The sequence below is a fragment of the Mchenga conophoros genome, linkage group LG16 (assembly GCF_057382185.1).
Source record: "Mchenga conophoros isolate Kocher_MC1m ecotype Shallow Benthic linkage group LG16, M_conophoros_male_GT1.1, whole genome shotgun sequence".
Classification (NCBI taxonomy): domain Eukaryota; kingdom Metazoa; phylum Chordata; class Actinopteri; order Cichliformes; family Cichlidae; genus Mchenga; species Mchenga conophoros.
This window is the reverse complement of record NC_140541.1, coordinates 13,332,557-13,403,398: the sequence shown is the minus strand read 5'-3', so window position 1 is coordinate 13,403,398 and position 70,842 is coordinate 13,332,557.

Sequence of the window (70,842 nt, the reverse complement as noted above, 5' to 3'; positions counted from 1 at the left end):
TTTCAGTGTTGGAAAGAGTCTTTCTTGCACTGAGGTCTGCTTATTGTAAATATCTTGTACTTGTTTGAACACCTTTTAATGTTAAAGTCAGCCTTTGTGCATTTCAGTGTTGGAAAGAGTCTTTCTTGCACTGAGGTCTGCTTATTGTAAATATCTTGTACTTGTTTTTACACCTTTTAATGTTAAAGTCGGCCTTTGTGCTTTTCAGTGTTAGAAAGAGTCTTTCTTGCACTGAGGTCTGCTTATTGTAAATATCTTGTACTTGTTTGAACACCTTTTAATGTTAAAGTCAGCCTCTGTGCTTTTCAGTGTTGGAAAGAGTCTTTCTTGCACTGAGGTCTGCTTATTGTAAATATCTTGTACTTGTTTGAACACCTTTTAATGTTAAAGTCAGCCTCTGTTCATTTCAGTGTTGGAAAGACTCTTTCTTGCACTGAGGTCTGCTTATTGTAAATATCTTGTACTTGTTTTTACACCTTTTAATGTTAAAGTCGGCCTTTGTGCTTTTCAGTGTTGGAAAGAGTCTTTCTTGCACTGAGGTCTGCTTATTGTAAATATCTTGTACTTGTTTGAACACCTTTTAATGTTAGAGTCAGCCTTTGTGCATTTCAGTGTTGGAAAGAGTCTTTCTTGCACTGAGGTCTGCTTATTGTAAATATCTTGTACTTGTTTTTACACCTTTTAATGTTAAAGTCGGCCTTTGTGCTTTTCAGTGTTGGAAAGAGTCTTTCTTGCACTGAGGTCTGCTTATTGTAAATATCTTGTACTTGTTTTTACACCTTTTAATGTTAAAGTCAGCCTCTGTGCTTTTCAGTGTTGGAAAGAGTCTTTCTTGCACTGAGGTCTGCTTATTGTAAATATCTTGTACTTGTTTGAACACCTTTTAATGTTAGAGTCAGCCTTTGTGCATTTCAGTGTTGGAAAGAGTCTTTCTTGCACTGAGGTCTGCTTATTGTAAATATCTTGTACTTGTTTGAACACCTTTTAATGTTAAAGTCGGCCTTTGTGCTTTTCAGTGTTGGAAAGACTCTTTCTTGCACTGAGGTGTGCTTATTGTAAATATCTTGTACTTGTTTTTACACCTTTTAATGTTAAAGTCGGCCTTTGTGCTTTTCAGTGTTGGAAAGACTCTTTCTTGCACTGAGGTCTGCTTATTGTAAATATCTTGTACTTGTTTGAACACCTTTTAATGTTAAAGTCAGCCTCTGTTCATTTCAGTGTTGGAAAGAGTCTTTCTTGCACTGAGGTCTGCTTATTGTAAATATCTTTTACTTGTTTTTACACCTTTTAATGTTAAAGTCAGCCTCTGTTCATTTCAGTGTTGGAAAGAGTCTTTCTTGCACTGAGGTCTGCTTATTGTAAATATCTTTTACTTGTTTTTACACCTTTTAATGTTAAAGTCAGCCTCTGTTCATTTCAGTGTTGGAAAGAGTCTTTCTTGCACTGAGGTCTGCTTATTGTAAATATCTTGTACTTGTTTGAACACCTTTTAATGTCAAAGTCGGCCTTTGTGCTTTTCAGTGTTGGAAAGAGTCTTTCTTGTACTGAGGTCTGCTTATTGTAAATATCTTGTACTTGTTTGAACACCTTTTAATGTCAAAGTCGGCCTTTGTGCTTTTCAGTGTTGGAAAGACTCTTTCTTGCACTGAGGTCTGCTTATTGTAAATATCTTGTACTTGTTTTTACACCTTTTAATGTTAGAGTCAGACTTTGTGCATTTCAGTGTTGGAAAGAGTCTTTCTTGCACTGAGGTCTGCTTATTGTAAATATCTTGTACTTGTTTTTACACCTTTTAATGTTAGAGTCGGCCTTTGTTCATTTCAGTGTTGGAAAGACTCTTTCTTGCACTGAGGTCTGATTATTGTAAATATCTTGTACTTGTTTTTACACCTTTTAATGTTAAAGTCGGCCTTTGTGCTTTTCAGTGTTGGAAAGAGTCTTTCTTGCACTGAGGTCTGCTTATTGTAAATATCTTGTACTTGTTTTTACACCTTTTAATGTTAGAGTCGGCCTTTGTTCATTTCAGTGTTGGAAAGACTCTTTCTTGCACTGAGGTCTGATTATTGTAAATATCTTGTACTTGTTTTTACACCTTTTAATGTTAAAGTCGGCCTTTGTGCTTTTCAGTGTTGGAAAGAGTCTTTCTTGCACTGAGGTCTGCTTATTGTAAATATCTTGTACTTGTTTGAACACCTTTTAATGTTAAAATCGGCCTTTGTGCTTTTAAGTGTTGGAAAGACTCTTTCTTGCACTGAGGTCTGCTTATTGTAAATATCTTGTACTTGTTTGAACACCTTTTAATGTTAAAGTCAGCCTCTGTTCATTTCAGTGTTGGAAAGACTCTTTCTTGCACTGAGGTCTGCTTATTGTAAATATCTTGTACTTGTTTTTACACCTTTTAATGTTAAAGTCGGCCTTTGTGCTTTTCAGTGTTGGAAAGAGTCTTTCTTGCACTGAGGTCTGCTTATTGTAAATATCTTGTACTTGTTTTTACACCTTTTAATGTTAAAGTCGGCCTTTGTGCTTTTCAGTGTTGGAAAGAGTCTTTCTTGCACTGAGGTCTGCTTATTGTAAATATCTTGTACTTGTTTTTACACCTTTTAATGTTAAAGTCAGCCTCTGTGCTTTTCAGTGTTGGAAAGAGTCTTTCTTGCACTGAGGTCTGCTTATTGTAAATATCTTGTACTTGTTTGAACACCTTTTAATGTTAGAGTCAGCCTTTGTGCATTTCAGTGTTGGAAAGAGTCTTTCTTGCACTGAGGTCTGCTTATTGTAAATATCTTGTACTTGTTTGAACACCTTTTAATGTTAAAGTCGGCCTTTGTGCTTTTCAGTGTTGGAAAGAGTCTTTCTTGTACTGAGGTCTGCTTATTGTAAATATCTTGTACTTGTTTGAACACCTTTTAATGTCAAAGTCGGCCTTTGTGCTTTTCAGTGTTGGAAAGACTCTTTCTTGCACTGAGGTCTGCTTATTGTAAATATCTTGTACTTGTTTTTACACCTTTTAATGTTAAAGTCGGCCTTTGTGCTTTTCAGTGTTGGAAAGAGTCTTTCTTGCACTGAGGTCTGCTTATTGTAAATATCTTGTACTTGTTTTTACACCTTTTAATGTTAGAGTCGGCCTTTGTTCATTTCAGTGTTGGAAAGAGTCTTTCTTGCACTGAGGTGTGCTTATTGTAAATATCTTGTACTTGTTTTTACACCTTTTAATGTTAAAGTCGGCCTTTGTGCTTTTCAGTGTTGGAAAGAGTCTTTCTTGCACTGAGGTCTGCTTATTGTAAATATCTTGTACTTGTTTTTACACCTTTTAATGTTAAAGTCGGCCTTTGTGCTTTTCAGTGTTGGAAAGAGTCTTTCTTGCACTGAGGTCTGCTTATTGTAAATATCTTGTACTTGTTTTTACACCTTTTAATGTTAAAGTCAGCCTCTGTGCTTTTCAGTGTTGGAAAGAGTCTTTCTTGCACTGAGGTCTGCTTATTGTAAATATCTTGTACTTGTTTGAACACCTTTTAATGTTAGAGTCAGCCTTTGTGCATTTCAGTGTTGGAAAGAGTCTTTCTTGCACTGAGGTCTGCTTATTGTAAATATCTTGTACTTGTTTGAACACCTTTTAATGTTAAAGTCGGCCTTTGTGCTTTTCAGTGTTGGAAAGAGTCTTTCTTGTACTGAGGTCTGCTTATTGTAAATATCTTGTACTTGTTTGAACACCTTTTAATGTCAAAGTCGGCCTTTGTGCTTTTCAGTGTTGGAAAGACTCTTTCTTGCACTGAGGTCTGCTTATTGTAAATATCTTGTACTTGTTTTTACACCTTTTAATGTTAAAGTCGGCCTTTGTGCTTTTCAGTGTTGGAAAGAGTCTTTCTTGTACTGAGGTCTGCTTATTGTAAATATCTTGTACTTGTTTGAACACCTTTTAATGTCAAAGTCGGCCTTTGTGCTTTTCAGTGTTGGAAAGACTCTTTCTTGCACTGAGGTCTGCTTATTGTAAATATCTTGTACTTGTTTGAACACCTTTTAATGTTATAGTCAGCCTCTGTGCTTTTCAGTGTTGGAAAGACTCTTTCTTGCACTGAGGTCTGCTTATTGTAAATATCTTGTACTTGTTTTTACACCTTTTAATGTTAGAGTCGGCCTTTGTTCATTTCAGTGTTGGAAAGAGTCTTTCTTGCACTGAGGTGTGCTTATTGTAAATATCTTGTACTTGTTTTTACACCTTTTAATGTTAAAGTCGGCCTTTGTGCTTTTCAGTGTTGGAAAGAGTCTTTCTTGCACTGAGGTCTGCTTATTGTAAATATCTTGTACTTGTTTGAACACCTTTTAATGTTAAAGTCGGCCTTTGTGCTTTTCAGTGTTGGAAAGACTCTTTCTTGCACTGAGGTCTACTTATTGTAAATATATTTTACTTGTTTTTACACCTTTTAATGTTAAATTTTTCCTTTGTGCATTTCAGTGTTGGAAAGACGCTTTCTTGTACTGAGGTGTGCTTATTGTAAATATCTTGTACTTGTTTGAACACCTTTTAATGTTAGAGTCAGCCTTTGTGCATTTCAGTGTTGGAAAGAGTCTTTCTTGCACTGAGGTCTGCTTATTGTAAATATCTTGTACTTGTTTGAACACCTTTTAATGTCAAAGTCGGCCTTTGTGCTTTTCAGTGTTGGAAAGAGTCTTTCTTGTACTGAGGTCTGCTTATTGTAAATATCTTGTACTTGTTTGAACACCTTTTAATGTTAGAGTCAGCCTCTGTGCTTTTCAGTGTTGGAAAGAGTCTTTCTTGCACTGAGGTCTGCTTATTGTAAATATCTTGTACTTGTTTGAACACCTTTTAATGTTAGAGTCAGCCTCTGTGCTTTTCAGTGTTGGAAAGAGTCTTTCTTGCACTGAGGTCTGCTTATTGTAAATATCTTGTACTTGTTTGAACACCTTTTAATGTTAGAGTCAGCCTTTGTGCATTTCAGTGTTGGAAAGAGTCTTTCTTGCACTGAGGTCTGCTTATTGTAAATATCTTGTACTTGTTTGAACACCTTTTAATGTTAAAGTCGGCCTTTGTGCATTTCAGTGTTGGAAAGAGTCTTTCTTGCACTGAGGTCTGCTTATTGTAAATATCTTGTACTTGTTTTTACACCTTTTAATGTTAGAGTCAGCCTTTGTGCATTTCAGTGTTGGAAAGACTCTTTCTTGCACTGAGGTCTGCTTATTGTAAATATCTTGTACTTGTTTGAACACCTTTTAATGTTAAAGTCAGCCTCTGTGCTTTTCAGTGTTGGAAAGAGTCTTTCTTGCACTGAGGTCTGCTTATTGTAAATATCTTGTACTTGTTTGAACACCTTTTAATGTTAGAGTCAGCCTTTGTGCATTTCAGTGTTGGAAAGAGTCTTTCTTGCACTGAGGTCTGCTTATTGTAAATATCTTGTACTTGTTTTTACACCTTTTAATGTTAAAGTCGGCCTTTGTGCTTTTCAGTGTTGGAAAGAGTCTTTCTTGCACTGAGGTCTGCTTATTGTAAATATCTTGTACTTGTTTGAACACCTTTTAATGTTAAAGTCGGCCTTTGTGCTTTTCAGTGTTGGAAAGAGTCTTTCTTGCACTGAGGTCTGCTTATTGTAAATATCTTTTACTTGTTTGAACACCTTTTAATGTTAAAGTCAGCCTCTGTGCTTTTCAGTGTTGGAAAGAGTCTTTCTGCTTATTGTAAATATCTTGTACTTGTTTGAACACCTTTTAATGTTAAAGTCGGCCTTTGTGCTTTTCAGTGTTGGAAAGACTCTTTCTTGCACTGAGGTCTGCTTATTGTAAATATCTTGTACTTGTTTGAACACCTTTTAATGTTAGAGTCAGCCTTTGTGCTTTTCAGTGTTGGAAAGAGTCTTTCTTGCACTGAGGTCTGCTTGTTGTAAATATCTTGTACTTGTTTTTACACCTTTTAATGTTAAAGTCAGCCTTTGTGCTTTTCAGTGTTGGAAAGAGTCTTTCTTGCACTGAGGTCTGCTTGTTGTAAATATCTTGTACTTGTTTTTACACCTTTTAATGTTAAAGCCGGACTTTGTTTTTTTTAGTGTTGGAGAGAGTCTTTCTTGCACTGAGGTCTGCTTATTGTAAATATCTTGTACTTGTTTTTACACCTTTTAATGTTAAAGTCAGCCTTTGTGCTTTTCAGTGTTGGAAAGACTCTTTCTTGCACTGAGGTCTGCTTATTGTAAATATCTTGTACTTGTTTGAACACCTTTTAATGTTAAAGCCGGACTTTTTTTTTTTAGTGTTGGAGAGAGTCTTTCTTGCACTGAGGTCTGCTTATTGTAAATATCTTGTACTTGTTTTTACACCTTTTAATGTTAAAGTCAGCCTTTGTGCTTTTCAGTGTTGGAAAGACTCTTTCTTGCACTGAGGTCTGCTTATTGTAAATATCTTGTACTTGTTTGAACACCTTTTAATGTTAAAGTCAGCCTCTGTTCATTTCAGTGTTGGAAAGACTCTTTCTTGCACTGAGGTCTGCTTATTGTAAATATCTTGTACTTGTTTTTACACCTTTTAATGTTAAATTTTTCCTTTGTGCATTTCAGTGTTGGAAAGACGCTTTCTTGTACTGAGGTGTGCTTATTGTAAATATCTTGTACTTGTTTGAACACCTTTTAATGTTAAAGTCGGCCTTTGTGCTTTTCAGTGTTGGAAAGACTCTTTCTTGCACTGAGGTCTGCTTATTGTAAATATCTTGTACTTGTTTGAACACCTTTTAATGTCAAAGTCGGCCTTTGTGCTTTTCAGTGTTGGAAAGAGTCTTTCTTGCACTGAGGTCTGCTTATTGTAAATATCTTGTACTTGTTTTTACACCTTTTAATGTTAAAGTCGGCCTCTGTGCTTTTCAGTGTTGGAAAGAGTCTTTCTTGCACTGAGGTCTGCTTATTGTAAATATCTTGTACTTGTTTGAACACCTTTTAATGTCAAAGTCGGCCTTTGTGCTTTTCAGTGTTGGAAAGACTCTTTCTTGCACTGAGGTCTGCTTATTGTAAATATCTTGTACTTGTTTGAACACCTTTTAATGTTAAAGTCAGCCTCTGTGCTTTTCAGTGTTGGAAAGAGTCTTTCTTGCACTGAGGTCTGCTTATTGTAAATATCTTGTACTTGTTTTTACACCTTTTAATGTTAGAGTCAGCCTTTGTGCATTTCAGTGTTGGAAAGAGTCTTTCTTGCACTGAGGTCTGCTTATTGTAAATATCTTGTACTTGTTTTTACACCTTTTAATGTTAAAGTCGGCCTCTGTGCATTTCAGTGTTGGAAAGAGTCTTTCTTGCACTGAGGTCTGCTTATTGTAAATATCTTGTACTTGTTTGAACACCTTTTAATGTCAAAGTCGGCCTTTGTGCTTTTCAGTGTTGGAAAGACTCTTTCTTGCACTGAGGTCTGCTTATTGTAAATATCTTGTACTTGTTTGAACACCTTTTAATGTTAAAGTCAGCCTCTGTGCTTTTCAGTGTTGGAAAGAGTCTTTCTTGCACTGAGGTCTGCTTATTGTAAATATCTTGTACTTGTTTGAACACCTTTTAATGTTAAAGTCAGCCTCTGTGCTTTTCAGTGTTGGAAAGAGTCTTTCTTGCACTGAGGTCTGCTTATTGTAAATATCTTGTACTTGTTTTTACACCTTTTAATGTTAGAGTCAGCCTTTGTGCATTTCAGTGTTGGAAAGAGTCTTTCTTGCACTGAGGTCTGCTTATTGTAAATATCTTGTACTTGTTTTTACACCTTTTAATGTTAGAGTCAGCCTTTGTGCATTTCAGTGTTGGAAAGAGTCTTTCTTGCACTGAGGTCTGCTTATTGTAAATATCTTGTACTTGTTTGAACACCTTTTAATGTTAAAGTCAGCCTCTGTGCTTTTCAGTGTTGGAAAGAGTCTTTCTTGCACTGAGGTCTGATTATTGTAAATATCTTGTACTTGTTTGAACACCTTTTAATGTTAAAGTCAGCCTCTGTGCTTTTCAGTGTTGGAAAGAGTCTTTCTTGCACTGAGGTCTGCTTATTGTAAATATCTTGTACTTGTTTTTACACCTTTTAATGTTAGAGTCAGCCTTTGTGCATTTCAGTGTTGGAAAGAGTCTTTCTTGCACTGAGGTCTGCTTATTGTAAATATCTTGTACTTGTTTTTACACCTTTTAATGTTAGAGTCAGCCTTTGTGCATTTCAGTGTTGGAAAGAGTCTTTCTTGCACTGAGGTCTGCTTATTGTAAATATCTTGTACTTGTTTTTACACCTTTTAATGTTAGAGTCAGCCTTTGTGCATTTCAGTGTTGGAAAGACTCTTTCTTGCACTGAGGTCTGCTTATTGTAAATATCTTGTAGTTGTTTTTACAGCTTTTAATGTTAAAGTCGGCCTGTGTGCTTTTCAGTGTTGGAAAGACTCTTTCTTGCACTGAGGTCTGCTTATTGTAAATATCTTGTACTTGTTTGAACACCTTTTAATGTTAAAGTCGGCCTTTGTGCATTTCAGTGTTGGAAAGAGTCTTTCTTGCACTGAGGTCTGCTTATTGTAAATATCTTGTACTTGTTTTTACACCTTTTAATGTTAAAGTCGGCCTTTGTGCATTTCAGTGTTGGAAAGAGTCTTTCTTGCACTGAGGTCTGCTTATTGTAAATATCTTGTACTTGTTTTTACACCTTTTAATGTTAAATTTTTCCTTTGTGCATTTCAGTGTTGGAAAGACTCTTTCTTGCACTGAGGTCTGCTTATTGTAAATATCTTGTACTTGTTTGAACACCTTTTAATGTTAAAGTCAGCCTCTGTGCTTTTCAGTGTTGGAAAGAGTCTTTCTTGCACTGAGGTCTGCTTATTGTAAATATCTTGTACTTGTTTTTACACCTTTTAATGTTAAAGTCAGCCTCTGTGCTTTTCAGTGTTGGAAAGAGTCTTTCTTGCACTGAGGTCTGCTTATTGTAAATATCTTGTACTTGTTTTTACACCTTTTAATGTTAAAGTCAGCCTTTGTGCTTTTCAGTGTTGGAAAGACTCTTTCTTGCACTGAGGTCTACTTATTGTAAATATCTTGTACTTGTTTGAACACCTTTTAATGTTAAAGTCAGCCTCTGTGCTTTTCAGTGTTGGAAAGACTCTTTCTTGCACTGAGGTCTACTTATTGTAAATATCTTGTACTTGTTTGAACACCTTTTAATGTTAAAGTCAGCCTCTGTGCTTTTCAGTGTTGGAAAGACTCTTTCTTGCACTGAGGTCTACTTATTGTAAATATCTTGTACTTGTTTGAACACCTTTTAATGTTAAAGTCAGCCTCTGTTCATTTCAGTGTTGGAAAGACTCTTTCTTGCACTGAGGTCTGCTTATTGTAAATATCTTGTACTTGTTTGAACACCTTTTAATGTTAAATTTTTCCTTTGTGCATTTCAGTGTTGGAAAGACTCTTTCTTGCACTGAGGTCTGCTTATTGTAAATATCTTGTACTTGTTTGAACACCTTTTAATGTTAAAGTCGGCCTTTGTGCTTTTCAGTGTTGGAAAGAGTCTTTCTTGCACTGAGGTCTGCTTATTGTAAATATCTTGTACTTGTTTGAACACCTTTTAATGTCAAAGTCGGCCTTTGTGCTTTTCAGTGTTGGAAAGAGTCTTTCTTGCACTGAGGTCTGCTTATTGTAAATATCTTGTACTTGTTTGACCACCTTTTAATGTCAAAGTCGGCCTTTGTGCTTTTCAGTGTTGGAAAGAGTCTTTCTTGTACTGAGGTCTGCTTATTGTAAATATCTTGTACTTGTTTGAACACCTTTTAATGTTAAAGTCAGCCTCTGTGCTTTTCAGTGTTGGAAAGAGTCTTTCTTGCACTGAGGTCTGCTTATTGTAAATATCTTGTACTTGTTTTTACACCTTTTAATGTTAAAGTCGGCCTTTGTGCTTTTCAGTGTTGGAAAGAGTCTTTCTTGCACTGAGGTGTGCTTATTGTAAATATCTTGTACTTGTTTGAACACCTTTTAATGTTAAAGTCGGCCTTTGTGCATTTCAGTGTTGGAAAGAGTCTTTCTTGCACTGAGGTCTGCTTATTGTAAATATCTTGTACTTGTTTTTACACCTTTTAATGTTAAAGTCGGCCTTTGTGCTTTTCAGTGTTGGAAAGAGTCTTTCTTGCACTGAGGTCTGCTTATTGTAAATATCTTTTACTTGTTTTTACACCTTTTAATGTTAAAGTCAGCCTCTGTTCATTTCAGTGTTGGAAAGAGTCTTTCTTGCACTGAGGTCTGCTTATTGTAAATATCTTTTACTTGTTTTTACACCTTTTAATGTTAAAGTCAGCCTCTGTTCATTTCAGTGTTGGAAAGAGTCTTTCTTGCACTGAGGTCTGCTTATTGTAAATATCTTGTACTTGTTTGAACACCTTTTAATGTCAAAGTCGGCCTTTGTGCTTTTCAGTGTTGGAAAGAGTCTTTCTTGTACTGAGGTCTGCTTATTGTAAATATCTTGTACTTGTTTGAACACCTTTTAATGTCAAAGTCGGCCTTTGTGCTTTTCAGTGTTGGAAAGAGTCTTTCTTGTACTGAGGTCTGCTTATTGTAAATATCTTGTACTTGTTTGAACACCTTTTAATGTTATAGTCAGCCTCTGTGCTTTTCAGTGTTGGAAAGAGTCTTTCTTGCACTGAGGTCTGCTTATTGTAAATATCTTGTACTTGTTTTTACACCTTTTAATGTTAGAGTCAGCCTTTGTGCATTTCAGTGTTGGAAAGAGTCTTTCTTGCACTGAGGTCTGATTATTGTAAATATCTTGTACTTGTTTTTACACCTTTTAATGTTAAAGTCGGCCTTTGTGCTTTTCAGTGTTGGAAAGAGTCTTTCTTGCACTGAGGTCTGCTTATTGTAAATATCTTGTACTTGTTTGAACACCTTTTAATGTTAGAGTCAGCCTTTGTGCATTTCAGTGTTGGAAAGAGTCTTTCTTGCACTGAGGTCTGCTTATTGTAAATATCTTGTACTTGTTTTTACACCTTTTAATGTTAGAGTCGGCCTTTGTTCATTTCAGTGTTGGAAAGACTCTTTCTTGCACTGAGGTCTGATTATTGTAAATATCTTGTACTTGTTTTTACACCTTTTAATGTTAAAGTCGGCCTTTGTGCTTTTCAGTGTTGGAAAGAGTCTTTCTTGCACTGAGGTCTGCTTATTGTAAATATCTTGTACTTGTTTGAACACCTTTTAATGTTAAAGTCAGCCTCTGTGCTTTTCAGTGTTGGAAAGAGTCTTTCTTGCACTGAGGTCTGCTTATTGTAAATATCTTGTACTTGTTTGAACACCTTTTAATGTTAGAGTCAGCCTTTGTGCATTTCAGTGTTGGAAAGAGTCTTTCTTGCACTGAGGTCTGCTTATTGTAAATATCTTGTACTTGTCTTTACACCTTTTAATGTTAAAGTCGGCCTTTGTGCTTTTCAGTGTTGGAAAGAGTCTTTCTTGCACTGAGGTCTGCTTATTGTAAATATCTTGTACTTGTTTTTACACCTTTTAATGTTAAAGTCAGCCTCTGTGCTTTTCAGTGTTGGAAAGAGTCTTTCTTGCACTGAGGTCTGCTTATTGTAAATATCTTGTACTTGTTTGAACACCTTTTAATGTTAAAGTCGGCCTTTGTGCTTTTCAGTGTTGGAAAGACTCTTTCTTGCACTGAGGTGTGCTTATTGTAAATATCTTGTACTTGTTTTTACACCTTTTAATGTTAAAGTCGGCCTTTGTGCTTTTCAGTGTTGGAAAGACTCTTTCTTGCACTGAGGTCTGCTTATTGTAAATATCTTGTACTTGTTTGAACACCTTTTAATGTTAAAGTCAGCCTCTGTTCATTTCAGTGTTGGAAAGACTCTTTCTTGCACTGAGGTCTGCTTATTGTAAATATCTTTTACTTGTTTTTACACCTTTTAATGTTAAAGTCAGCCTCTGTTCATTTCAGTGTTGGAAAGAGTCTTTCTTGCACTGAGGTCTGCTTATTGTAAATATCTTGTACTTGTTTGAACACCTTTTAATGTCAAAGTCGGCCTTTGTGCTTTTCAGTGTTGGAAAGAGTCTTTCTTGTACTGAGGTCTGCTTATTGTAAATATCTTGTACTTGTTTGAACACCTTTTAATGTCAAAGTCGGCCTTTGTGCTTTTCAGTGTTGGAAAGAGTCTTTCTTGCACTGAGGTCTGCTTATTGTAAATATCTTGTACTTGTTTGAACACCTTTTAATGTTAAAGTCGGCCTTTGTGCATTTCAGTGTTGGAAAGAGTCTTTCTTGCACTGAGGTCTGCTTATTGTAAATATCTTGTACTTGTTTGAACACCTTTTAATGTTAAAGTCGGCCTTTGTGCTTTTCAGTGTTGGAAAGACTCTTTCTTGCACTGAGGTGTGCTTATTGTAAATATCTTGTACTTGTTTTTACACCTTTTAATGTTAAAGTCGGCCTTTGTGCTTTTCAGTGTTGGAAAGACTCTTTCTTGCACTGAGGTCTGCTTATTGTAAATATCTTGTACTTGTTTGAACACCTTTTAATGTTAAAGTCAGCCTCTGTTCATTTCAGTGTTGGAAAGACTCTTTCTTGCACTGAGGTCTGCTTATTGTAAATATCTTTTACTTGTTTTTACACCTTTTAATGTTAAAGTCAGCCTCTGTTCATTTCAGTGTTGGAAAGAGTCTTTCTTGCACTGAGGTCTGCTTATTGTAAATATCTTGTACTTGTTTGAACACCTTTTAATGTCAAAGTCGGCCTTTGTGCTTTTCAATGTTGGAAAGAGTCTTTCTTGCACTGAGGTCTGCTTATTGTAAATATCTTGTACTTGTTTGAACACCTTTTAATGTCAAAGTCGGCCTCTGTGCTTTTCAGTGTTGGAAAGAGTCTTTCTTGCACTGAGGTCTGCTTATTGTAAATATCTTGTACTTGTTTTTACACCTTTTAATGTTAGAGTCAGACTTTGTGCATTTCAGTGTTGGAAAGAGTCTTTCTTGCACTGAGGTCTGCTTATTGTAAATATCTTGTACTTGTTTTTACACCTTTTAATGTTAGAGTCGGCCTTTGTTCATTTCAGTGTTGGAAAGACTCTTTCTTGCACTGAGGTCTGATTATTGTAAATATCTTGTACTTGTTTTTACACCTTTTAATGTTAAAGTCGGCCTTTGTGCTTTTCAGTGTTGGAAAGAGTCTTTCTTGCACTGAGGTCTGCTTATTGTAAATATCTTGTACTTGTTTGAACACCTTTTAATGTTAAAATCGGCCTTTGTGCTTTTCAGTGTTGGAAAGACTCTTTCTTGCACTGAGGTCTGCTTATTGTAAATATCTTGTACTTGTTTGAACACCTTTTAATGTTAAAGTCAGCCTCTGTTCATTTCAGTGTTGGAAAGACTCTTTCTTGCACTGAGGTCTGCTTATTGTAAATATCTTGTACTTGTTTTTACACCTTTTAATGTTAAAGTCGGCCTTTGTGCTTTTCAGTGTTGGAAAGAGTCTTTCTTGCACTGAGGTCTGCTTATTGTAAATATCTTGTACTTGTTTGAACACCTTTTAATGTTAGAGTCAGCCTTTGTGCATTTCAGTGTTGGAAAGAGTCTTTCTTGCACTGAGGTCTGCTTATTGTAAATATCTTGTACTTGTTTTTACACCTTTTAATGTTAAAGTCGGCCTTTGTGCTTTTCAGTGTTGGAAAGAGTCTTTCTTGCACTGAGGTCTGATTATTGTAAATATCTTGTACTTGTTTTTACACCTTTTAATGTTAAAGTCGGCCTTTGTGCTTTTCAGTGTTGGAAAGAGTCTTTCTTGCACTGAGGTCTGCTTATTGTAAATATCTTGTACTTGTTTGAACACCTTTTAATGTTAGAGTCAGCCTTTGTGCATTTCAGTGTTGGAAAGAGTCTTTCTTGCACTGAGGTCTGCTTATTGTAAATATCTTGTACTTGTTTTTACACCTTTTAATGTTAAAGTCAGCCTCTGTGCTTTTCAGTGTTGGAAAGAGTCTTTCTTGCACTGAGGTCTGCTTATTGTAAATATCTTGTACTTGTTTGAACACCTTTTAATGTTAGAGTCAGCCTTTGTGCATTTCAGTGTTGGAAAGAGTCTTTCTTGTACTGAGGTCTGCTTATTGTAAATATCTTGTACTTGTTTTTACACCTTTTAATGTTAAAGTCAGCCTCTGTGCTTTTCAGTGTTGGAAAGAGTCTTTCTTGCACTGAGGTCTGCTTATTGTAAATATCTTGTACTTGTTTGAACACCTTTTAATGTTAGAGTCAGCCTTTGTGCATTTCAGTGTTGGAAAGAGTCTTTCTTGCACTGAGGTCTGCTTATTGTAAATATCTTGTACTTGTTTGAACACCTTTTAATGTTAAAGTCGGCCTTTGTGCTTTTCAGTGTTGGAAAGAGTCTTTCTTGTACTGAGGTCTGCTTATTGTAAATATCTTGTACTTGTTTGAACACCTTTTAATGTCAAAGTCGGCCTTTGTGCTTTTCAGTGTTGGAAAGACTCTTTCTTGCACTGAGGTCTGCTTATTGTAAATATCTTGTACTTGTTTTTACACCTTTTAATGTTAAAGTCGGCCTTTGTGCTTTTCAGTGTTGGAAAGAGTCTTTCTTGTACTGAGGTCTGCTTATTGTAAATATCTTGTACTTGTTTGAACACCTTTTAATGTCAAAGTCGGCCTTTGTGCTTTTCAGTGTTGGAAAGACTCTTTCTTGCACTGAGGTCTGCTTATTGTAAATATCTTGTACTTGTTTGAACACCTTTTAATGTTATAGTCAGCCTCTGTGCTTTTCAGTGTTGGAAAGACTCTTTCTTGCACTGAGGTCTGCTTATTGTAAATATCTTGTACTTGTTTTTACACCTTTTAATGTTAGAGTCGGCCTTTGTTCATTTCAGTGTTGGAAAGACTCTTTCTTGCACTGAGGTCTGCTTATTGTAAATATCTTGTACTTGTTTTTACACCTTTTAATGTTAAAGTCGGCCTTTGTGCTTTTCAGTGTTGGAAAGACTCTTTCTTGCACTGAGGTCTGCTTATTGTAAATATCTTGTACTTGTTTGAACACCTTTTAATGTTAAAGTCGGCCTTTGTGCTTTTCAGTGTTGGAAAGACTCTTTCTTGCACTGAGGTCTACTTATTGTAAATATATTTTACTTGTTTTTACACCTTTTAATGTTAAATTTTTCCTTTGTGCATTTCAGTGTTGGAAAGACGCTTTCTTGTACTGAGGTGTGCTTATTGTAAATATCTTGTACTTGTTTGAACACCTTTTAATGTTAGAGTCAGCCTTTGTGCATTTCAGTGTTGGAAAGAGTCTTTCTTGCACTGAGGTCTGCTTATTGTAAATATCTTGTACTTGTTTGAACACCTTTTAATGTTAAAGTCAGCCTTTGTGCATTTCAGTGTTGGAAAGAGTCTTTCTTGCACTGAGGTCTGCTTATTGTAAATATCTTGTACTTGTTTGAACACCTTTTAATGTTAGAGTCAGCCTCTGTGCTTTTCAGTGTTGGAAAGAGTCTTTCTTGCACTGAGGTCTGCTTATTGTAAATATCTTGTACTTGTTTGAACACCTTTTAATGTTAAAGTCAGCCTCTGTGCTTTTCAGTGTTGGAAAGAGTCTTTCTTGCACTGAGGTCTGCTTATTGTAAATATCTTGTACTTGTTTGAACACCTTTTAATGTTAGAGTCAGCCTCTGTGCTTTTCAGTGTTGGAAAGAGTCTTTCTTGCACTGAGGTCTGCTTATTGTAAATATCTTGTACTTGTTTGAACACCTTTTAATGTTAGAGTCAGCCTTTGTGCATTTCAGTGTTGGAAAGAGTCTTTCTTGCACTGAGGTCTGCTTATTGTAAATATCTTGTACTTGTTTTTACACCTTTTAATGTTAAAGTCGGCCTTTGTGCTTTTCAGTGTTGGAAAGAGTCTTTCTTGCACTGAGGTCTGCTTATTGTAAATATCTTGTACTTGTTTGAACACCTTTTAATGTTAAAGTCGGCCTTTGTGCTTTTCAGTGTTGGAAAGAGTCTTTCTTGCACTGAGGTCTGCTTATTGTAAATATCTTGTACTTGTTTGAACACCTTTTAATGTTAAAGTCGGCCTTTGTGCTTTTCAGTGTTGGAAAGAGTCTTTCTTGCACTGAGGTCTGCTTATTGTAAATATCTTGTACTTGTTTTTACACCTTTTAATGTTAAAGTCGGCCTTTGTGCTTTTCAGTGTTGGAAAGAGTCTTTCTTGCACTGAGGTCTGCTTATTGTAAATATCTTGTACTTGTTTGAACACCTTTTAATGTTAAAGTCGGCCTTTGTGCTTTTCAGTGTTGGAAAGAGTCTTTCTTGCACTGAGGTCTGCTTATTGTAAATATCTTTTACTTGTTTGAACACCTTTTAATGTTAAAGTCAGCCTCTGTGCTTTTCAGTGTTGGAAAGAGTCTTTCTTGCACTGAGGTCTGCTTATTGTAAATATCTTGTACTTGTTTGAACACCTTTTAATGTTAAAGTCAGCCTCTGTGCTTTTCAGTGTTGGAAAGAGTCTTTCTTGCACTGAGGTCTGCTTATTGTAAATATCTTTTACTTGTTTGAACACCTTTTAATGTTAAAGTCAGCCTCTGTGCTTTTCAGTGTTGGAAAGACTCTTTCTTGCACTGAGGTCTGCTTATTGTAAATATCTTGTACTTGTTTGAACACCTTTTAATGTTAAAGTCGGCCTTTGTGCTTTTCAGTGTTGGAAAGAGTCTTTCTTGCACTGAGGTCTGCTTGTTGTAAATATCTTGTACTTGTTTTTACACCTTTTAATGTTAAAGCCGGACTTTGTTTTTTTTAGTGTTGGAGAGAGTCTTTTTTGCACTGAGGTCTGCTTGTTGTAAATATCTTGTACTTGTTTTTACACCTTTTAATGTTAAAGTCAGCCTTTGTGCTTTTCAGTGTTGGAAAGACGCTTTCTTGTACTGAGGTGTGCTTATTGTAAATATCTTGTACTTGTTTGAACACCTTTTAATGTTAAAGTCGGCCTTTGTGCTTTTCAGTGTTGGAAAGACTCTTTCTTGCACTGAGGTCTGCTTATTGTAAATATCTTGTACTTGTTTGAACACCTTTTAATGTTAAAGTCAGCCTCTGTGCTTTTCAGTGTTGGAAAGAGTCTTTCTTGCACTGAGGTCTGCTTATTGTAAATATCTTGTACTTGTTTGAACACCTTTTAATGTTAAAGTCGGCCTTTGTGCTTTTCAGTGTTGGAAAGAGTCTTTCTTGCACTGAGGTCTGCTTATTGTAAATATCTTGTACTTGTTTGAACACCTTTTAATGTTAAAGTCAGCCTCTGTGCTTTTCAGTGTTGGAAAGAGTCTTTCTTGCACTGAGGTCTGCTTATTGTAAATATCTTGTACTTGTTTTTACACCTTTTAATGTTAGAGTCAGCCTTTGTGCATTTCAGTGTTGGAAAGACTCTTTCTTGCACTGAGGTCTGCTTATTGTAAATATCTTGTAGTTGTTTTTACAGCTTTTAATGTTAAAGTCGGCCTGTGTGCTTTTCAGTGTTGGAAAGAGTCTTTCTTGCACTGAGGTCTGCTTATTGTAAATATCTTGTACTTGTTTGAACACCTTTTAATGTTAAAGTCGGCCTTTGTGCATTTCAGTGTTGGAAAGAGTCTTTCTTGCACTGAGGTCTGCTTATTGTAAATATCTTTTACTTGTTTTTACACCTTTTAATGTTAAAGTCGGCCTATGTTCATTTCAGTGTTGGAATGACTCTTTCTTGCACTGAGGTCTGCTTATTGTAAATATCTTGTACTTGTTTTTACACCTTTTAATGTTAAAGTCGGCCTTTGTGCTTTTCAGTGTTGGAAAGAGTCTTTCTTGCACTGAGGTCTGCTTATTGTAAATATCTTGTACTTGTTTTTACACCTTTTAATGTTAAATTTTTCCTTTGTGCATTTCAGTGTTGGAAAGACTCTTTCTTGCACTGAGGTCTGCTTATTGTAAATATCTTGTACTTGTTTGAACACCTTTTAATGTTAAAGTCAGCCTCTGTGCTTTTCAGTGTTGGAAAGAGTCTTTCTTGCACTGAGGTCTGCTTATTGTAAATATCTTGTACTTGTTTTTACAGCTTTTAATGTTAAAGTCGGCCTCTGTTCATTTCAGTGTTGGAAAGACTCTTTCTTGCACTGAGGTCTGCTTATTGTAAACATCTTGTACTTGTTTTTACACCTTTTAATGTTAAATTTTTCCTTTGTGCATTTCAGTGTTGGAAAGACTCTTTCTTGCACTGAGGTCTACTTATTGTAAATATCTTTTACTTGTTTTTACACCTTTTAATGTTAAAGTCGGCCTCTGTTCATTTCAGTGTTGGAAAGAGTCTTTCTTGCACTGAGGTCTGCTTATTGTAAATATCTTGTACTTGTTTGAACACCTTTTAATGTTAGAGTCAGCCTTTGTGCATTTCAGTGTTGGAAAGACTCTTTCTTGCACTGAGGTCTGCTTATTGTAAATATCTTGTACTTGTTTGAACACCTTTTAATGTTAGAGTCAGCCTCTGTTCATTTCAGTGTTGGAAAGACTCTTTCTTGCACTGAGGTCTGCTTATTGTAAATATCTTGTAGTTGTTTTTACAGCTTTTAATGTTAAAGTCGGCCTTTGTGCTTTTCAGTGTTGGAAAGACTCTTTCTTGCACTGAGGTCTGCTTATTGTAAATATCTTGTACTTGTTTTTACACCTTTTAATGTTAAAGTCGGCCTCTGTTCATTTCAGTGTTGGAAAGACTCTTTCTTGCACTGAGGTCTGCTTATTGTAAATATCTTGTACTTGTTTTTACACCTTTTAATGTTAAAGTCGGCCTCTGTTCATTTCAGTGTTGGAAAGACTCTTTCTTGCACTGAGGTCTGCTTATTGTAAATATCTTGTACTTGTTTGAACACCTTTTAATGTTAAAGTCGGCCTTTGTGCATTTCAGTGTTGGAAAGACTCTTTCTTGCACTGAGGTCTGCTTATTGTAAATATCTTGTACTTGTTTTTACACCTTTTAATGTTAAAGTCGGCCTCTGTTCATTTCAGTGTTGGAAAGACTCTTTCTTGCACTGAGGTCTGCTTATTGTAAATATCTTGTACTTGTTTGAACACCTTTTAATGTTAAAGTCGGCCTTTGTGCTTTTCAGTGTTGGAAAGACTCTTTCTTGCACTGAGGTCTGCTTATTGTAAATATCTTGTACTTGTTTTTACACCTTTTAATGTTAAAGTCGGCCTCTGTTCATTTCAGTGTTGGAAAGACTCTTTCTTGCACTGAGGTCTGCTTATTGTAAATATCTTGTACTTGTTTTTACACCTTTTAATGTTAAAGTCAGCCTCTGTGCTTTTCAGTGTTGGAAAGAGTCTTTCTTGCACTGAGGTCTGCTTATTGTAAATATCTTGTACTTGTTTGAACACCTTTTAATGTTAAATTTTTCCTTTGTGCATTTCAGTGTTGGAAAGACTCTTTCTTGCACTGAGGTCTGCTTATTGTAAATATCTTGTACTTGTTTGAACACCTTTTAATGTTAAAGTCGGCTTCTGTTCATTTCAGTGTTGGAAAGACTCTTTCTTGCACTGAGGTCTGCTTATTGTAAATACCTTGTAGTTGTTTTTACAGCTTTTAATGTTAAAGTCGGCCTGTGTGCTTTTCAGTGTTGGAAAGAGTCTTTCTTGCACTGAGGTCTGCTTATTGTAAATATCTTGTACTTGTTTGAACACCTTTTAATGTTAGAGTCAGCCTTTGTGCATTTCAGTGTTGGAAAGACTCTTTCTTGCACTGAGGTCTGCTTATTGTAAATATCTTGTACTTGTTTGAACACCTTTTAATGTTAAAGTCAGCCTCTGTGCTTTTCAGTGTTGGAAAGAGTCTTTCTTGCACTGAGGTCTACTTATTGTAAATATCTTTTACTTGTTTTTACACCTTTTAATGTTAAAGTCGGCCTTTGTGCTTTTCAGTGTTGGAAAGACTCTTTCTTGCACTGAGGTCTGCTTATTGTAAATATCTTGTACTTGTTTGAACACCTTTTAATGTTAAAGTCAGCCTCTGTGCTTTTCAGTGTTGGAAAGTCTTTCTTGCACTGAGGTCTGCTTATTGTAAATATCTTGTACTTGTTTGAACACCTTTTAATGTTAAAGTCGGCCTTTGTGCATTTCAGTGTTGGAAAGACTCTTTCTTGCACTGAGGTCTGCTTATTGTAAATATCTTGTACTTGTTTGAACACCTTTTAATGTTAAAGTCGGCCTTTGTGCATTTCAGTGTTGGAAAGACTCTTTCTTGCACTGAGGTCTGCTTATTGTAAATATCTTGTACTTGTTTTTACACCTTTTAATGTTAAAGTCGGCCTTTGTGCATTTCAGTGTTGGAAAGACTCTTTCTTGCACTGAGGTCTGCTTATTGTAAATATCTTGTACTTGTTTTTACACCTTTTAATGTTAAAGTCGGCCTTTGTGCATTTCAGTGTTGGAAAGACTCTTTCTTGCACTGAGGTCTGCTTATTGTAAATATCTTGTACTTGTTTGAACACCTTTTAATGTTAAAGTCGGCTTCTGTTCATTTCAGTGTTGGAAAGAGTCTTTCTTGCACTGAGGTCTGCTTATTGTAAATATCTTGTACTTGTTTTTACACCTTTTAATGTTAAAGTCGGCCTTTGTGCTTTTCAGTGTTGGAAAGAGTCTTTCTTGCACTGAGGTCTACTTATTGTAAATATCTTTTACTTGTTTTTACACCTTTTAATGTTAAAGTCGGCCTTTGTGCTTTTCAGTGTTGGAAAGAGTCTTTCTTGCACTGAGGTCTGCTTATTGTAAATATCTTGTACTTGTTTTTACACCTTTTAATGTTAAAGTCAGCCTCTGTGCTTTTCAGTGTTGGAAAGAGTCTTTCTTGCACTGAGGTCTACTTATTGTAAATATCTTGTACTTGTTTTTACACCTTTTAATGTTAAATTTTTCCTTTGTGCATTTCAGTGTTGGAAAGACACTTTCTTGCACTGAGGTCTACTTATTGTAAATATCTTGTACTTGTTTGAACACCTTTTAATGTTAAAGTCAGCCTCTGTGCATTTCAGTGTTGGAAAGACTCTTTCTTGCACTGAGGTCTGCTTATTGTAAATATCTTTTACTTGTTTTTACACCTTTTAATGTTAAAGTCGGCCTTTGTGCTTTTCAGTGTTGGAAAGAGTCTTTCTTGCACTGAGGTCTGCTTATTGTAAATATCTTGTACTTGTTTTTACACCTTTTAATGTTAAATTTTTCCTTTGTGCTTTTCAGTGTTGGAAAGACACTTTCTTGCACTGAGGTCTACTTATTGTAAATATCTTGTACTTGTTTGAACACCTTTTAATGTTAAAGTCAGCCTTTGTGCTTTTCAGTGTTGGAAAGACTCTTTCTTGCACTGAGGTCTGCTTATTGTAAATATCTTGTACTTGTTTGAACACCTTTTAATGTTAAAGTCAGCCTTTGTGCATTTCAGTGTTGGAAAGAGTCTTTCTTGCACTGAGGTCTGCTTATTGTAAATATCTTGTACTTGTTTGAACACCTTTTAATGTTAAAGTCGGCCTTTGTGCATTTCAGTGTTGGAAAGAGTCTTTCTTGCACTGAGGTGTGCTTATTGTAAATATCTTGTACTTGTTTTTACACCTTTTAATGTTAAAGTCGGCCTTTGTGCTTTTCAGTGTTGGAAAGACTCTTTCTTGCACTGAGGTCTGCTTATTGTAAATATCTTGTACTTGTTTTTACACCTTTTAATGTTAAAGTCGGCCTTTGTGCTTTTCAGTGTTGGAAAGACTCTTTCTTGCACTGAGGTCTGCTTATTGTAAATATCTTGTACTTGTTTTTACACCTTTTAATGTTAAATTTTTCCTTTGTGCATTTCAGTGTTGGAAAGACTCTTTCTTGCACTGAGGTCTGCTTATTGTAAATATCTTGTACTTGTTTGAACACCTTTTAATGTTAAAGTCGGCCTTTGTGCATTTCAGTGTTGGAAAGACTCTTTCTTGTACTGAGGTCTGCTTATTGTAAATATCTTGTACTTGTTTTTACACCTTTTAATGTTAGAGTCAGCCTGTGTGCTTTTCAGTGTTGGAAAGAGTCTTTCTTGCACTGAGGTCTGCTTATTGTAAATATCTTGTACTTGTTTGAACACCTTTTAATGTTAAAGTCGGCCTTTGTGCTTTTCAGTGTTGGAAAGAGTCTTTCTTGCACTGAGGTCTGCTTATTGTAAATATCTTGTACTTGTTTTTACACCTTTTAATGTTAAAGTCAGCCTTTGTGCTTTTCAGTGTTGGAAAGACTCTTTCTTGCACTGAGGTCTGCTTATTGTAAATATCTTGTACTTGTTTGAACACCTTTTAATGTTAAAGTCGGCCTTTGTGCTTTTCAGTGTTGGAAAGAGTCTTTCTTGCACTGAGGTCTGCTTATTGTAAATATCTTGTACTTGTTTTTACACCTTTTAATGTTAAAGTCAGCCTTTGTGCTTTTCAGTGTTGGAAAGACTCTTTCTTGCACTGAGGTCTGCTTATTGTAAATATCTTGTACTTGTTTTTACACCTTTTAATGTTAAAGTCGGCCTTTGTGCATTTCAGTGTTGGAAAGACTCTTTCTTGCACTGAGGTCTGCTTATTGTAAATATCTTGTACTTGTTTGAACACCTTTTAATGTTAAAGTCAGCCTCTGTGCATTTCAGTGTTGGAAAGACTCTTTCTTGCACTGAGGTCTGCTTATTGTAAATATCTTGTACTTGTTTGAACACCTTTTAATGTTAAAGTCGGCCTTTGTGCATTTCAGTGTTGGAAAGAGTCTTTCTTGCACTGAGGTGTGCTTATTGTAAATATCTTGTACTTGTTTTTACACCTTTTAATGTTAAAGTCGGCCTTTGTGCTTTTCAGTGTTGGAAAGAGTCTTTCTTGCACTGAGGTCTGCTTATTGTAAATATCTTGTACTTGTTTTTACACCTTTTAATGTTAAATTTTTCCTTTGTGCATTTCAGTGTTGGAAAGACTCTTTCTTGCACTGAGGTCTGCTTATTGTAAATATCTTGTACTTGTTTGAACACCTTTTAATGTTAAAGTCGGCCTTTGTGCATTTCAGTGTTGGAAAGACTCTTTCTTGTACTGAGGTGTGCTTATTGTAAATATCTTGTACTTGTTTTTACACCTTTTAATGTTAGAGTCAGCCTGTGTGCTTTTCAGTGTTGGAAAGAGTCTTTCTTGCACTGAGGTCTGCTTATTGTAAATATCTTGTACTTGTTTGAACACCTTTTAATGTTAAAGTCGGCCTGTGTGCTTTTCAGTGTTGGAAAGAGTCTTTCTTGCACTGAGGTCTGCTTATTGTAAATATCTTGTACTTGTTTTTACACCTTTTAATGTTAAAGTCGGCCTTTGTGCTTTTCAGTGTTGGAAAGAGTCTTTCTTGCACTGAGGTCTGCTTATTGTAAATATCTTGTACTTGTTTTTACACCTTTTAATGTTAAAGTCGGCCTTTGTGCTTTTCAGTGTTGGAAAGACTCTTTCTTGCACTGAGGTCTGCTTATTGTAAATATCTTGTACTTGTTTGAACACCTTTTAATGTTAGAGTCAGCCTTTGTGCATTTCAGTGTTGGAAAGACTCTTTCTTGCACTGAGGTCTGCTTATTGTAAATATCTTGTACTTGTTTTTACACCTTTTAATGTTAAATTTTTCCTTTGTGCATTTCAGTGTTGGAAAGACTCTTTCTTGCACTGAGGTCTGCTTATTGTAAATATCTTGTACTTGTTTGAACACCTTTTAATGTTAGAGTTGGCCTTTGTGCATTTCAGTGTTGGAAAGACTCTTTCTTGCACTGAGGTCTGCTTATTGTAAATATCTTGTAGTTGTTTTTACAGCTTTTAATGTTAAAGTCGGCCTGTGTGCTTTTCAGTGTTGGAAAGAGTCTTTCTTGCACTGAGGTCTGCTTATTGTAAATATCTTGTACTTGTTTTTACACCTTTTAATGTTAAAGTCAGCCTTTGTGCTTTTCAGTGTTGGAAAGAGTCTTTCTTGCACTGAGGTCTGCTTATTGTAAATATCTTGTACTTGTTTTTACACCTTTTAATGTTAAAGTCGGCCTCTGTTCATTTCAGTGTTGGAAAGACTCTTTCTTGCACTGAGGTCTGCTTATTGTAAATATCTTGTACTTGTTTTTACACCTTTTAATGTTAAAGTCGGCCTTTGTGCTTTTCAGTGTTGGAAAGAGTCTTTCTTGTACTGAGGTCTGCTTATTGTAAATATCTTTTACTTGTTTTTACACCTTTTAATGTTAAAGTCGGCCTCTGTTCATTTCAGTGTTGGAAAGACTCTTTCTTGCACTGAGGTCTGCTTATTGTAAATATCTTGTACTTGTTTTTACACCTTTTAATGTTAAAGTCGGCCTTTGTGCTTTTCAGTGTTGGAAAGACTCTTTCTTGCACTGAGGTCTGCTTATTGTAAATATCTTGTACTTGTTTTTACACCTTTTAATGTTAAAGTCGGCCTTTGTGCTTTTCAGTGTTGGAAAGAGTCTTTCTTGCACTGAGGTCTGCTTATTGTAAATATCTTGTACTTGTTTTTACACCTTTTAATGTTAAAGTCGGCCTTTGTGCTTTTCAGTGTTGGAAAGACTCTTTCTTGCACTGAGGTCTGCTTATTGTAAATATCTTGTACTTGTTTTTACACCTTTTAATGTTAAAGTCGGCCTTTGTGCTTTTCAGTGTTGGAAAGAGTCTTTCTTGCACTGAGGTCTGCTTATTGTAAATATCTTGTACTTGTTTGAACACCTTTTAATGTTAAATTTTTCCTTTGTGCATTTCAGTGTTGGAAAGACTCTTTCTTGCACTGAGGTCTGCTTATTGTAAATATCTTGTACTTGTTTGAACACCTTTTAATGTTAAATTTTTCCTTTGTGCATTTCAGTGTTGGAAAGACTCTTTCTTGCACTGAGGTCTGCTTATTGTAAATATCTTGTACTTGTTTGAACACCTTTTAATATTAGAGTCAGCCTTTGTGCATTTCAGTGTTGGAAAGACTCTTTCTTGCACTGAGGTCTGCTTATTGTAAATATCTTGTACTTGTTTTTACACCTTTTAATGTTAAATTTTTCCTTTGTGCATTTCAGTGTTGGAAAGAGTCTTTCTTGCACTGAGGTCTGCTTATTGTAAATATCTTGTACTTGTTTGAACACCTTTTAATGTTAAAGTCAGCCTCTGTGCTTTTCAGTGTTGGAAAGAGTCTTTCTTGCACTGAGGTCTGCTTATTGTAAATATCTTGTACTTGTTTTTACACCTTTTAATGTTAAATTTTTCCTTTGTGCATTTCAGTGTTGGAAAGACACTTTCTTGCACTGAGGTCTACTTATTGTAAATATCTTGTACTTGTTTTTACACCTTTTAATGTTAAATTTTTCCTTTGTGCATTTCAGTGTTGGAAAGACTCTTTCTTGCACTGAGGTCTGCTTATTGTAAATATCTTGTACTTGTTTTTACACCTTTTAATGTTAAATTTTTCCTTTGTGCATTTCAGTGTTGGAAAGACACTTTCTTGCACTGAGGTCTGCTTATTGTAAATATCTTGTACTTGTTTGAACACCTTTTAATGTTAGAGTCAGCCTTTGTGCATTTCAGTGTTGGAAAGACTCTTTCTTGCACTGAGGTCTGCTTATTGTAAATATCTTGTACTTGTTTGAACACCTTTTAATGTTAAAGTCAGCCTCTGTGCTTTTCAGTGTTGGAAAGTCTTTCTTGCACTGAGGTCTGCTTATTGTAAATATCTTGTACTTGTTTGAACACCTTTTAATGTTAAAGTCGGCCTTTGTGCATTTCAGTGTTAGAAAGACTCTTTCTTGCACTGAGGTCTGCTTATTGTAAATATCTTGTACTTGTTTGAACACCTTTTAATGTTAAAGTCAGCCTCTGTGCTTTTCAGTGTTGGAAAGTCTTTCTTGCACTGAGGTCTGCTTATTGTAAATATCTTGTACTTGTTTGAACACCTTTTAATGTTAAAGTCGGCCTTTGTGCATTTCAGTGTTGGAAAGAGTCTTTCTTGCACTGAGGTCTGCTTATTGTAAATATCTTGTACTTGTTTGAACACCTTTTAATGTTAAAGTCGGCTTCTGTTCATTTCAGTGTTGGAAAGACTCTTTCTTGCACTGAGGTCTGCTTATTGTAAATATCTTGTACTTGTTTGAACACCTTTTAATGTTAAAGTCAGCCTCTGTGCTTTTCAGTGTTGGAAAGAGTCTTTCTTGCACTGAGGTCTGCTTATTGTAAATATCTTGTACTTGTTTGAACACCTTTTAATGTTAAAGTCGGCCTTTGTGCATTTCAGTGTTGGAAAGAGTCTTTCTTGCACTGAGGTGTGCTTATTGTAAATATCTTGTACTTGTTTTTACACCTTTTAATGTTAAAGTCGGCCTTTGTGCTTTTCAGTGTTGGAAAGACTCTTTCTTGCACTGAGGTCTGCTTATTGTAAATATCTTGTACTTGTTTTTACACCTTTTAATGTTAAAGTCGGCCTTTGTGCTTTTCAGTGTTGGAAAGAGTCTTTCTTGCACTGAGGTCTGCTTATTGTAAATATCTTGTACTTGTTTTTACACCTTTTAATGTTAAATTTTTCCTTTGTGCATTTCAGTGTTGGAAAGACTCTTTCTTGCACTGAGGTCTGCTTATTGTAAATATCTTGTACTTGTTTGAACACCTTTTAATGTTAAAGTCGGCCTTTGTGCATTTCAGTGTTGGAAAGACTCTTTCTTGTACTGAGGTCTGCTTATTGTAAATATCTTGTACTTGTTTGAACACCTTTTAATGTTAAAGTCAGCCTCTGTGCATTTCAGTGTTGGAAAGAGTCTTTCTTGCACTGAGGTCTGCTTATTGTAAATATCTTGTACTTGTTTTTACACCTTTTAATGTTAGAGTCAGCCTTTGTGCATTTCAGTGTTGGAAAGACTCTTTCTTGCACTGAGGTCTGCTTATTGTAAATATCTTGTAGTTGTTTTTACAGCTTTTAATGTTAAAGTCGGCCTGTGTGCTTTTCAGTGTTGGAAAGAGTCTTTCTTGCACTGAGGTCTGCTTATTGTAAATATCTTGTACTTGTTTGAACACCTTTTAATGTTAAAGTCGGCCTGTGTGCTTTTCAGTGTTGGAGAGAGTCTTTCTTGCACTGAGGTCTGCTTATTGTAAATATCTTGTACTTGTTTGAACACCTTTTAATGTTAAAGTCGGCCTTTGTGCATTTCAGTGTTGGAAAGAGTCTTTCTTGCACTGAGGTGTGCTTATTGTAAATATCTTGTACTTGTTTTTACACCTTTTAATGTTAAAGTCGGCCTTTGTGCTTTTCAGTGTTGGAAAGAGTCTTTCTTGCACTGAGGTCTGCTTATTGTAAATATCTTGTACTTGTTTGAACACCTTTTAATGTTAAAGTCGGCCTTTGTGCATTTCAGTGTTGGAAAGAGTCTTTCTTGCACTGAGGTCTGCTTATTGTAAATATCTTGTACTTGTTTTTACACCTTTTAATGTTAAATTTTTCCTTTGTGCATTTCAGTGTTGGAAAGACTCTTTCTTGCACTGAGGTCTGCTTATTGTAAATATCTTGTACTTGTTTGAACACCTTTTAATGTTAAAGTCGGCCTTTGTGCATTTCAGTGTTGGAAAGACTCTTTCTTGTACTGAGGTCTGCTTATTGTAAATATCTTGTACTTGTTTGAACACCTTTTAATGTTAAAGTCAGCCTTTGTGCTTTTCAGTGTTGGAAAGAGTCTTTCTTGCACTGAGGTCTGCTTATTGTAAATATCTTGTACTTGTTTTTACACCTTTTAATGTTAAATTTTTCCTTTGTGCATTTCAGTGTTGGAAAGACTCTTTCTTGCACTGAGGTCTGCTTATTGTAAATATCTTGTACTTGTTTGAACACCTTTTAATGTTAAAGTCGGCCTTTGTGCATTTCAGTGTTGGAAAGACTCTTTCTTGTACTGAGGTCTGCTTATTGTAAATATCTTGTACTTGTTTGAACACCTTTTAATGTTAAAGTCGGCCTCTGTGCATTTCAGTGTTGGAAAGAGTCTTTCTTGCACTGAGGTCTGCTTATTGTAAATATCTTGTACTTGTTTTTACACCTTTTAATGTTAGAGTCAGCCTTTGTGCATTTCAGTGTTGGAAAGACTCTTTCTTGCACTGAGGTCTGCTTATTGTAAATATCTTGTAGTTGTTTTTACAGCTTTTAATGTTAAAGTCGGCCTGTGTGCTTTTCAGTGTTGGAAAGAGTCTTTCTTGCACTGAGGTCTGCTTATTGTAAATATCTTGTACTTGTTTGAACACCTTTTAATGTTAAAGTCGGCCTGTGTGCTTTTCAGTGTTGGAGAGAGTCTTTCTTGCACTGAGGTCTGCTTATTGTAAATATCTTGTACTTGTTTTTACACCTTTTAATGTTAAAGTCGGCCTTTGTGCTTTTCAGTGTTGGAAAGACTCTTTCTTGCACTGAGGTCTGCTTATTGTAAATATCTTGTACTTGTTTGAACACCTTTTAATGTTAGAGTCAGCCTCTGTGCTTTTCAGTGTTGGAAAGAGTCTTTCTTGCACTGAGGTCTGCTTATTGTAAATATCTTGTAGTTGTTTTTACACCTTTTAATGTTAAAGTCGGCCTTTGTGCATTTCAGTGTTGGAAAGAGTCTTTCTTGCACTGAGGTCTGCTTATTGTAAATATCTTGTACTTGTTTTTACACCTTTTAATGTTAGAGTCAGCCTTTGTGCATTTCAGTGTTGGAAAGACTCTTTCTTGCACTGAGGTCTGCTTATTGTAAATATCTTGTAGTTGTTTTTACACCTTTTAATGTTAAATTTTTCCTTTGTGCATTTCAGTGTTGGAAAGACTCTTTCTTGCACTGAGGTCTGCTTATTGTAAATATCTTGTACTTGTTTGAACACCTTTTAATGTTAAAGTCGGCCTTTGTGCATTTCAGTGTTGGAAAGACTCTTTCTTGCACTGAGGTCTGCTTATTGTAAATATCTTGTACTTGTTTTTACACCTTTTAATGTTAGAGTCAGCCTTTGTGCATTTCAGTGTTGGAAAGACTCTTTCTTGCACTGAGGTGTGCTTATTGTAAATATCTTGTAGTTGTTTTTACAGCTTTTAATGTTAAAGTCGGCCTGTGTGCTTTTCAGTGTTGGAAAGAGTCTTTCTTGCACTGAGGTCTGCTTATTGTAAATATCTTGTACTTGTTTGAACACCTTTTAATGTTAAAGTCAGCCTCTGTGCTTTTCAGTGTTGGAAAGAGTCTTTCTTGCACTCAGGTCTGCTTATTGTAAATATCTTGTACTTGTTTTTACACCTTTTAATGTTAAAGTCGGCCTTTGTGCTTTTCAGTGTTGGAAAGAGTCTTTCTTGCACTGAGGTCTGCTTATTGTAAATATCTTGTACTTGTTTTTACACCTTTTAATGTTAAAGTCGGCCTTTGTGCTTTTCAGTGTTGGAAAGAGTCTTTCTTGCACTGAGGTCTGCTTATTGTAAATATCTTGTACTTGTTTTTACACCTTTTAATGTTAAAGTCGGCCTTTGTGCTTTTCAGTGTTGGAAAGAGTCTTTCTTGCACTGAGGTCTGCTTATTGTAAATATCTTTTACTTGTTTTTACACCTTTTAATGTTAAAGTCGGCCTTTGTGCTTTTCAGTGTTGGAAAGAGTCTTTCTTGCACTGAGGTCTGCTTATTGTAAATATCTTGTACTTGTTTGAACACCTTTTAATGTTAAAGTCAGCCTCTGTGCTTTTCAGTGTTGGAAAGACTCTTTCTTGCACTGAGGTCTGCTTATTGTAAATATCTTTTACTTGTTTTTACACCTTTTAATGTTAAAGTCGGCCTCTGTTCATTTCAGTGTTGGAAAGACTCTTTCTTGCACTGAGGTCTGCTTATTGTAAATATCTTGTACTTGTTTTTACACCTTTTAATGTTAAAGTCGGCCTTTGTGCTTTTCAGTGTTGGAAAGACTCTTTCTTGTACTGAGGTCTGCTTATTGTAAATATCTTGTACTTGTTTTTACACCTTTTAATGTTAAATTTTTCCTTTGTGCTTTTCAGTGTTGGAAAGACTCTTTCTTGCACTGAGGTCTGCTTATTGTAAATATCTTGTACTTGTTTTTACACCTTTTAATGTTAAAGTCGGCCTTTGTGCATTTCAGTGTTGGAAAGACTCTTTCTTGCACTGAGGTCTGCTTATTGTAAATATCTTGTACTTGTTTTTACACCTTTTAATGTTAAAGTCGGCCTTTGTGCATTTCAGTGTTGGAAAGACGCTTTCTTGTACTGAGGTCTGCTTATTGTAAATATCTTGTACTTGTTTGAACACCTTTTAATGTTAAAGTCGGCCTTTGTGCATTTCAGTGTTGGAAAGAGTCTTTCTTGCACTGAGGTCTGCTTATTGTAAATATCTTGTACTTGTTTGAACACCTTTTAATGTTAAAGTCGGCCTTTGTGCATTTCAGTGTTGGAAAGACTCTTTCTTGCACTGAGGTCTGCTTATTGTAAATATCTTGTACTTGTTTGAACACCTTTTAATGTTAGAGTCAGCCTTTGTGCATTTCAGTGTTGGAAAGAGTCTTTCTTGCACTGAGGTCTGCTTATTGTAAATATCTTGTACTTGTTTTTACACCTTTTAATGTTAGAGTCAGCCTTTGTGCATTTCAGTGTTGGAAAGACTCTTTCTTGCACTGAGGTCTGCTTATTGTAAATATCTTGTAGTTGTTTTTACAGCTTTTAATGTTAAAGTCGGCCTGTGTGCTTTTCAGTGTTGGAAAGAGTCTTTCTTGCACTGAGGTCTGCTTATTGTAAATATCTTGTACTTGTTTGAACACCTTTTAATGTTAAAGTCAGCCTCTGTGCTTTTCAGTGTTGGAAAGAGTCTTTCTTGCACTGAGGTCTACTTATTGTAAATATCTTGTACTTGTTTTTACACCTTTTAATGTTAAAATCGGCCTCTGTTCATTTCAGTGTTGGAAAGACTCTTTCTTGCACTGAGGTCTACTTATTGTAAATATCTTGTACTTGTTTTTACACCTTTTAATGTTAAATTTTTCCTTTGTGCATTTCAGTGTTGGAAAGACGCTTTCTTGTACTGAGGTCTGCTTATTGTAAATATCTTGTACTTCTTTGAACACCTTTTAATGTTAGAGTCAGCCTTTGTGCATTTCAGTGTTGGAAAGAGTCTTTCTTGCACTGAGGTCTGCTTATTGTAAATATCTTGTACTTGTTTGAACACCTTTTAATGTTAAAGTCAGCCTTTGTGCTTTTCAGTGTTGGAAAGAGTCTTTCTTGCACTGAGGTCTGCTTATTGTAAATATCTTTTACTTGTTTGAACACCTTTTAATGTTAAAGTCGGGCTTTGTGCATTTCAGTGTTGGAAAGACTCTTTCTTGCACTGAGGTCTGCTTATTGTAAATATCTTGTAGTTGTTTTTACAGCTTTTAATGTTAAAGTCGGCCTGTGTGCTTTTCAGTGTTGGAAAGAGTCTTTCTTGCACTGAGGTCTGCTTATTGTAAATATCTTGTACTTGTTTGAACACCTTTTAATGTTAAAGTCGGCCTTTGTGCATTTCAGTGTTGGAAAGAGTCTTTCTTGCACTGAGGTCTGCTTATTGTAAATATCTTGTACTTGTTTGAACACCTTTTAATGTTAAAGTCGGCCTCTGTGCTTTTCAGTGTTGGAAAGAGTCTTTCTTGCACTGAGGTCTGCTTATTGTAAATATCTTGTACTTGTTTGAACACCTTTTAATGTTAAAGTCAGCCTCTGTGCTTTTCAGTGTTGGAAAGACTCTTTCTTGCACTGAGGTCTGCTTATTGTAAATATCTTGTACTTGTTTGAACACCTTTTAATGTTAAAGTCAGCCTTTGTGCTTTTCAGTGTTGGAAAGACTCTTTCTTGCACTGAGGTCTGCTTATTGTAAATATCTTGTACTTGTTTTTACACCTTTTAATGTTAAAGTCGGCCTTTGTGCTTTTCAGTGTTGGAAAGACTCTTTCTTGCACTGAGGTCTGCTTATTGTAAATATCTTGTACTTGTTTTTACACCTTTTAATGTTAAAGTCAGCCTCTGTGCTTTTCAGTGTTGGAAAGACTCTTTCTTGCACTGAGGTCTGCTTATTGTAAATATCTTGTACTTGTTTGAACACCTTTTAATGTTAGAGTCAGCCTTTGTGCTTTTCAGTGTTGGAAAGACTCTTTCTTGCACTGAGGTCTGCTTATTGTAAATATCTTGTACTTGTTTGAACACCTTTTAATGTTAAAGTCAGCCTTTGTGCTTTTCAGTGTTGGAAAGACTCTTTCTTGCACTGAGGTCTGCTTATTGTAAATATCTTGTACTTGTTTTTACACCTTTTAATGTTAAAGTCAGCCTCTGTGCTTTTCAGTGTTGGAAAGACTCTTTCTTGCACTGAGGTCTGCTTATTGTAAATATCTTGTACTTGTTTGAACACCTTTTAATGTTAGAGTCAGCCTTTGTGCTTTTCAGTGTTGGAAAGAGTCTTTCTTGCACTGAGGTCTGCTTATTGTAAATATCTTGTACTTGTTTTTACACCTTTTAATGTTAAAGTCGGCCTTTGTGCTTTTCAGTGTTGGAAAGACTCTTTCTTGCACTGAGGTCTGCTTATTGTAAATATCTTGTACTTGTTTGAACACCTTTTAATGTTAAAGTCGGCTTCTGTTCATTTCAGTGTTGGAAAGACTCTTTCTTGCACTGAGGTCTGCTTATTGTAAATATCTTGTAGTTGTTTGAACACCTTTTAATGTTAAAGTCGGCCTCTGTTCATTTCAGTGTTGGAAAGACTCTTTCTTGCACTGAGGTCTGCTTATTGTAAATATCTTGTACTTGTTTTTACACCTTTTAATGTTAAAGTCGGCCTTTGTGCATTTCAGTGTTGGAAAGACTCTTTCTTGCACTGAGGTCTGCTTATTGTAAATATCTTGTACTTGTTTGAACACCTTTTAATGTTAAAGTCGGCCTTTGTGCATTTCAGTGTTGGAAAGACTCTTTCTTGCACTGAGGTCTGCTTATTGTAAATATCTTGTACTTGTTTGAACACCTTTTAATGTTAAAGTCGGCCTTTGTGCTTTTCAGTGTTGGAAAGACTCTTTCTTGCACTGAGGTCTACTTATTGTAAATATCTTGTACTTGTTTGAACACCTTTTAATGTTAAAGTCGGCTTCTGTTCATTTCAGTGTTGGAAAGACTCTTTCTTGCACTGAGGTCTGCTTATTGTAAATATCTTGTACTTGTTTGAACACCTTTTAATGTTAAAGTCGGCCTTTGTGCATTTCAGTGTTGGAAAGACTCTTTCTTGCACTGAGGTCTGCTTATTGTAAATATCTTGTACTTGTTTGAACACCTTTTAATGTTAAAGTCGGCCTTTGTGCTTTTCAGTGTTGGAAAGACTCTTTCTTGCACTGAGGTCTACTTATTGTAAATATCTTGTACTTGTTTGAACACCTTTTAATGTTAAAGTCGGCTTCTGTTCATTTCAGTGTTGGAAAGACTCTTTCTGCTTATTGTAAATATCTTGTACTTGTTTTTACACCTTTTAATGTTAAAGTCGGCCTTTGTGCTTTTCAGTGTTGGAAAGAGTCTTTCTTGCACTGAGGTCTGCTTATTGTAAATATCTTGTACTTGTTTGAACACCTTTTAATGTTAAAGTCGGCCTTTGTGCATTTCAGTGTTGGAAAGAGTCTTTCTTGCACTGAGGTCTGCTTATTGTAAATATCTTGTACTTGTTTGAACACCTTTTAATGTTAAAGTCGGCCTTTGTGCTTTTCAGTGTTGGAAAGAGTCTTTCTTGCACTGAGGTCTGCTTATTGTAAATATCTTGTACTTGTTTTTACACCTTTTAATGTTAGAGTCAGCCTCTGTGCTTTTCAGTGTTGGAAAGACTCTTTCTTGCACTGAGGTCTGCTTATTGTAAATATCTTGTACTTGTTTTTACACCTTTTAATGTTAGAGTCAGCCTTTGTGCTTTTCAGTGTTGGAAAGACGCTTTCTTGTACTGAGGTCTACTTATTGTAAATATCTTGTACTTGTTTTTACACCTTTTAATGTTAAAGTCAGCCTCTGTGCATTTCAGTGTTGGAAAGAGTCTTTCTTGCACTGAGGTCTGCTTATTGTAAATATCTTGTACTTCTTTGAACACCTTTTAATGTTAAAGTCGGCCTTTGTGCATTTCAGTGTTGGAAAGACTCTTTCTTGCACTGAGGTCTACTTATTGTAAATATCTTGTACTTGTTTTTACACCTTTTAATGTTAAAGTCGGCCTTTGTGCTTTTCAGTGTTGGAAAGACTCTTTCTTGCACTGAGGTCTGCTTATTGTAAATATCTTGTACTTGTTTTTACACCTTTTAATGTTAAAGTCAGCCTCTGTGCATTTCAGTGTTGGAAAGAGTCTTTCTTGCACTGAGGTCTGCTTATTGTAAATATCTTTTACTTGTTTTTACACCTTTTAATGTTAAAGTCGGCCTTTGTGCTTTTCAGTGTTGGAAAGACGCTTTCTTGTAATGAGGTGTGCTTATTGTAAATATCTTGTACTTGTTTTTACACCTTTTAATGTTAAAGTCGGCCTTTGTGCATTTCAGTGTTGGAAAGAGTCTTTCTTGCACTGAGGTCTGCTTATTGTAAATATCTTGTACTTGTTTGAACACCTTTTAATGTTAAAGTCGGCCTTTGTGCATTTCAGTGTTGGAAAGAGTCTTTCTTGCACTGAGGTCTGCTTATTGTAAATATCTTGTACTTGTTTGAACACCTTTTAATGTTAGAGTCAGCCTTTGTGCTTTTCAGTGTTGGAAAGACTCTTTCTTGCACTGAGGTCTGCTTATTGTAAATATCTTGTACTTGTTTGAACACCTTTTAATGTTAAAGTCGGCCTTTGTGCATTTCAGTGTTGGAAAGACTCTTTCTTGCACTGAGGTCTGCTTATTGTAAATATCTTGTACTTGTTTTTACACCTTTTAATGTTAAATTTTTCCTTTGTGCTTTTCAGTGTTGGAAAGAGTCTTTCTTGCACTCAGGTCTGCTTATTGTAAATATCTTGTACTTGTTTTTACACCTTTTAATGTTAAAGTCGGCCTTTGTGCTTTTCAGTGTTGGAAAGAGTCTTTCTTGCACTGAGGTCTGCTTATTGTAAATATCTTTTACTTGTTTTTACACCTTTTAATGTTAAAGTCGGCCTTTGTGCTTTTCAGTGTTGGAAAGAGTCTTTCTTGCACTGAGGTCTGCTTATTGTAAATATCTTGTACTTGTTTTTACACCTTTTAATGTTAAAGTCGGCCTTTGTGCTTTTCAGTGTTGGAAAGAGTCTTTCTTGCACTGAGGTCTGCTTATTGTAAATATCTTGTACTTGTTTTTACACCTTTTAATGTTAAAGTCGGCCTTTGTGCTTTTCAGTGTTGGAAAGAGTCTTTCTTGCACTGAGGTCTGCTTATTGTAAATATCTTGTACTTGTTTTTACACCTTTTAATGTTAAAGTCGGCCTTTGTGCTTTTCAGTGTTGGAAAGAGTCTTTCTTGCACTGAGGTCTGCTTATTGTAAATATCTTTTACTTGTTTTTACACCTTTTAATGTTAAAGTCGGCCTTTGTGCTTTTCAGTGTTGGAAAGACTCTTTCTTGCACTGAGGTCTGCTTATTGTAAATATCTTGTACTTGTTTTTACACCTTTTAATGTTAAAGTCGGCCTTTGTGCTTTTCAGTGTTGGAAAGACTCTTTCTTGTACTGAGGTCTGCTTATTGTAAATATCTTGTACTTGTTTTTACACCTTTTAATGTTAAATTTTTCCTTTGTGCTTTTCAGTGTTGGAAAGAGTCTTTCTTGCACTGAGGTCTGCTTATTGTAAATATCTTGTACTTGTTTTTACACCTTTTAATGTTAAAGTCGGCCTTTGTGCATTTCAGTGTTGGAAAGAGTCTTTCTTGCACTGAGGTCTGCTTATTGTAAATATCTTGTACTTGTTTGAACACCTTTTAATGTTAGAGTCAGCCTTTGTGCATTTCAGTGTTGGAAAGACTCTTTCTTGCACTGAGGTCTGCTTATTGTAAATATCTTGTACTTGTTTGAACACCTTTTAATGTTAGAGTCAGCCTTTGTGCATTTCAGTGTTGGAAAGAGTCTTTCTTGCACTGAGGTCTGCTTATTGTAAATATCTTGTACTTGTTTTTACACCTTTTAATGTTAGAGTCAGCCTTTGTGCATTTCAGTGTTGGAAAGAGTCTTTCTTGCACTGAGGTCTGCTTATTGTAAATATCTTTTACTTGTTTTTACACCTTTTAATGTTAAAGTCAGCCTCTGTGCATTTCAGTGTTGGAAAGACGCTTTCTTGTACTGAGGTCTGCTTATTGTAAATATCTTGTACTTGTTTGAACACCTTTTAATGTTAAAGTCGGCCTTTGTGCATTTCAGTGTTGGAAAGAGTCTTTCTTGCACTGAGGTCTGCTTATTGTAAATATCTTGTACTTGTTTTTACACCTTTTAATGTTAGAGTCAGCCTTTGTGCATTTCAGTGTTGGAAAGACTCTTTCTTGCACTGAGGTCTGCTTATTGTAAATATCTTGTAGTTGTTTTTACAGCTTTTAATGTTAAAGTCGGCCTGTGTGCTTTTCAGTGTTGGAAAGAGTCTTTCTTGCACTGAGGTCTGCTTATTGTAAATATCTTGTACTTGTTTGAACACCTTTTAATGTTAAAGTCGGCCTTTGTGCATTTCAGTGTTGGAAAGAGTCTTTCTTGCACTGAGGTCTGCTTATTGTAAATATCTTGTACTTGTTTGAACACCTTTTAATGTTAAAGTCGGCCTCTGTTCATTTCAGTGTTGGAAAGACTCTTTCTTGCACTGAGGTCTACTTATTGTAAATATCTTGTACTTGTTTGAACACCTTTTAATGTTAAAGTCAGCCTCTGTGCTTTTCAGTGTTGGAAAGAGTCTTTCTTGCACTGAGGTCTACTTATTGTAAATATCTTGTACTTGTTTTTACACCTTTTAATGTTAAAGTCGGCCTCTGTTCATTTCAGTGTTGGAAAGAGTCTTTCTTGCACTGAGGTCTGCTTATTGTAAATATCTTGTACTTGTTTTTACACCTTTTAATGTTAAAGTCGGCCTTTGTGCATTTCAGTGTTGGAAAGACTCTTTCTTGCACTGAGGTCTGCTTATTGTAAATATCTTGTACTTGTTTGAACACCTTTTAATGTTAAAGTCGGCTTCTGTTCATTTCAGTGTTGGAAAGACTCTTTCTTGCACTGAGGTCTGCTTATTGTAAATATCTTGTACTTGTTTGAACACCTTTTAATGTTAAAGTCAGCCTCTGTGCATTTCAGTGTTGGAAAGACTCTTTCTTGCACTGAGGTCTGCTTATTGTAAATATCTTGTACTTGTTTGAACACCTTTTAATGTTAAAGTCGGCCTTTGTGCATTTCAGTGTTGGAAAGAGTCTTTCTTGCACTGAGGTGTGCTTATTGTAAATATCTTGTACTTGTTTTTACACCTTTTAATGTTAAAGTCGGCCTTTGTGCTTTTCAGTGTTGGAAAGAGTCTTTCTTGCACTGAGGTCTGCTTATTGTAAATATCTTGTACTTGTTTTTACACCTTTTAATGTTAAATTTTTCCTTTGTGCATTTCAGTGTTGGAAAGACTCTTTCTTGCACTGAGGTCTGCTTATTGTAAATATCTTGTACTTGTTTGAACACCTTTTAATGTTAAAGTCGGCCTTTGTGCATTTCAGTGTTGGAAAGACTCTTTCTTGTACTGAGGTGTGCTTATTGTAAATATCTTGTACTTGTTTTTACACCTTTTAATGTTAGAGTCAGCCTGTGTGCTTTTCAGTGTTGGAAAGAGTCTTTCTTGCACTGAGGTCTGCTTATTGTAAATATCTTGTACTTGTTTGAACACCTTTTAATGTTAAAGTCGGCCTGTGTGCTTTTCAGTGTTGGAAAGAGTCTTTCTTGCACTGAGGTCTGCTTATTGTAAATATCTTGTACTTGTTTTTACACCTTTTAATGTTAAAGTCGGCCTTTGTGCTTTTCAGTGTTGGAAAGAGTCTTTCTTGCACTGAGGTCTGCTTATTGTAAATATCTTGTACTTGTTTTTACACCTTTTAATGTTAAAGTCGGCCTTTGTGCTTTTCAGTGTTGGAAAGACTCTTTCTTGCACTGAGGTCTGCTTATTGTAAATATCTTGTACTTGTTTGAACACCTTTTAATGTTAAAGTCGGCCTGTGTGCTTTTCAGTGTTGGAAAGAGTCTTTCTTGCACTGAGGTCTGCTTATTGTAAATATCTTGTACTTGTTTTTACACCTTTTAATGTTAAAGTCGGCCTTTGTGCTTTTCAGTGTTGGAAAGAGTCTTTCTTGCACTGAGGTCTGCTTATTGTAAATATCTTGTACTTGTTTTTACACCTTTTAATGTTAAAGTCGGCCTTTGTGCTTTTCAGTGTTGGAAAGACTCTTTCTTGCACTGAGGTCTGCTTATTGTAAATATCTTGTACTTGTTTTTACACCTTTTAATGTTAAAGTCGGCCTTTGTGCTTTTCAGTGTTGGAAAGACTCTTTCTTGCACTGAGGTCTGCTTATTGTAAATATCTTGTACTTGTTTGAACACCTTTTAATGTTAGAGTCAGCCTTTGTGCATTTCAGTGTTGGAAAGACTCTTTCTTGCACTGAGGTCTGCTTATTGTAAATATCTTGTACTTGTTTTTACACCTTTTAATGTTAAATTTTTCCTTTGTGCATTTCAGTGTTGGAAAGACTCTTTCTTGCACTGAGGTCTGCTTATTGTAAATATCTTGTACTTGTTTGAACACCTTTTAATGTTAGAGTTGGCCTTTGTGCATTTCAGTGTTGGAAAGACTCTTTCTTGCACTGAGGTCTGCTTATTGTAAATATCTTGTAGTTGTTTTTACAGCTTTTAATGTTAAAGTCGGCCTGTGTGCTTTTCAGTGTTGGAAAGAGTCTTTCTTGCACTGAGGTCTGCTTATTGTAAATATCTTGTACTTGTTTTTACACCTTTTAATGTTAAAGTCAGCCTTTGTGCTTTTCAGTGTTGGAAAGAGTCTTTCTTGCACTGAGGTCTGCTTATTGTAAATATCTTGTACTTGTTTTTACACCTTTTAATGTTAAAGTCGGCCTCTGTTCATTTCAGTGTTGGAAAGACTCTTTCTTGCACTGAGGTCTGCTTATTGTAAATATCTTGTACTTGTTTTTACACCTTTTAATGTTAAAGTCGGCCTTTGTGCTTTTCAGTGTTGGAAAGAGTCTTTCTTGTACTGAGGTGTGCTTATTGTAAATATCTTGTACTTGTTTTTACACCTTTTAATGTTAAAGTCGGCCTTTGTGCTTTTCAGTGTTGGAAAGACTCTTTCTTGCACTGAGGTCTGCTTATTGTAAATATCTTGTACTTGTTTTTACACCTTTTAATGTTAAAGTCGGCCTTTGTGCTTTTCAGTGTTGGAAAGAGTCTTTCTTGCACTGAGGTCTGCTTATTGTAAATATCTTGTACTTGTTTTTACACCTTTTAATGTTAAAGTCGGCCTTTGTGCTTTTCAGTGTTGGAAAGACTCTTTCTTGCACTGAGGTCTGCTTATTGTAAATATCTTGTACTTGTTTTTACACCTTTTAATGTTAAAGTCGGCCTTTGTGCTTTTCAGTGTTGGAAAGAGTCTTTCTTGCACTGAGGTCTGCTTATTGTAAATATCTTGTACTTGTTTGAACACCTTTTAATGTTAAATTTTTCCTTTGTGCATTTCAGTGTTGGAAAGACTCTTTCTTGCACTGAGGTCTGCTTATTGTAAATATCTTGTACTTGTTTGAACACCTTTTAATGTTAGAGTCAGCCTTTGTGCATTTCAGTGTTGGAAAGACTCTTTCTTGCACTGAGGTCTGCTTATTGTAAATATCTTGTACTTGTTTTTACACCTTTTAATGTTAAATTTTTCCTTTGTGCATTTCAGTGTTGGAAAGACTCTTTCTTGCACTGAGGTCTGCTTATTGTAAATATCTTGTACTTGTTTGAACACCTTTTAATGTTAGAGTCAGCCTTTGTGCATTTCAGTGTTGGAAAGACTCTTTCTTGCACTGAGGTCTGCTTATTGTAAATATCTTGTACTTGTTTTTACACCTTTTAATGTTAAATTTTTCCTTTGTGCATTTCAGTGTTGGAAAGAGTCTTTCTTGCACTGAGGTCTGCTTATTGTAAATATCTTGTACTTGTTTGAACACCTTTTAATGTTAAAGTCAGCCTCTGTGCTTTTCAGTGTTGGAAAGAGTCTTTCTTGCACTGAGGTCTGCTTATTGTAAATATCTTGTACTTGTTTTTACACCTTTTAATGTTAAATTTTTCCTTTGTGCATTTCAGTGTTGGAAAGACACTTTCTTGCACTGAGGTCTACTTATTGTAAATATCTTGTACTTGTTTGAACACCTTTTAATGTTAGAGTCAGCCTTTGTGCATTTCAGTGTTGGAAAGACTCTTTCTTGCACTGAGGTCTGCTTATTGTAAATATCTTGTACTTGTTTGAACACCTTTTAATGTTAAAGTCAGCCTCTGTGCTTTTCAGTGTTGGAAAGTCTTTCTTGCACTGAGGTCTGCTTATTGTAAATATCTTGTACTTGTTTGAACACCTTTTAATGTTAAAGTCGGCCTTTGTGCATTTCAGTGTTAGAAAGACTCTTTCTTGCACTGAGGTCTGCTTATTGTAAATATCTTGTACTTGTTTGAACACCTTTTAATGTTAAAGTCGGCTTCTGTTCATTTCAGTGTTGGAAAGACTCTTTCTTCCACTGAGGTCTGCTTATTGTAAATATCTTGTACTTGTTTGAACACCTTTTAATGTTAAAGTCAGCCTCTGTGCTTTTCAGTGTTGGAAAGAGTCTTTCTTGCACTGAGGTCTGCTTATTGTAAATATCTTGTACTTGTTTGAACACCTTTTAATGTTAAAGTCGGCCTTTGTGCATTTCAGTGTTGGAAAGAGTCTTTCTTGCACTGAGGTCTGCTTATTGTAAATATCTTGTACTTGTTTTTACACCTTTTAATGTTAAAGTCGGCCTTTGTGCTTTTCAGTGTTGGAAAGACTCTTTCTTGCACTGAGGTCTGCTTATTGTAAATATCTTGTACTTGTTTTTACACCTTTTAATGTTAAAGTCGGCCTTTGTGCTTTTCAGTGTTGGAAAGAGTCTTTCTTGCACTGAGGTCTGCTTATTGTAAATATCTTGTACTTGTTTTTACACCTTTTAATGTTAAATTTTTCCTTTGTGCATTTCAGTGTTGGAAAGACTCTTTCTTGCACTGAGGTCTGCTTATTGTAAATATCTTGTACTTGTTTGAACACCTTTTAATGTTAAAGTCGGCCTTTGTGCATTTCAGTGTTGGAAAGACTCTTTCTTGTACTGAGGTCTGCTTATTGTAAATATCTTGTACTTGTTTGAACACCTTTTAATGTTAAAGTCAGCCTCTGTGCATTTCAGTGTTGGAAAGAGTCTTTCTTGCACTGAGGTCTGCTTATTGTAAATATCTTGTACTTGTTTTTACACCTTTTAATGTTAGAGTCAGCCTTTGTGCATTTCAGTGTTGGAAAGACTCTTTCTTGCACTGAGGTCTGCTTATTGTAAATATCTTGTAGTTGTTTTTACAGCTTTTAATGTTAAAGTCGGCCTGTGTGCTTTTCAGTGTTGGAAAGAGTCTTTCTTGCACTGAGGTCTGCTTATTGTAAATATCTTGTACTTGTTTGAACACCTTTTAATGTTAAAGTCGGCCTGTGTGCTTTTCAGTGTTGGAGAGAGTCTTTCTTGCACTGAGGTCTGCTTATTGTAAATATCTTGTACTTGTTTGAACACCTTTTAATGTTAAAGTCGGCCTTTGTGCATTTCAGTGTTGGAAAGAGTCTTTCTTGCACTGAGGTGTGCTTATTGTAAATATCTTGTACTTGTTTTTACACCTTTTAATGTTAAAGTCGGCCTTTGTGCTTTTCAGTGTTGGAAAGAGTCTTTCTTGCACTGAGGTCTGCTTATTGTAAATATCTTGTACTTGTTTGAACACCTTTTAATGTTAAAGTCGGCCTTTGTGCATTTCAGTGTTGGAAAGAGTCTTTCTTGCACTGAGGTGTGCTTATTGTAAATATCTTGTACTTGTTTTTACACCTTTTAATGTTAAAGTCGGCCTTTGTGCTTTTCAGTGTTGGAAAGACTCTTTCTTGCACTGAGGTCTGCTTATTGTAAATATCTTGTACTTGTTTTTACACCTTTTAATGTTAAAGTCGGCCTTTGTGCTTTTCAGTGTTGGAAAGAGTCTTTCTTGCACTGAGGTCTGCTTATTGTAAATATCTTGTACTTGTTTTTACACCTTTTAATGTTAAATTTTTCCTTTGTGCATTTCAGTGTTGGAAAGACTCTTTCTTGCACTGAGGTCTGCTTATTGTAAATATCTTGTACTTGTTTGAACACCTTTTAATGTTAAAGTCGGCCTTTGTGCATTTCAGTGTTGGAAAGACTCTTTCTTGTACTGAGGTCTGCTTATTGTAAATATCTTGTACTTGTTTGAACACCTTTTAATGTTAAAGTCAGCCTTTGTGCTTTTCAGTGTTGGAAAGAGTCTTTCTTGCACTGAGGTCTGCTTATTGTAAATATCTTGTACTTGTTTTTACACCTTTTAATGTTAAATTTTTCCTTTGTGCATTTCAGTGTTGGAAAGACTCTTTCTTGCACTGAGGTCTGCTTATTGTAAATATCTTGTACTTGTTTGAACACCTTTTAATGTTAAAGTCGGCCTTTGTGCATTTCAGTGTTGGAAAGACTCTTTCTTGTACTGAGGTCTGCTTATTGTAAATATCTTGTACTTGTTTGAACACCTTTTAATGTTAAAGTCGGCCTCTGTGCATTTCAGTGTTGGAAAGAGTCTTTCTTGCACTGAGGTCTGCTTATTGTAAATATCTTGTACTTGTTTTTACACCTTTTAATGTTAGAGTCAGCCTTTGTGCATTTCAGTGTTGGAAAGACTCTTTCTTGCACTGAGGTCTGCTTATTGTAAATATCTTGTAGTTGTTTTTACAGCTTTTAATGTTAAAGTCGGCCTGTGTGCTTTTCAGTGTTGGAAAGAGTCTTTCTTGCACTGAGGTCTGCTTATTGTAAATATCTTGTACTTGTTTGAACACCTTTTAATGTTAAAGTCGGCCTGTGTGCTTTTCAGTGTTGGAGAGAGTCTTTCTTGCACTGAGGTCTGCTTATTGTAAATATCTTGTACTTGTTTTTACACCTTTTAATGTTAAAGTCGGCCTTTGTGCTTTTCAGTGTTGGAAAGACTCTTTCTTGCACTGAGGTCTGCTTATTGTAAATATCTTGTACTTGTTTGAACACCTTTTAATGTTAGAGTCAGCCTCTGTGCTTTTCAGTGTTGGAAAGAGTCTTTCTTGCACTGAGGTCTGCTTATTGTAAATATCTTGTAGTTGTTTTTACACCTTTTAATGTTAAAGTCGGCCTTTGTGCATTTCAGTGTTGGAAAGAGTCTTTCTTGCACTGAGGTCTGCTTATTGTAAATATCTTGTACTTGTTTGAACACCTTTTAATGTTAAAGTCGGCCTTTGTGCATTTCAGTGTTGGAAAGACTCTTTCTTGCACTGAGGTCTGCTTATTGTAAATATCTTGTACTTGTTTTTACACCTTTTAATGTTAGAGTCAGCCTTTGTGCATTTCAGTGTTGGAAAGACTCTTTCTTGCACTGAGGTCTGCTTATTGTAAATATCTTGTAGTTGTTTTTACAGCTTTTAATGTTAAAGTCGGCCTGTGTGCTTTTCAGTGTTGGAAAGAGTCTTTCTTGCACTGAGGTCTGCTTATTGTAAATATCTTGTACTTGTTTGAACACCTTTTAATGTTAAAGTCAGCCTCTGTGCTTTTCAGTGTTGGAAAGAGTCTTTCTTGCACTCAGGTCTGCTTATTGTAAATATCTTGTACTTGTTTTTACACCTTTTAATGTTAAAGTCGGCCTTTGTGCTTTTCAGTGTTGGAAAGAGTCTTTCTTGCACTGAGGTCTGCTTATTGTAAATATCTTGTACTTGTTTTTACACCTTTTAATGTTAAAGTCGGCCTTTGTGCTTTTCAGTGTTGGAAAGAGTCTTTCTTGCACTGAGGTCTGCTTATTGTAAATATCTTGTACTTGTTTTTACACCTTTTAATGTTAAAGTCGGCCTTTGTGCTTTTCAGTGTTGGAAAGAGTCTTTCTTGCACTGAGGTCTGCTTATTGTAAATATCTTTTACTTGTTTTTACACCTTTTAATGTTAAAGTCGGCCTTTGTGCTTTTCAGTGTTGGAAAGAGTCTTTCTTGCACTGAGGTCTGCTTATTGTAAATATCTTGTACTTGTTTGAACACCTTTTAATGTTAAAGTCAGCCTCTGTGCTTTTCAGTGTTGGAAAGACTCTTTCTTGCACTGAGGTCTGCTTATTGTAAATATCTTTTACTTGTTTTTACACCTTTTAATGTTAAAGTCGGCCTCTGTTCATTTCAGTGTTGGAAAGACTCTTTCTTGCACTGAGGTCTGCTTATTGTAAATATCTTGTACTTGTTTTTACACCTTTTAATGTTAAAGTCGGCCTTTGTGCTTTTCAGTGTTGGAAAGACTCTTTCTTGTACTGAGGTCTGCTTATTGTAAATATCTTGTACTTGTTTTTACACCTTTTAATGTTAAATTTTTCCTTTGTGCTTTTCAGTGTTGGAAAGACTCTTTCTTGCACTGAGGTCTGCTTATTGTAAATATCTTGTACTTGTTTTTACACCTTTTAATGTTAAAGTCGGCCTTTGTGCATTTCAGTGTTGGAAAGACTCTTTCTTGCACTGAGGTCTGCTTATTGTAAATATCTTGTACTTGTTTTTACACCTTTTAATGTTAAAGTCGGCCTTTGTGCATTTCAGTGTTGGAAAGACGCTTTCTTGTACTGAGGTGTGCTTATTGTAAATATCTTGTACTTGTTTGAACACCTTTTAATGTTAAAGTCAGCCTTTGTGCATTTCAGTGTTGGAAAGACTCTTTCTTGCACTGAGGTCTGCTTATTGTAAATATCTTGTACTTGTTTGAACACCTTTTAATGTTATAGTCAGCCTTTGTGCATTTCAGTGTTGGAAAGAGTCTTTCTTGCACTGAGGTCTGCTTATTGTAAATATCTTGTACTTGTTTTTACACCTTTTAATGTTAGAGTCAGCCTTTGTGCATTTCAGTGTTGGAAAGAGTCTTTCTTGCACTGAGGTCTGCTTATTGTAAATATCTTGTACTTGTTTTTACACCTTTTAATGTTAAAGTCAGCCTCTGTGCATTTCAGTGTTGGAAAGACGCTTTCTTGTACTGAGGTCTGCTTATTGTAAATATCTTGTACTTGTTTGAACACCTTTTAATGTTAAAGTCGGCCTTTGTGCATTTCAGTGTTGGAAAGAGTCTTTCTTGCACTGAGGTCTGCTTATTGTAAATATCTTGTACTTGTTTGAACACCTTTTAATGTTAAAGTCGGCCTTTGTGCATTTCAGTGTTGGAAAGACTCTTTCTTGCACTGAGGTCTGCTTATTGTAAATATCTTGTACTTGTTTGAACACCTTTTAATGTTAGAGTCGGCCTTTGTGCATTTCAGTGTTGGAAAGAGTCTTTCTTGCACTGAGGTCTGCTTATTGTAAATATCTTGTACTTGTTTTTACACCTTTTAATGTTAGAGTCAGCCTTTGTGCATTTCAGTGTTGGAAAGACTCTTTCTTGCACTGAGGTCTGCTTATTGTAAATATCTTGTAGTTGTTTTTACAGCTTTTAATGTTAAAGTCGGCCTGTGTGCTTTTCAGTGTTGGAAAGACTCTTTCTTGCACTGAGGTCTGCTTATTGTAAATATCTTGTAGTTGTTTTTACAGCTTTTAATGTTAAAGTCGGCCTCTGTGCTTTTCAGTGTTGGAAAGACTCTTTCTTGCACTGAGGTCTACTTATTGTAAATATCTTGTACTTGTTTGAACACCTTTTAATGTTAAAGTCAGCCTCTGTGCTTTTCAGTGTTGGAAAGAGTCTTTCTTGCACTGAGGTCTACTTATTGTAAATATCTTGTACTTGTTTTTACACCTTTTAATGTTAAAATCGGCCTCTGTTCATTTCAGTGTTGGAAAGACTCTTTCTTGCACTGAGGTCTACTTATTGTAAATATCTTGTACTTGTTTTTACACCTTTTAATGTTAAATTTTTCCTTTGTGCATTTCAGTGTTGGAAAGACGCTTTCTTGTACTGAGGTCTGCTTATTGTAAATATCTTGTACTTCTTTGAACACCTTTTAATGTTAGAGTCAGCCTTTGTGCATTTCAGTGTTGGAAAGAGTCTTTCTTGCACTGAGGTCTGCTTATTGTAAATATCTTGTACTTGTTTGAACACCTTTTAATGTTAAAGTCAGCCTTTGTGCTTTTCAGTGTTGGAAAGAGTCTTTCTTGCACTGAGGTCTGCTTATTGTAAATATCTTTTACTTGTTTGAACACCTTTTAATGTTAAAGTCGGGCTTTGTGCATTTCAGTGTTGGAAAGACTCTTTCTTGCACTGAGGTCTGCTTATTGTAAATATCTTGTAGTTGTTTTTACAGCTTTTAATGTTAAAGTCGGCCTGTGTGCTTTTCAGTGTTGGAAAGAGTCTTTCTTGCACTGAGGTCTGCTTATTGTAAATATCTTGTACTTGTTTGAACACCTTTTAATGTTAAAGTCGGCCTTTGTGCATTTCAGTGTTGGAAAGAGTCTTTCTTGCACTGAGGTCTGCTTATTGTAAATATCTTGTACTTGTTTGAACACCTTTTAATGTTAAAGTCGGCCTCTGTGCTTTTCAGTGTTGGAAAGAGTCTTTCTTGCACTGAGGTCTGCTTATTGTAAATATCTTGTACTTGTTTGAACACCTTTTAATGTTAAAGTCAGCCTCTGTGCTTTTCAGTGTTGGAAAGACTCTTTCTTGCACTGAGGTCTGCTTATTGTAAATATCTTGTACTTGTTTGAACACCTTTTAATGTTAAAGTCAGCCTTTGTGCTTTTCAGTGTTGGAAAGACTCTTTCTTGCACTGAGGTCTGCTTATTGTAAATATCTTGTACTTGTTTTTACACCTTTTAATGTTAAAGTCGGCCTTTGTGCATTTCAGTGTTGGAAAGACTCTTTCTTGCACTGAGGTCTGCTTATTGTAAATATCTTGTACTTGTTTGAACACCTTTTAATGTTAGAGTCAGCCTTTGTGCTTTTCAGTGTTGGAAAGAGTCTTTCTTGCACTGAGGTCTGCTTATTGTAAATATCTTGTACTTGTTTTTACACCTTTTAATGTTAAAGTCGGCCTTTGTGCTTTTCAGTGTTGGAAAGACTCTTTCTTGCACTGAGGTCTGCTTATTGTAAATATCTTGTACTTGTTTGAACACCTTTTAATGTTAAAGTCGGCTTCTGTTCATTTCAGTGTTGGAAAGACTCTTTCTTGCACTGAGGTCTGCTTATTGTAAATATCTTGTAGTTGTTTGAACACCTTTTAATGTTAAAGTCGGCCTCTGTTCATTTCAGTGTTGGAAAGACTCTTTCTTGCACTGAGGTCTGCTTATTGTAAATATCTTGTACTTGTTTTTACACCTTTTAATGTTAAAGTCGGCCTTTGTGCATTTCAGTGTTGGAAAGACTCTTTCTTGCACTGAGGTCTGCTTATTGTAAATATCTTGTACTTGTTTGAACACCTTTTAATGTTAAAGTCGGCCTTTGTGCATTTCAGTGTTGGAAAGACTCTTTCTTGCACTGAGGTCTGCTTATTGTAAATATCTTGTACTTGTTTGAACACCTTTTAATGTTAAAGTCGGCCTTTGTGCTTTTCAGTGTTGGAAAGAGTCTTTCTTGCACTCAGGTCTGCTTATTGTAAATATCTTGTACTTGTTTTTACACCTTTTAATGTTAAAGTCGGCCTTTGTGCTTTTCAGTGTTGGAAAGAGTCTTTCTTGCACTGAGGTCTGCTTATTGTAAATATCTTGTACTTGTTTTTACACCTTTTAATGTTAAAGTCGGCCTTTGTGCTTTTCAGTGTTGGAAAGAGTCTTTCTTGCACTGAGGTCTGCTTATTGTAAATATCTTGTACTTGTTTTTACACCTTTTAATGTTAAAGTCGGCCTTTGTGCTTTTCAGTGTTGGAAAGAGTCTTTCTTGCACTGAGGTCTGCTTATTGTAAATATCTTGTACTTGTTTTTACACCTTTTAATGTTAAAGTCGGCCTTTGTGCTTTTCAGTGTTGGAAAGAGTCTTTCTTGCACTGAGGTCTGCTTATTGTAAATATCTTTTACTTGTTTTTACACCTTTTAATGTTAAAGTCGGCCTCTGTTCATTTCAGTGTTGGAAAGACTCTTTCTTGCACTGAGGTCTGCTTATTGTAAATATCTTGTACTTGTTTTTACACCTTTTAATGTTAAAGTCGGCCTTTGTGCTTTTCAGTGTTGGAAAGACTCTTTCTTGTACTGAGGTCTGCTTATTGTAAATATCTTGTACTTGTTTTTACACCTTTTAATGTTAAATTTTTCCTTTGTGCTTTTCAGTGTTGGAAAGAGTCTTTCTTGCACTGAGGTCTGCTTATTGTAAATATCTTGTACTTGTTTTTACACCTTTTAATGTTAAAGTCGGCCTTTGTGCATTTCAGTGTTGGAAAGACTCTTTCTTGCACTGAGGTCTGCTTATTGTAAATATCTTGTACTTGTTTGAACACCTTTTAATGTTAGAGTCAGCCTTTGTGCATTTCAGTGTTGGAAAGACTCTTTCTTGCACTGAGGTCTGCTTATTGTAAATATCTTGTACTTGTTTGAACACCTTTTAATGTTAGAGTCAGCCTTTGTGCATTTCAGTGTTGGAAAGAGTCTTTCTTGCACTGAGGTCTGCTTATTGTAAATATCTTGTACTTGTTTTTACACCTTTTAATGTTAGAGTCAGCCTTTGTGCATTTCAGTGTTGGAAAGAGTCTTTCTTGCACTGAGGTCTGCTTATTGTAAATATCTTTTACTTGTTTTTACACCTTTTAATGTTAAAGTCGGCCTTTGTGCATTTCAGTGTTGGAAAGAGTCTTTCTTGCACTGAGGTCTGCTTATTGTAAATATCTTGTACTTGTTTGAACACCTTTTAATGTTAAAGTCGGCCTTTGTGCATTTCAGTGTTGGAAAGAGTCTTTCTTGCACTGAGGTCTGCTTATTGTAAATATCTTGTACTTGTTTTTACACCTTTTAATGTTAGAGTCAGCCTTTGTGCATTTCAGTGTTGGAAAGACTCTTTCTTGCACTGAGGTCTGCTTATTGTAAATATCTTGTAGTTGTTTTTACAGCTTTTAATGTTAAAGTCGGCCTGTGTGCTTTTCAGTGTTGGAAAGAGTCTTTCTTGCACTGAGGTCTGCTTATTGTAAATATCTTGTACTTGTTTGAACACCTTTTAATGTTAAAGTCGGCCTTTGTGCATTTCAGTGTTGGAAAGAGTCTTTCTTGCACTGAGGTCTGCTTATTGTAAATATCTTGTACTTGTTTGAACACCTTTTAATGTTAAAGTCAGCCTCTGTGCTTTTCAGTGTTGGAAAGACTCTTTCTTGCACTGAGGTCTACTTATTGTAAATATCTTGTACTTGTTTGAACACCTTTTAATGTTAAAGTCAGCCTCTGTGCTTTTCAGTGTTGGAAAGAGTCTTTCTTGCACTGAGGTCTACTTATTGTAAATATCTTGTACTTGTTTTTACACCTTTTAATGTTAAAGTCGGCCTCTGTTCATTTCAGTGTTGGAAAGACTCTTTCTTGCACTGAGGTCTACTTATTGTAAATATCTTGTACTTGTTTGAACACCTTTTAATGTTAAAGTCAGCCTCTGTGCTTTTCAGTGTTGGAAAGAGTCTTTCTTGCACTGAGGTCTACTTATTGTAAATATCTTGTACTTGTTTTTACACCTTTTAATGTTAAAGTCGGCCTCTGTTCATTTCAGTGTTGGAAAGAGTCTTTCTTGCACTGAGGTCTGCTTATTGTAAATATCTTGTACTTCTTTGAACACCTTTTAATGTTAGAGTCAGCCTTTGTGCATTTCAGTGTTGGAAAGAGTCTTTCTTGCACTGAGGTCTGCTTATTGTAAATATCTTGTACTTGTTTGAACACCTTTTAATGTTAAAGTCAGCCTTTGTGCTTTTCAGTGTTGGAAAGAGTCTTTCTTGCACTGAGGTCTGCTTATTGTAAATATCTTTTACTTGTTTGAACACCTTTTAATGTTAAAGTCGGGCTTTGTGCATTTCAGTGTTGGAAAGACTCTTTCTTGCACTGAGGTCTGCTTATTGTAAATATCTTGTAGTTGTTTTTACAGCTTTTAATGTTAAAGTCGGCCTGTGTGCTTTTCAGTGTTGGAAAGAGTCTTTCTTGCACTGAGGTCTGCTTATTGTAAATATCTTGTACTTGTTTGAACACCTTTTAATGTTAAAGTCGGCCTTTGTGCATTTCAGTGTTGGAAAGAGTCTTTCTTGCACTGAGGTCTGCTTATTGTAAATATCTTGTACTTGTTTGAACACCTTTTAATGTTAAAGTCGGCCTCTGTGCTTTTCAGTGTTGGAAAGAGTCTTTCTTGCACTGAGGTCTGCTTATTGTAAATATCTTGTACTTGTTTGAACACCTTTTAATGTTAAAGTCAGCCTCTGTGCTTTTCAGTGTTGGAAAGACTCTTTCTTGCACTGAGGTCTGCTTATTGTAAATATCTTTTACTTGTTTTTACACCTTTTAATGTTAAAGTCGGCCTTTGTGCATTTCAGTGTTGGAAAGACGCTTTCTTGTACTGAGGTCTGCTTATTGTAAATATCTTGTACTTGTTTGAACACCTTTTAATGTTAAAGTCAGCCTTTGTGCTTTTCAGTGTTGGAAAGACTCTTTCTTGCACTGAGGTCTGCTTATTGTAAATATCTTGTACTTGTTTTTACACCTTTTAATGTTAAAGTCGGCCTTTGTGCATTTCAGTGTTGGAAAGACTCTTTCTTGCACTGAGGTCTGCTTATTGTAAATATCTTGTACTTGTTTGAACACCTTTTAATGTTAGAGTCAGCCTTTGTGCTTTTCAGTGTTGGAAAGACTCTTTCTTGCACTGAGGTCTGCTTATTGTAAATATCTTGTACTTGTTTGAACACCTTTTAATGTTAAAGTCGGCTTCTGTTCATTTCAGTGTTGGAAAGACTCTTTCTTGCACTGAGGTCTGCTTATTGTAAATATCTTGTACTTGTTTTTACACCTTTTAATGTTAAAGTCGGCCTTTGTGCTTTTCAGTGTTGGAAAGACTCTTTCTTGCACTGAGGTCTGCTTATTGTAAATATCTTGTACTTGTTTGAACACCTTTTAATGTTAAAGTCGGCTTCTGTTCATTTCAGTGTTGGAAAGACTCTTTCTTGCACTGAGGTCTGCTTATTGTAAATATCTTGTAGTTGTTTGAACACCTTTTAATGTTAAAGTCAGCCTCTGTTCATTTCAGTGTTGGAAAGACTCTTTCTTGCACTGAGGTCTGCTTATTGTAAATATCTTGTACTTGTTTTTACACCTTTTAATGTTAAAGTCGGCCTTTGTGCATTTCAGTGTTGGAAAGACTCTTTCTTGCACTGAGGTCTGCTTATTGTAAATATCTTGTACTTGTTTGAACACCTTTTAATGTTAAAGTCGGCCTTTGTGCATTTCAGTGTTGGAAAGACTCTTTCTTGCACTGAGGTCTGCTTATTGTAAATATCTTGTACTTGTTTGAACACCTTTTAATGTTAAAGTCGGCCTTTGTGCATTTCAGTGTAGGAAAGACTCTTTCTTGCACTGAGGTCTGCTTATTGTAAATATCTTGTACTTGTTTGAACACCTTTTAATGTTAAAGTCGGCCTTTGTGCTTTTCAGTGTTGGAAAGACTCTTTCTTGCACTGAGGTCTACTTATTGTAAATATCTTGTACTTGTTTGAACACCTTTTAATGTTAAAGTCGGCTTCTGTTCATTTCAGTGTTGGAAAGACTCTTTCTTGCACTGAGGTCTGCTTATTGTAAATATCTTGTACTTGTTTTTACACCTTTTAATGTTAAAGTCGGCCTTTGTGCTTTTCAGTGTTGGAAAGAGTCTTTCTTGCACTGAGGTCTGCTTATTGTAAATATCTTGTACTTGTTTGAACACCTTTTAATGTTAAAGTCGGCCTTTGTGCATTTCAGTGTTGGAAAGAGTCTTTCTTGCACTGAGGTCTGCTTATTGTAAATATCTTGTACTTGTTTGAACACCTTTTAATGTTAAAGTCGGCCTTTGTGCTTTTCAGTGTTGGAAAGAGTCTTTCTTGCACTGAGGTCTGCTTATTGTAAATATCTTGTACTTGTTTTTACACCTTTTAATGTTAGAGTCAGCCTCTGTGCTTTTCAGTGTTGGAAAGACTCTTTCTTGCACTGAGGTCTGCTTATTGTAAATATCTTGTACTTGTTTTTACACCTTTTAATGTTAGAGTCGGCCTTTGTTCATTTCAGTGTTGGAAAGACGCTTTCTTGTACTGAGGTCTACTTATTGTAAATATCTTGTACTTGTTTTTACACCTTTTAATGTTAAAGTCAGCCTCTGTGCATTTCAGTGTTGGAAAGACTCTTTCTTGCACTGAGGTCTGCTTATTGTAAATATCTTGTACTTCTTTGAACACCTTTTAATGTTAAAGTCGGCCTTTGTGCATTTCAGTGTTGGAAAGACTCTTTCTTGCACTGAGGTCTACTTATTGTAAATATCTTGTACTTGTTTTTACACCTTTTAATGTTAAAGTCGGCCTTTGTGCTTTTCAGTGTTGGAAAGACTCTTTCTTGCACTGAGGTCTGCTTATTGTAAATATCTTGTACTTGTTTGAACACCTTTTAATGTTAAAGTCGGCCTTTGTGCATTTCAGTGTTGGAAAGACTCTTTCTTGCACTGAGGTCTGCTTATTGTAAATATCTTGTACTTGTTTTTACACCTTTTAATGTTAAATTTTTCCTTTGTGCATTTCAGTGTTGGAAAGACTCTTTCTTGCACTGAGGTCTGCTTATTGTAAATATCTTGTACTTGTTTTTACACCTTTTAATGTTAAATTTTTCCTTTGTGCATTTCAGTGTTGGAAAGACTCTTTCTTGCACTGAGGTCTGCTTATTGTAAATATCTTGTACTTCTTTGAACACCTTTTAATGTTAGAGTCAGCCTTTGTGCATTTCAGTGTTGGAAAGAGTCTTTCTTGCACTGAGGTCTGCTTATTGTAAATATCTTGTACTTGTTTTTACACCTTTTAATGTTAAAGTCAGCCTCTGTGCTTTTCAGTGTTGGAAAGACTCTTTCTTGCACTGAGGTCTGCTTATTGTAAATATCTTGTACTTCTTTGAACACCTTTTAATGTTAAAGTCGGCCTTTGTGCTTTTCAGTGTTGGAAAGACTCTTTCTTGCACTGAGGTCTACTTATTGTAAATATCTTGTACTTGTTTGAACACCTTTTAATGTTAAAGTTGGCTTCTGTTCATTTCAGTGTTGGAAAGACTCTTTCTTGCACTGAGGTCTGCTTATTGTAAATATCTTGTACTTGTTTTTACACCTTTTAATGTTAAAGTCAGCCTCTGTGCTTTTCAGTGTTGGAAAGACTCTTTCTTGCACTGAGGTCTACTTATTGTAAATATCTTGTACTTGTTTGAACACCTTTTAATGTTAAAGTTGGCTTCTGTTCATTTCAGTGTTGGAAAGACTCTTTCTTGCACTGAGGTCTGCTTATTGTAAATATCTTGTACTTGTTTGAACACCTTTTAATGTTAAAGTTGGCTTCTGTTCATTTCAGTGTTGGAAAGAGTCTTTCTTGCACTGAGGTCTGCTTATTGTAAATATCTTGTACTTGTTTTTACACCTTTTAATGTTAAAGTCGGCCTCTGTTCATTTCAGTGTTGGAAAGACTCTTTCTGCTTATTGTAAATATCTTGTACTTGTTTTTACACCTTTTAATGTTAAAGTCGGCCTCTGTGCTTTTCAGTGTTGGAAAGACTCTTTCTTGCACTGAGGTCTGCTTATTGTAAATATCTTGTACTTGTTTGAACACCTTTTAATGTTAAAGTCGGCCTTTGTGCATTTCAGTGTTGGAAAGACTCTTTCTTGCACTGAGGTCTGCTTATTGTAAATATCTTGTACTTGTTTGAACACCTTTTAATGTTAAAGTCAGCCTTTGTGCTTTTCAGTGTTGGAAAGAGTCTTTCTTGCACTGAGGTCTGCTTATTGTAAATATCTTTTACTTGTTTGAACACCTTTTAATGTTAAAGTCAGCCTCTGTTCATTTCAGTGTTGGAAAGACTCTTTCTTGCACTGAGGTCTGCTTATTGTAAATATCTTTTACTTGTTTGAACACCTTTTAATGTTAAAGTCGGGCTTTGTGCATTTCAGTGTTGGAAAGACTCTTTCTTGCACTGAGGTCTGCTTATTGTAAATATCTTGTAGTTGTTTTTACAGCTTTTAATGTTAAAGTCGGCCTGTGTGCTTTTCAGTGTTGGAAAGTCTTTCTTGCACTGAGGTCTGCTTATTGTAAATATCTTGTACTTGTTTGAACACCTTTTAATGTTAAAGTCGGCCTTTGTGCATTTCAGTGTTGGAAAGAGTCTTTCTTGCACTGAGGTCTGCTTATTGTAAATATCTTGTACTTGTTTGAACACCTTTTAATGTTAAAGTCGGCCTCTGTTCATTTCAGTGTTGGAAAGACTCTTTCTTGCACTGAGGTCTGCTTATTGTAAATATCTTGTACTTGTTTGAACACCTTTTAATGTTAAAGTCAGCCTCTGTGCTTTTCAGTGTTGGAAAGACTCTTTCTTGCACTGAGGTCTACTTATTGTAAATATCTTGTACTTGTTTGAACACCTTTTAATGTTAAAGTCAGCCTTTGTGCTTTTCAGTGTTGGAAAGAGTCTTTCTTGCACTGAGGTCTGCTTATTGTAAATATCTTTTACTTGTTTGAACACCTTTTAATGTTAAAGTCGGGCTTTGTGCATTTCAGTGTTGGAAAGACTCTTTCTTGCACTGAGGTCTGCTTATTGTAAATATCTTGTAGTTGTTTTTACAGCTTTTAATGTTAAAGTCGGCCTGTGTGCTTTTCAGTGTTGGAAAGTCTTTCTTGCACTGAGGTCTGCTTATTGTAAATATCTTGTACTTGTTTGAACACCTTTTAATGTTAAAGTCGGCCTTTGTGCATTTCAGTGTTGGAAAGAGTCTTTCTTGCACTGAGGTCTACTTATTGTAAATATCTTGTACTTGTTTGAACACCTTTTAATGTTAAAGTCGGCCTCTGTGCATTTCAGTGTTGGAAAGAGTCTTTCTTGCACTGAGGTCTACTTATTGTAAATATCTTGTACTTGTTTGAACACCTTTTAATGTTAAAGTCGGCCTCTGTTCATTTCAGTGTTGGAAAGACTCTTTCTTGCACTGAGGTCTGCTTATTGTAAATATCTTGTACTTGTTTGAACACCTTTTAATGTTAAAGTCAGCCTCTGTGCTTTTCAGTGTTGGAAAGACTCTTTCTTGCACTGAGGTCTACTTATTGTAAATATCTTGTACTTGTTTGAACACCTTTTAATGTTAAAGTCAGCCTCTGTGCTTTTCAGTGTTGGAAAGAGTCTTTCTTGCACTGAGGTCTGCTTATTGTAAATATCTTGTACTTGTTTTTACACCTTTTAATGTTAAAGTCGGCCTCTGTTCATTTCAGTGTTGGAAAGACTCTTTCTTGCACTGAGGTCTACTTATTGTAAATATCTTGTACTTGTTTGAACACCTTTTAATGTTAAAGTCAGCCTCTGTGCTTTTCAGTGTTGGAAAGAGTCTTTCTTGCACTGAGGTCTACTTATTGTAAATATCTTGTACTTGTTTGAACACCTTTTAATGTTAAAGTCGGCCTCTGTTCATTTCAGTGTTGGAAAGAGTCTTTCTTGCACTGAGGTCTGCTTATTGTAAATATCTTGTACTTGTTTTTACACCTTTTAATGTTAAATTTTTCCTTTGTGCATTTCAGTGTTGGAAAGACGCTTTCTTGTACTGAGGTCTGCTTATTGTAAATATCTTGTACTTGTTTGAACACCTTTTAATGTTAGAGTCAGCCTTTGTGCATTTCAGTGTTGGAAAGAGTCTTTCTTGCACTGAGGTCTGCTTATTGTAAATATCTTTTACTTGTTTGAACACCTTTTAATGTTAAAGTCGGGCTTTGTGCATTTCAGTGTTGGAAAGACTCTTTCTTGCACTGAGGTCTGCTTATTGTAAATATCTTGTAGTTGTTTTTACAGCTTTTAATGTTAAAGTCGGCCTGTGTGCTTTTCAGTGTTGGAAAGTCTTTCTTGCACTGAGGTCTGCTTATTGTAAATATCTTGTACTTGTTTGAACACCTTTTAATGTTAAAGTCGGCCTTTGTGCATTTCAGTGTTGGAAAGAGTCTTTCTTGTACTGAGGTCTGCTTATTGTAAATATCTTTTACTTGTTTTTACACCTTTTAATGTTAAAGTCGGCCTTTGTGCATTTCAGTGTTGGAAAGACGCTTTCTTGTACTGAGGTCTGCTTATTGTAAATATCTTGTACTTGTTTTTACACCTTTTAATGTTAAAGTCGGCCTTTGTGCATTTCAGTGTTGGAAAGACTCTTTCTTGCACTGAGGTCTGCTTATTGTAAATATCTTTTACTTGTTTTTACACCTTTTAATGTTAAAGTCGGCCTTTGTGCATTTCAGTGTTGGAAAGAGTCTTTCTTGCACTGAGGTCTGCTTATTGTAAATATCTTGTACTTGTTTGAACACCTTTTAATGTTAAAGTCGGCCTTTGTGCATTTCAGTGTTGGAAAGACTCTTTCTTGCACTGAGGTCTGCTTATTGTAAATATCTTGTACTTGTTTGAACACCTTTTAATGTTAGAGTCAGCCTTTGTGCTTTTCAGTGTTGGAAAGAGTCTTTCTTGCACTGAGGTCTGCTTATTGTAAATATCTTGTACTTGTTTTTACACCTTTTAATGTTAAAGTCGGCCTCTGTTCATTTCAGTGTTGGAAAGACTCTTTCTTGCACTGAGGTCTACTTATTGTAAATATCTTGTACTTGTTTGAACACCTTTTAATGTTAAAGTCAGCCTCTGTGCTTTTCAGTGTTGGAAAGAGTCTTTCTTGCACTGAGGTCTACTTATTGTAAATATCTTGTACTTGTTTGAACACCTTTTAATGTTAAAGTCGGCCTCTGTTCATTTCAGTGTTGGAAAGAGTCTTTCTTGCACTGAGGTCTGCTTATTGTAAATATCTTGTACTTGTTTTTACACCTTTTAATGTTAAATTTTTCCTTTGTGCATTTCAGTGTTGGAAAGACGCTTTCTTGTACTGAGGTCTGCTTATTGTAAATATCTTGTACTTGTTTGAACACCTTTTAATGTTAAAGTCAGCCTTTGTGCATTTCAGTGTTGGAAAGAGTCTTTCTTGCACTGAGGTCTGCTTATTGTAAATATCTTTTACTTGTTTGAACACCTTTTAATGTTAAAGTCGGGCTTTGTGCATTTCAGTGTTGGAAAGACTCTTTCTTGCACTGAGGTCTGCTTATTGTAAATATCTTGTAGTTGTTTTTACAGCTTTTAATGTTAAAGTCGGCCTGTGTGCTTTTCAGTGTTGGAAAGTCTTTCTTGCACTGAGGTCTGCTTATTGTAAATATCTTGTACTTGTTTGAACACCTTTTAATGTTAAAGTCGGCCTTTGTGCATTTCAGTGTTGGAAAGAGTCTTTCTTGTACTGAGGTCTGCTTATTGTAAATATCTTTTACTTGTTTTTACACCTTTTAATGTTAAAGTCGGCCTTTGTGCATTTCAGTGTTGGAAAGACGCTTTCTTGTACTGAGGTCTGCTTATTGTAAATATCTTGTACTTGTTTTTACACCTTTTAATGTTAAAGTCGGCCTTTGTGCATTTCAGTGTTGGAAAGACGCTTTCTTGTACTGAGGTCTGCTTATTGTAAATATCTTGTACTTGTTTTTACACCTTTTAATGTTAAAGTCGGCCTTTGTGCATTTCAGTGTTGGAAAGACGCTTTCTTGTACTGAGGTCTGCTTATTGTAAATATCTTTTACTTGTTTTTACACCTTTTAATGTTAAAGTCGGCCTTTGTGCATTTCAGTGTTGGAAAGAGTCTTTCTTGCACTGAGGTCTGCTTATTGTAAATATCTTGTACTTGTTTGAACACCTTTTAATGTTAAAGTCGGCCTTTGTGCATTTCAGTGTTGGAAAGACTCTTTCTTGCACTGAGGTCTGCTTATTGTAAATATCTTGTACTTGTTTGAACACCTTTTAATGTTAGAGTCAGCCTTTGTGCTTTTCAGTGTTGGAAAGAGTCTTTCTTGCACTGAGGTCTGCTTATTGTAAATATCTTGTAGTTGTTTGAACACCTTTTAATGTTAAAGTCGGCCTCTGTTCATTTCAGTGTTGGAAAGAGTCTTTCTTGCACTGAGGTCTGCTTATTGTAAATATCTTGTACTTGTTTTTACACCTTTTAATGTTAAAGTCGGCCTTTGTGCATTTCAGTGTTGGAAAGACTCTTTCTTGCACTGAGGTCTGCTTATTGTAAATATCTTGTACTTGTTTGAACACCTTTTAATGTTAAAGTCGGCCTCTGTTCATTTCAGTGTTGGAAAGACTCTTTCTTGCACTGAGGTCTGCTTATTGTAAATATCTTGTACTTGTTTGAACACCTTTTAATGTTAAAGTCGGCCTCTGTTCATTTCAGTGTTGGAAAGACTCTTTCTTGCACTGAGGTCTGCTTATTGTAAATATCTTGTACTTGTTTTTACACCTTTTAATGTTAAAGTCGGCCTTTGTGCATTTCAGTGTTGGAAAGACTCTTTCTTGCACTGAGGTCTGCTTATTGTAAATATCTTGTAGTTGTTTGAACACCTTTTAATGTTAAAGTCGGCCTCTGTTCATTTCAGTGTTGGAAAGACTCTTTCTGCTTATTGTAAATATCTTGTACTTGTTTTTACACCTTTTAATGTTAAAGTCGGCCTTTGTGCTTTTCAGTGTTGGAAAGAGTCTTTCTTGCACTGAGGTCTGCTTATTGTAAATATCTTGTACTTGTTTGAACACCTTTTAATGTTAAAGTCGGCCTCTGTTCATTTCAGTGTTGGAAAGACTCTTTCTGCTTATTGTAAATATCTTGTACTTGTTTGAACACCTTTTAATGTTAAAGTCGGCCTTTGTGCTTTTCAGTGTTGGAAAGAGTCTTTCTTGCACTGAGGTCTGCTTATTGTAAATATCTTGTACTTGTTTTTACACCTTTTAATGTTAGAGTCAGCCTTTGTGCTTTTCAGTGTTGGAAAGACGCTTTCTTGTACTGAGGTCTACTTATTGTAAATATCTTTTACTTGTTTTTACACCTTTTAATGTTAAAGTCGGCCTTTGTGCTTTTCAGTGTTGGAAAGACGCTTTCTTGTACTGAGGTCTGCTTATTGTAAATATCTTGTACTTGTTTTTACACCTTTTAATGTTAAAGTCGGCCTTTGTGCATTTCAGTGTTGGAAAGACTCTTTCTTGCACTGAGGTCTGCTTATTGTAAATATCTTGTACTTGTTTGAACACCTTTTAATGTTAAAGTCGGCCTTTGTGCATTTCAGTGTTGGAAAGACTCTTTCTTGCACTGAGGTCTGCTTATTGTAAATATCTTGTACTTGTTTGAACACCTTTTAATGTTAAAGTCAGCCTCTGTGCTTTTCAGTGTTGGAAAGAGTCTTTCTTGCACTGAGGTCTACTTATTGTAAATATCTTGTACTTGTTTTTACACCTTTTAATGTTAAAGTCGGCCTCTGTTCATTTCAGTGTTGGAAAGACTCTTTCTTGCACTGAGGTCTACTTATTGTAAATATCTTGTACTTGTTTGAACACCTTTTAATGTTAAAGTCAGCCTCTGTGCTTTTCAGTGTTGGAAAGAGTCTTTCTTGCACTGAGGTCTGCTTATTGTAAATATCTTGTACTTGTTTTTACACCTTTTAATGTTAAAGTCGGCCTTTGTGCATTTCAGTGTTGGAAAGACTCTTTCTTGCACTGAGGTCTGCTTATTGTAAATATCTTGTACTTGTTTGAACACCTTTTAATGTTAAAGTCGGCCTTTGTGCATTTCAGTGTTGGAAAGACTCTTTCTTGCACTGAGGTCTGCTTATTGTAAATATCTTGTACTTGTTTGAACACCTTTTAATGTTAAAGTCAGCCTCTGTGCTTTTCAGTGTTGGAAAGAGTCTTTCTTGCACTGAGGTCTACTTATTGTAAATATCTTGTACTTGTTTTTACACCTTTTAATGTTAAAGTCGGCCTCTGTTCATTTCAGTGTTGGAAAGACTCTTTCTTGCACTGAGGTCTACTTATTGTAAATATCTTGTACTTGTTTGAACACCTTTTAATGTTAAAGTCAGCCTCTGTGCTTTTCAGTGTTGGAAAGAGTCTTTCTTGCACTGAGGTCTACTTATTGTAAATATCTTGTACTTGTTTTTACACCTTTTAATGTTAAAGTCGGCCTCTGTTCATTTCAGTGTTGGAAAGACTCTTTCTTGCACTGAGGTCTACTTATTGTAAATATCTTGTACTTGTTTGAACACCTTTTAATGTTAAAGTCAGCCTCTGTGCTTTTCAGTGTTGGAAAGAGTCTTTCTTGCACTGAGGTCTGCTTATTGTAAATATCTTGTACTTGTTTTTACACCTTTTAATGTTAAATTCTTCCTTTGTGCATTTCAGTGTTGGAAAGACGCTTTCTTGTACTGAGGTCTGCTTATTGTAAATATCTTGTACTTGTTTGAACACCTTTTAATGTTAGAGTCAGCCTTTGTGCATTTCAGTGTTGGAAAGAGTCTTTCTTGCACTGAGGTCTGCTTATTGTAAATATCTTGTACTTGTTTGAACACCTTTTAATGTTAAAGTCAGCCTTTGTGCTTTTCAGTGTTGGAAAGACTCTTTCTTGCACTGAGGTCTGCTTATTGTAAATATCTTTTACTTGTTTGAACACCTTTTAATGTTAAAGTCGGGCTTTGTGCATTTCAGTGTTGGAAAGACTCTTTCTTGCACTGAGGTCTGCTTATTGTAAATATCTTGTAGTTGTTTTTACAGCTTTTAATGTTAAAGTCGGCCTGTGTGCTTTTCAGTGTTGGAAAGTCTTTCTTGCACTGAGGTCTGCTTATTGTAAATATCTTGTACTTGTTTGAACACCTTTTAATGTTAAAGTCAGCCTCTGTGCTTTTCAGTGTTGGAAAGACTCTTTCTTGCACTGAGGTCTGCTTATTGTAAATATCTTTTACTTGTTTTTACACCTTTTAATGTTAAAGTCGGCCTTTGTGCATTTCAGTGTTGGAAAGAGTCTTTCTTGCACTGAGGTCTGCTTATTGTAAATATCTTGTACTTGTTTGAACACCTTTTAATGTTAAAGTCGGCCTTTGTGCATTTCAGTGTTGGAAAGACTCTTTCTTGCACTGAGGTCTGCTTATTGTAAATATCTTGTACTTGTTTGAACACCTTTTAATGTTAAAGTCGGCCTTTGTGCTTTTCAGTGTTGGAAAGACTCTTTCTTGCACTGAGGTCTACTTATTGTAAATATCTTGTACTTGTTTGAACACCTTTTAATGTTAAAGTCGGCTTCTGTTCATTTCAGTGTTGGAAAGACTCTTTCTTGCACTGAGGTCTGCTTATTGTAAATATCTTGTAGTTGTTTGAACACCTTTTAATGTTAAAGTCGGCCTCTGTTCATTTCAGTGTTGGAAAGACTCTTTCTGCTTATTGTAAATATCTTGTACTTGTTTGAACACCTTTTAATGTTAAAGTCGGCTTCTGTTCATTTCAGTGTTGGAAAGACTCTTTCTTGCACTGAGGTCTGCTTATTGTAAATATCTTGTACTTGTTTGAACACCTTTTAATGTTAAAGTCGGCCTTTGTGCATTTCAGTGTTGGAAAGAGTCTTTCTTGCACTGAGGTCTGCTTATTGTAAATATCTTGTACTTCTTTGAACACCTTTTAATGTTAAAGTCGGCCTTTGTGCATTTCAGTGTTGGAAAGAGTCTTTCTTGCACTGAGGTCTGCTTATTGTAAATATCTTGTACTTGTTTGAACACCTTTTAATGTTAAAGTCGGCCTTTGTGCATTTCAGTGTTGGAAAGAGTCTTTCTTGCACTGAGGTCTGCTTATTGTAAATATCTTGTACTTGTTTTTACACCTTTTAATGTTAGAGTCAGCCTTTGTGCTTTTCAGTGTTGGAAAGACTCTTTCTTGTACTGAGGTCTGCTTATTGTAAATATCTTGTACTTGTTTTTACACCTTTTAATGTTAAAGTCAGCCTCTGTGCATTTCAGTGTTGGAAAGAGTCTTTCTTGCACTGAGGTCTGCTTATTGTAAATATCTTGTACTTCTTTGAACACCTTTTAATGTTAAAGTCGGCCTTTGTGCATTTCAGTGTTGGAAAGACTCTTTCTTGCACTGAGGTCTGCTTATTGTAAATATCTTGTACTTGTTTTTACACCTTTTAATGTTAAAGTCGGCCTTTGTGCTTTTCAGTGTTGGAAAGACGCTTTCTTGCACTGAGGTCTGCTTATTGTAAATATCTTGTACTTGTTTTTACACCTTTTAATGTTAAAGTCAGCCTCTGTGCATTTCAGTGTTGGAAAGAGTCTTTCTTGTACTGAGGTGTGCTTATTGTAAATATCTTGTACTTGTTTTTACACCTTTTAATGTTAAAGTCGGCCTTTGTGCATTTCAGTGTTGGAAAGACTCTTTCTTGCACTGAGGTCTGCTTATTGTAAATATCTTGTACTTGTTTGAACACCTTTTAATGTTAAAGTCAGCCTTTGTGCTTTTCAGTGTTGGAAAGACTCTTTCTTGCACTGAGGTCTGCTTATTGTAAATATCTTGTACTTGTTTGAACACCTTTTAATGTTAGAGTCAGCCTTTGTGCTTTTCAGTGTTGGAAAGACTCTTTCTTGCACTGAGGTCTGCTTATTGTAAATATCTTGTACTTCTTTGAACACCTTTTAATGTTAGAGTCAGCCTTTGTGCTTTTCAGTGTTGGAAAGACTCTTTCTTGCACTGAGGTCTGCTTATTGTAAATATCTTGTACTTCTTTGAACACCTTTTAATGTTAAAGTCGGCCTTTGTGCTTTTCAGTGTTGGAAAGACTCTTTCTTGTACTGAGGTGTGCTTATTGTAAATATCTTGTACTTGTTTTTACACCTTTTAATGTTAAAGTCGGCCTTTGTGCATTTCAGTGTTGGAAAGACTCTTTCTTGCACTGAGGTCTGCTTATTGTAAATATCTTGTACTTGTTTGAACACCTTTTAATGTTAAAGTCAGCCTCTGTACTTTTCAGTGTTGGAAAGAGTCTTTCTTGCACTGAGGTCTGCTTATTGTAAATATCTTGTACTTGTTTTTACACCTTTTAATGTTAGAGTCAGCCTTTGTGCTTTTCAGTGTTGGAAAGACTCTTTCTTGCACTGAGGTCTGCTTATTGTAAATATCTTGTACTTGTTTTTACACCTTTTAATGTTAGAGTCAGCCTTTGTGCTTTTCAGTGTTGGAAAGACTCTTTCTTGCACTGAGGTCTGCTTATTGTAAATATCTTGTACTTGTTTTTACACCTTTTAATGTTAGAGTCAGCCTTTGTGCTTTTCAGTGTTGGAAAGACTCTTTCTTGCACTGAGGTCTGCTTATTGTAAATATCTTGTACTTGTTTGAACACCTTTTAATGTTAAAGTCAGCCTTTGTGCTTTTCAGTGTTGGAAAGACTCTTTCTTGCACTGAGGTCTGCTTATTGTAAATATCTTGTACTTGTTTTTACACCTTTTAATGTTAAATTTTTCCTTTGTGCATTTCAGTGTTGGAAAGACTCTTTCTTGCACTGAGGTCTGCTTATTGTAAATATCTTGTACTTGTTTGAACACCTTTTAATGTTAAAGTCGGCCTTTGTGCATTTCAGTGTTGGAAAGACTCTTTCTTGCACTGAGGTCTGCTTATTGTAAATATCTTGTACTTGTTTGAACACCTTTTAATGTTAAAGTCGGCCTTTGTGCTTTTCAGTGTTGGAAAGACTCTTTCTTGCACTGAGGTCTGCTTATTGTAAATATCTTGTACTTGTTTGAACACCTTTTAATGTTAAAGTCAGCCTTTGTGCTTTTCAGTGTTGGAAAGACTCTTTCTTGCACTGAGGTCTGCTTATTGTAAATATCTTGTACTTCTTTGAACACCTTTTAATGTTAAAGTCGGCCTTTGTGCATTTCAGTGTTGGAAAGACTCTTTCTTGCACTGAGGTCTACTTATTGTAAATATCTTGTACTTGTTTGAACACCTTTTAATGTTAAAGTTGGCTTCTGTTCATTTCAGTGTTGGAAAGACTCTTTCTTGCACTGAGGTCTGCTTATTGTAAATATCTTGTACTTGTTTGAACACCTTTTAATGTTAAAGTTGGCTTCTGTTCATTTCAGTGTTGGAAAGAGTCTTTCTTGCACTGAGGTCTGCTTATTGTAAATATCTTGTACTTGTTTTTACACCTTTTAATGTTAAAGTCAGCCTCTGTGCATTTCAGTGTTGGAAAGAGTCTTTCTTGCACTGAGGTCTGCTTATTGTAAATATCTTTTACTTGTTTTTACACCTTTTAATGTTAAAGTCGGCCTTTGTGCTTTTCAGTGTTGGAAAGACGCTTTCTTGTACTGAGGTGTGCTTATTGTAAATATCTTGTACTTGTTTTTACACCTTTTAATGTTAAAGTCGGCCTTTGTGCATTTCAGTGTTGGAAAGACTCTTTCTTGCACTGAGGTCTGCTTATTGTAAATATCTTGTACTTGTTTGAACACCTTTTAATGTTAAAGTCGGCCTTTGTGCATTTCAGTGTTGGAAAGACTCTTTCTTGCACTGAGGTCTGCTTATTGTAAATATCTTGTACTTGTTTGAACACCTTTTAATGTTAGAGTCAGCCTTTGTGCTTTTCAGTGTTGGAAAGACTCTTTCTTGCACTGAGGTCTGCTTATTGTAAATATCTTGTACTTCTTTGAACACCTTTTAATGTTAGAGTCAGCCTTTGTGCTTTTCAGTGTTGGAAAGACTCTTTCTTGCACTGAGGTCTGCTTATTGTAAATATCTTGTACTTCTTTGAACACCTTTTAATGTTAAAGTCGGCCTTTGTGCTTTTCAGTGTTGGAAAGACTCTTTCTTGTACTGAGGTGTGCTTATTGTAAATATCTTGTACTTGTTTTTACACCTTTTAATGTTAAAGTCGGCCTTTGTGCATTTCAGTGTTGGAAAGAGTCTTTCTTGCACTGAGGTCTGCTTATTGTAAATATCTTGTACTTGTTTGAACACCTTTTAATGTTAAAGTCAGCCTCTGTACTTTTCAGTGTTGGAAAGAGTCTTTCTTGCACTGAGGTCTGCTTATTGTAAATATCTTGTACTTGTTTTTACACCTTTTAATGTTAGAGTCAGCGTTTGTGCTTTTCAGTGTTGGAAAGACTCTTTCTTGCACTGAGGTCTGCTTATTGTAAATATCTTGTACTTGTTTTTACACCTTTTAATGTTAGAGTCAGCCTTTGTGCTTTTCAGTGTTGGAAAGACTCTTTCTTGCACTGAGGTCTGCTTATTGTAAATATCTTGTACTTGTTTTTACACCTTTTAATGTTAAATTTTTCCTTTGTGCATTTCAGTGTTGGAAAGACTCTTTCTTGCACTGAGGTCTGCTTATTGTAAATATCTTGTACTTGTTTGAACACCTTTTAATGTTAAAGTCGGCCTTTGTGCATTTCAGTGTTGGAAAGACTCTTTCTTGCACTGAGGTCTGCTTATTGTAAATATCTTGTACTTGTTTGAACACCTTTTAATGTTAAAGTCGGCCTTTGTGCTTTTCAGTGTTGGAAAGACTCTTTCTTGCACTGAGGTCTGCTTATTGTAAATATCTTGTACTTGTTTGAACACCTTTTAATGTTAAAGTCAGCCTTTGTGCTTTTCAGTGTTGGAAAGACTCTTTCTTGCACTGAGGTCTGCTTATTGTAAATATCTTGTACTTCTTTGAACACCTTTTAATGTTAAAGTCGGCCTTTGTGCATTTCAGTGTTGGAAAGACTCTTTCTTGCACTGAGGTCTACTTATTGTAAATATCTTGTACTTGTTTGAACACCTTTTAATGTTAAAGTTGGCTTCTGTTCATTTCAGTGTTGGAAAGACTCTTTCTTGCACTGAGGTCTGCTTATTGTAAATATCTTGTACTTGTTTTTACACCTTTTAATGTTAAAGTCGGCCTCTGTTCATTTCAGTGTTGGAAAGACTCTTTCTTGCACTGAGGTCTGCTTATTGTAAATATCTTGTACTTGTTTGAACACCTTTTAATGTTAAAATCGGCTTCTGTTCATTTCAGTGTTGGAAAGACTCTTTCTGCTTATTGTAAATATCTTGTACTTGTTTTTACACCTTTTAATGTTAAAGTCGGCCTCTGTGCTTTTCAGTGTTGGAAAGACTCTTTCTTGCACTGAGGTCTGCTTATTGTAAATATCTTGTACTTGTTTGAACACCTTTTAATGTTAAAGTCGGCCTTTGTGCATTTCAGTGTTGGAAAGACTCTTTCTTGCACTGAGGTCTGCTTATTGTAAATATCTTGTACTTGTTTGAACACCTTTTAATGTTAAAGTCGGCCTCTGTTCATTTCAGTGTTGGAAAGACTCTTTCTTGCACTGAGGTCTGCTTATTGTAAATATCTTGTACTTGTTTTTACACCTTTTAATGTTAGAGTCGGCCTTTGTGCTTTTCAGTGTTGGAAAGACTCTTTCTTGCACTGAGGTCTGCTTATTGTAAATATCTTGTACTTGTTTTTACACCTTTTAATGTTAAAGTCGGCCTCTGTTCATTTCAGTGTTGGAAAGACTCTTTCTTGCACTGAGGTCTGCTTATTGTAAATATCTTGTACTTGTTTTTACACCTTTTAATGTTAGAGTCGGCCTTTGTGCTTTTCAGTGTTGGAAAGACTCTTTCTTGCACTGAGGTCTGCTTATTGTAAATATCTTGTACTTGTTTTTACACCTTTTAATGTTAGAGTCGGCCTTTGTGCTTTTCAGTGTTGGAAAGACTCTTTCTTGCACTGAGGTCTGCTTATTGTAAATATCTTGTACTTGTTTGAACACCTTTTAATGTTAAAGTCAGCCTTTGTGCTTTTCAGTGTTGGAAACAGTCTTTCTTGCACTGAGGTCTACTTATTGTAAATATCTTTTACTTGTTTTTACACCTTTTAATGTCAAAGTCGGCCTCTGTTCATTTCAGTGTTGGAAAGACTCTTTCTTGCACTGAGGTCTGCTTATTGTAAATATCTTGTACTTGTTTGAACACCTTTTAATGTTAAAGTCGGCCTCTGTTCATTTCAGTGTTGGAAAGACTCTTTCTTGCACTGAGGTCTGCTTATTGTAAATATCTTGTACTTGTTTTTACACCTTTTAATGTTAGAGTCGGCCTTTGTGCTTTTCAGTGTTGGAAAGACTCTTTCTTGCACTGAGGTCTGCTTATTGTAAATATCTTGTACTTGTTTTTACACCTTTTAATGTTAAAGTCGGCCTTTGTGCTTTTCAGTGTTGGAAAGACTCTTTCTTGCACTGAGGTCTGCTTATTGTAAATATCTTGTACTTGTTTGAACACCTTTTAATGTTAAAGTCGGCCTTTGTGCATTTCAGTGTTGGAAAGACTCTTTCTTGCACTGAGGTCTGCTTATTGTAAATATCTTGTACTTGTTTGAACACCTTTTAATGTTAAAGTCGGCCTCTGTTCATTTCAGTGTTGGAAAGACTCTTTCTTGCACTGAGGTCTGCTTATTGTAAATATCTTGTACTTGTTTGAACACCTTTTAATGTTAAAGTCGGCCTCTGTTCATTTCAGTGTTGGAAAGACTCTTTCTTGCACTGAGGTCTGCTTATTGTAAATATCTTGTACTTGTTTGAACACCTTTTAATGTTAAAGTCGGCCTTTGTGCTTTTCAGTGTTGGAAAGACTCTTTCTTGCACTGAGGTCTGCTTATTGTAAATATCTTGTACTTGTTTTTACACCTTTTAATGTTAAATTTTTCCTTTGTGCATTTCAGTGTTGGAAAGACTCTTTCTTGCACTGAGGTCTGCTTATTGTAAATATCTTGTACTTGTTTTTACACCTTTTAATGTTAAAGTCGGCCTTTATCCTTTTCAGTGTTGGAAAGACTCTTTCTTGCACTGAGGTCTGCTTATTGTAAATATCTTGTACTTGTTTTTACACCTTTTAATGTTAAAGTCGGCCTTTGTGCTTTTCAGTGTTGGAAAGACTCTTTCTTGCACTGAGGTCTGCTTATTGTAAATATCTTGTACTTGTTTTTACACCTTTTAATGTTAAAGTCGGCCTCTGTGCTTTTCAGTGTTGGAAAGACTCTTTCTTGCACTGAGGTCTGCTTATTGTAAATATCTTGTACTTGTTTGAACACCTTTTAATGTTAAAGTCGGCCTTTGTGCATTTCAGTGTTGGAAAGACTCTTTCTTGCACTGAGGTCTGCTTATTGTAAATATCTTGTACTTGTTTGAACACCTTTTAATGTTAAAGTCAGCCTTTGTGCTTTTCAGTGTTGGAAACAGTCTTTCTTGCACTGAGGTCTACTTATTGTAAATATCTTTTACTTGTTTTTACACCTTTTAATGTTAAAGTCGGCCTTTGTGCATTTCAGTGTTGGAAAGACTCTTTCTTGCACTGAGGTCTGCTTATTGTAAATATCTTGTACTTGTTTTTACACCTTTTAATGTTAAAGTCGGCCTTTGTGCATTTCAGTGTTGGAAAGACTCTTTCTTGCACTGAGGTCTGCTTATTGTAAATATCTTGTACTTGTTTTTACACCTTTAAATGTTAGAGTCAGCCTTTGTGCTTTTCAGTGTTGGAAAGAGTCTTTCTTGCACTGAGGTCTGCTTATTGTAAATATCTTGTACTTGTTTTTACACCTTTTAATGTTAAAGTCGGCCTTTGTGCTTTTCAGTGTTGGAAAGACTCTTTCTTGCACTGAGGTCTACTTATTGTAAATATCTTGTACTTGTTTGAACACCTTTTAATGTTAAAGTCAGCCTTTGTGCTTTTCAGTGTTGGAAAGAGTCTTTCTTGCACTGAGGTCTGCTCATTGTAAATATCTTGTACTTGTTTGAACACCTTTTAATGTTAGAGTCAGCCTTTGTGCTTTTCAGTGTTGGAAAGACTCTTTCTTGCACTGAGGTCTGCTTATTGTAAATATCTTGTACTTCTTTGAACACCTTTTAATGTTAAAGTCAGCCTCTGTGCTTTTCAGTGTTGGAAAGACTCTTTCTTGCACTGAGGTCTGCTTATTGTAAATATCTTGTACTTCTTTGAACACCTTTTAATGTTAAAGTCGGCCTTTGTGAATTTCAGTGTTGGAAAGACTCTTTCTTGCACTGAGGTCTGCTTATTGTAAATATCTTGTACTTGTTTGAACACCTTTTAATGTTAAAGTCGGCCTTTGTGAATTTCAGTGTTGGAAAGACTCTTTCTTGCACTGAGGTCTGCTTATTGTAAATATCTTGTACTTCTTTGAACACCTTTTAATGTTAAAGTCGGCCTTTGTGCTTTTCAGTGTTGGAAAGACTCTTTCTTGCACTGAGGTCTACTTATTGTAAATATCTTGTACTTGTTTGAACACCTTTTAATGTTAAACTCGGCTTCTGTTCATTTCAGTGTTGGAAAGACTCTTTCTTGCACTGAGGTCTGCTTATTGTAAATATCTTGTACTTGTTTGAACACCTTTTAATGTTAAAGTCGGCCTTTGTGCATTTCAGTGTTGGAAAGAGTCTTTCTTGCACTGAGGTCTGCTTATTGTAAATATCTTGTACTTGTTTTTACACCTTTTAATGTTAAAGTCGGCCTCTGTTCATTTCAGTGTTGGAAAGAGTCTTTCTTGCACTGAGGTCTGCTTATTGTAAATATCTTGTACTTGTTTGAACACCTTTTAATGTTAGAATCAGCCTTTGTGCTTTTCAGTGTTGGAAAGACTCTTTCTTGCACTGAGGTCTGCTTATTGTAAATATCTTGTACTTCTTTGAACACCTTTTAATGTTAAAGTCGGCCTTTATGCTTTTCAGTGTTGGAAAGACTCTTTCTTGCACTGAGGTCTGCTTATTGTAAATATCTTGTACTTCTTTGAACACCTTTTAATGTTAAAGTCGGCCTTTGTGCATTTCAGTGTTGGAAAGACTCTTTCTTGCACTGAGGTCTGCTTATTGTACATATTTTGTACTTGTTTTTACACCTTTTAATGTTAAAGTCGGCCTTTATGCTTTTCAGTGTTGGAAAGACTCTTTCTTGCACTGAGGTCTGCTTATTGTAAATATCTTGTACTTGTTTTTACACCTTTTAATGTTAAAGTCGGCCTTTGTGCTTTTCAGTGTTGGAAAGACTCTTTCTTGCACTGAGGTCTGCTTATTGTAAATATCTTGTACTTGTTTGAACACCTTTTAATGTTAGAGTCAGCCTTTGTGCAGTTCAGTGTTGGAAAGACTCTTTCTTGCACTGAGGTCTGCTTATTGTAAATATCTTGTACTTGTTTGAACACCTTTTAATGTTAGAGTCAGCCTTTGTGCTTTTCAGTGTTGGAAAGACTCTTTCTTGCACTGAGGTCTGCTTATTGTAAATATCTTGTACTTGTTTGAACACCTTTTAATGTTAAAGTCGGCCTTTGTGCATTTCAGTGTTGGAAAGACTCTTTCTTGCACTGAGGTCTGCTTATTGTAAATATCTTGTACTTGTTTGAACACCTTTTAATGTTAAAGTCGGCCTTTGTGCATTTCAGTGTTGGAAAGACTCTTTCTTGCACTGAGGTCTGCTTATTGTAAATATCTTGTACTTGTTTTTACACCTTTTAATGTTAAAGTTTTCCTCTGTTTTTTCAGTATTGGAAAGACTCTTTCTTGCACTGAGGTCTGCTTATTGTAAAT